At 42.7% G+C, this 71,503-nt stretch overlaps 3 protein-coding genes, 1 long non-coding RNA gene and 2 other non-coding genes across 9 annotated transcripts; 1 reads left to right on the top strand and 5 right to left on the bottom strand.

Moving 5' to 3' along the window:
• Nucleotides 1-5,057: 5,057 nt before the first annotated feature.
• Nucleotides 5,058-8,794, bottom strand: LOC106097158 (uncharacterized). The gene is made up of 2 exons (XR_001223482.3): nt 6,115-8,794; nt 5,058-5,536 (listed from the first exon to the last, which is right to left on the bottom strand). It is a non-coding gene; the product is annotated as an uncharacterized LOC106097158 (long non-coding RNA).
• Nucleotides 8,795-13,326: 4,532 nt separating this feature from the next.
• rpl12 (ribosomal protein L12) lies at nt 13,327-16,852 on the bottom strand. 2 transcript variants are annotated; one of them, XM_003437601.5, is made up of 6 exons: nt 16,688-16,852; nt 14,832-14,905; nt 14,276-14,374; nt 14,053-14,134; nt 13,882-13,968; nt 13,327-13,489 (listed from the first exon to the last, which is right to left on the bottom strand). In XM_003437601.5, exons 1-6 carry the CDS (start codon nt 16,722-16,724, stop codon nt 13,371-13,373), a joined length of 498 nt encoding a protein of 165 aa, XP_003437649.1. In that variant the 5' UTR covers nt 16,725-16,852; the 3' UTR covers nt 13,327-13,370. The 2 variants fall into 2 exon arrangements, with proteins under 2 accessions (XP_003437649.1, XP_025764270.1); XM_025908485.1 differs by having other exon boundaries at nt 16,578-16,845.
• LOC112847422 (small nucleolar RNA SNORA65) lies at nt 13,668-13,796 on the bottom strand. Its single transcript, XR_003220963.1, has one exon. It is a non-coding gene; the product is annotated as a small nucleolar RNA SNORA65 (small nucleolar RNA).
• Nucleotides 14,662-14,791, bottom strand: LOC112847425 (small nucleolar RNA SNORA65). Its single transcript, XR_003220965.1, has one exon. It is a non-coding gene; the product is annotated as a small nucleolar RNA SNORA65 (small nucleolar RNA).
• Nucleotides 16,853-35,423: 18,571 nt separating the features above from the next.
• Nucleotides 35,424-54,313, top strand: LOC100690615 (potassium voltage-gated channel subfamily G member 4). The gene is made up of 3 exons (XM_005447813.4): nt 35,424-36,538; nt 41,864-42,703; nt 47,502-54,313. The coding sequence occupies exons 2-3, from the start codon at nt 41,945-41,947 to the stop codon at nt 48,336-48,338; spliced, it is 1,596 nt and encodes a 531-aa protein (XP_005447870.1). The 5' UTR covers nt 35,424-36,538; nt 41,864-41,944; the 3' UTR covers nt 48,339-54,313.
• Nucleotides 54,128-66,212, bottom strand: LOC112847257 (uncharacterized). 3 transcript variants are annotated; one of them, XM_025908481.1, is made up of 5 exons: nt 66,137-66,212; nt 55,055-55,203; nt 54,846-54,975; nt 54,346-54,458; nt 54,128-54,313 (listed from the first exon to the last, which is right to left on the bottom strand). In XM_025908481.1, coding segments are annotated over exons 2-5 (309 nt in total). In that variant the 5' UTR covers nt 55,119-55,203; nt 66,137-66,212; the 3' UTR covers nt 54,128-54,311. The 3 variants fall into 3 exon arrangements, 2 of the variants coding, with proteins under 2 accessions (XP_025764266.1, XP_025764267.1); XM_025908482.1 differs by lacking the exon at nt 66,137-66,212 and having other exon boundaries at nt 55,055-55,222; XR_003220688.1 differs by lacking the exons at nt 54,128-54,313; nt 54,346-54,458; nt 66,137-66,212 and adding an exon at nt 63,587-64,252 and having other exon boundaries at nt 54,852-54,975; nt 55,055-55,290.
• Between the last annotated feature and the right edge of the window lie 5,291 nt (nt 66,213-71,503).

Raw genomic sequence — 71,503 nt, 5'->3', positions numbered from 1 at the left:
ACTGATTACTTTTTTCAAGTAACTTGACCAACACTGCATGCCAGTAGGACCCAAGTCTGGCTGTTCTGCAGATGTTCGGACCAGCCAGAGCCTCAGCTTCCAGTACCGACTGTTCTCTCGCTGCCCGGCAGGTAGCACTGTGATGACATAATGATACTGACTTCACCTGGTCAGTGGTTTGGCTGAACACAGGAGCTGTAGTAGAATCTGCTTTATTATTTCAGCCCATAAAAGCCAGGTACAGCAGAAACATCACGGAGTTTTAGAGCTTCAGAGAATCTGCCAACATTTAAAACTGCTTTTCATTCAGTTTTTATTTTTCTTTATTAACTTATTTTTGATGTTTATTGTGTTATATTCAGACTTTTACATAATCTTTTTTATGCTTTTTGTCAGATAAATTGTCACATTGTATTTAATATGATGAAGTTATTTTACTTTTTTTTAGCGTGTTATGAATATTTTTTATTGATCTTCTGGGATGAATTAAGTCCTTATTCCATTTTTTGTCAGTACACACGTACCAACTGCAGACGACTGTTGCACTACAAGTAACTCCATCACATTAAAACATTAAGTTTGAAAATGTAATTTACTGCTGGGTGGGTTTATTTTGTGTTCACTTTATTTATCAAGTTGAGTAAATGTCAGTTCACCAAACTGCTATTCCTTATATTTAAAATGAATTACCTGCTGCTGAAAGTTTACCTTAATGAGTTGATCGAGTAACTCGGCTGTTTAATGACCAGTTTCCAATTAATGAAATGTCAATAACTTTTGAATAATGAAATCCACTCAGATGAAGTGCTTTGTTCTGCCTGCTGTTCATCCGGTGAGAGTGACAGAGACAGACTGTCTGTGATGCTGATGTTTAATCAATGCTGAGTAATTAAGACGTCCAGCTGTTATTGCACCTTTACATCTTCAACAGGCTTCTAGTTTCCAATTAAGCTAATTCACGTCAGCTACGACAAACAAGCCGGACAGCTGAAGCTCGGGAGGAGGCCCGCCCTACCAGCACGTTACAGAGTCGAGCGCGTTGATCGGATTCTGCTTTGAGTCGCCTCCTGTTTGTTGGTGTTTCTCTACCTGCTAATCTACGTCTTTGTCACTTTGACTTTGTGACAGAGAACGTACTCGTGGAGCACAGACCACCATATTTACAGAGCTTCCTGTGGACTCAATGCCGAAAGGTTGTGTGTAAGAAGAATTTGTGTATTAAACAAATTTAATCTCGATGGCTAAAAAAAATAAAATAAAAGAGCTCAAACTTGAGTGTTACAAGCTGCAGTTCCTCTGATGTCCAGCAGAGGCAGCAGTGAGTCAGTCCCCATAGACTCCCATGTTAAAGCTTTACAGCAGAAATAAACATGTTTACAGCCTGATACACAAACTGTTTGCTCTCTAGATAATTTCACCATGATACAAACTGTACCGGGGAAAATGTTTTTATAACTAACCTGTTTAAATTGTATTAAACTGTAATTGTATAGGCCTAAATTATATAAGCATTATTAGGGGCGTGGCCTCTTTGACTGGAGATACAGGCGGCTGTTGCTGCTTGCTGTCTGCTGAGCTTCACCTCAGCAAATGGAGGAAATGAAAAGAGTTAAACTTTAAATAATCTCCACAATCTCCTGAACCGCGAGCTTTCATCTCATTTTGGAGCAACTTAAAGCTTATAACTTATTATTATTATTATTATTATTATTATGTACGTTTCACTTCAAGCAGAGCCGGGACACTGGTGCACCCTGGAATAGCTGGAGAAGGAGGCTGTGCGAAGAAGTGGCAACAAACTGAAGGATGAAAATGCAAAAATAAAATATCTTTCCTGCCTTTTCTGCACCCGGATTTTCCTTTGTTGTTGGGAGGATTTAGTTTTTCAAGCTCCCTTTTAGCTAATCATGTTAGCCAAGCACCAACAACAAGACAGGCAGTATTTCTGGTGGGGGTAGCTGGCAGTCAATAACCAAACTATCACCTTCTCCCTCTCATTCCAAGCGCTCCCACGGGCACCTTTACCCGTTCCCCCCATCCTATGTGGCCTAGAGGATCCAGTCTCTGCACACACTGAAGTTACTGTGGCGAATGTAGGAAGATAATGAGCAGCAATTAGCAGAGCTGTCGAATCAGCTCCTGCTAATAGATCTGCTCTCTAACCCGCCCTGACAGAGCGGGCCCTGGGGTGCTGCAGTGTTTACCTACCTACACTGCTCCGTCTTCCTCCACCTCTTCCTCCGTCAACTCACTGCTTCAGCGTGTGGATGGCTCTATGTTGTCAGTGCTGCACTGTACATCGCAGCTACATGCACGGTGCAGCCAAGAAGAGCAGGAGGTTTAAGGAGGTCAGAGCGAAGACGGAGGAGAGCACCGTCAGGATGATCTGAATAAACGCCGCCGGGGGAGGAAATGCTGCCGTACTCATCCTTGCCGGCATTTCTGATAAGGATTCAAGTCCTGCATGTTTGAACCCCACCTGTCTGGCTTTGTTCCTCCTCTCTGGGGTGTGTGCTTCATTCCTGCGACTCTGAGTCTGTGTGTGTCTCTCATTCATGATCAGCATCAGATATCTGTTTAATCTCGCTGCCAGAGAGCAATCAGACGAGCCAGACATGACATAAATAATAAGAACGCTGCTCAGAGTTGGACTCAGATGATCCTGCGAATGCATTTCAGAGCCTCTGAGCACGTCCGTCTTTCATTCATGATTTTACATCTATGCACCGCAGTGTGTGTGCGTGTGTGTGTGAGTGTGTGTGTGTGTGAGCGTGTGTGTGTAGAGGAGTCCATGTCCTGCAACACATGCAGTTTCCCATCAAGTCAATAAACGTCATGATAATAACAGAAGTGAAGTGAGAGAAAACAGAGAGGAAGAGAGACCCCGCCCCAGAGAAGTCTACGGCACAGGACTGCTGCAGTAAGACAAAACACACACACACACACACAACCACACACACACAGAAGACACAGAGCAGTGAGAGTGGGAGAGGGTCCCCACCCTTGTCTGTCTTCATTGCAGCAGTGCTGCAGTCAGACAAAGAGGAACACAAAGGTTTCATAACAGGGCGGCAGCCAGTGTTACAGCCCCCCCTAGTGGTCAAGACAAGTGGTTCACAACACCAATAACAACCATAAACACATTATCATGACCACAGGCCTGCACACAAATCTGCCACACCTACCTGCTCAAGCAGAGAGTACGCACTGCACGTACACAGTTACTGCACGTACACAGATACCGCATGTACTAATGTAACCTCTTATTTTTAATGTACATTACTGCTATTGTTTACAATCCATACAACCGATTGATCTTCACCCACATAAACGCATTCATTGATCAAATTTTAAAGTCCAACTCAGACATTCGTCAGCCACGAGGGTGACCACATGTTCCTCTTTATGTGGACACAGCGTTGTTCTTCCTGTTTTCTAACATTTTCACTGGTTTTGCAGGACTGGGTTTAACGCAGCCATAAGAAGGTCACTGTCTGTCTAACACCATAATCATCAGGGAAAGTTATAAATCACCAAAAGTCACAAACTTTGCAGATTTTGTTGGATATGATGGAAATCAGCACACAGAATATCACCTGGTATTCTGAGAAATACTTCTTTTTGTCTTTGCTGTTAGAATCAGGGTGGTGTGAAGTGAACAGTATACAGCATGTGTGTGTCATAATAATCAAAATAAAAATTGCTAATATTGTCAGATATTGCTCAAAAAAAAGGTATGAAACCCCAAAACTGTTACTGTGCAGACGAGCAGCTGAAATATGAGTGAAACAAAAGAGAGAACAGGCGTGGAAGAAACTTCAGCCTTTTTTGTCCTTGATGTATTTATTAGCAATCGAATTTGAAATAAATATGTGGCCTGTATGTGCTATGGGACAGTCTGGTAACGTGCACAAGTTATAGTATTTTTTTAATGAATTAGCGGTCCCTTTTCAAAATAAAATAAAATCAGCTTCATTTTCACTGTGAGGTGTAAAAACTCACACACTCGCACACAGGCTCTCTTTGAGGAATACAACAGAATCCATGAACACGCTGAATCTTTCCTGGTGATATTCCACCAAAAAGGACCTTTCACGTGTGGCATCAAACCCAAACAATCGCCTACATTCAGTGGCGGTCCTAGCCTGTTTGGCGCCCTGGGCGAACATTCCCTCTGCCCCCCCCCTTATTTCTGGGATTTCACACAACCCAGGATTCAGATCATGAATACATAATGGGCTTGGATTTACAACATTATGAATGAAATGTGCTCTATTTGGAAGCAGCAGGCCCCTCCCCTTTCGACGGGTTGTGTGTGAGACTTTAAATCATCAAACTATAAATTATAAATTTAAATTGTTATTGATCCCTTTTCCCCTAGTCTCAAAGTCTATATTTACTTTCTTACTCTTCTTATATTTATTGTTTGTTTACTTGCACTGCTGTAACTGGAGCCTCGTCGTCTCGTCTCTCTATATACTGGACTGTCTGTAGCGGAGATGACAATAAAGTTTACTTTGACTTCAGCAGCGCGCAGGTGCACCGAGGGCTCTCGCGCTCACTTTTCGTGTATAGAATTTCGAAAAAACATCGGTGCAGATTATAAGTCTGTATCATGATGTCCGGTGTTTTCGTGTTTGTTGGTTTGTTTTTATTTTGTCTTATTTTGCGAGTTGGTTATTAGATGCTGCTCCAGCCAGCCAGAGAATCCCCCGCCGCCCCGCCCTCTCCTCCCTGTGCCGCAAGCAGCAGGCGCACCTCGCAAACGGAGGGCGCCCTTACTCCCAGCAAATGGGCAGCAGAACACCGATCGGTGCCTATGCCATTCCCAATATGCGCTGGCATGACGTCGGGGCAGCATGAGTACGAGCAATTTTTTATTTTTTTTTGCCGATGCCCGTGATGCCGCCCCCCCACCACGATGCCGCCCCGGGCAACCGCCCGTGTCGCCCATATCAAAAACCGCTACTGCCTACATTTAACTGAAATTTGTCCTGCACAGGAAGAGGGCGGAGACAACTAATGAGTGCAAAAAGGCTCAACTCCAAAAATGCTGCTCACCTCAAAAAGAGTTTATTATTAATTATTTCATCAACTGTGAAACCTCATTTCTCATCTATAGACTAGAGTGTTCCAGCTTTTGCCCTGAAAGGAAAAAGGAGACATTTTTTTCCACTTATCTAATTCAGGGTCACGGGGGGAGCTGGAGCCCGTCCCAGGTGTGCATAAATATATCAAAATATCGCTCCCACCACAGCCCTGAACAAGCATCATGCTGCTTCACGTTACGGATCCGGTAAGAACGTTTTCTGCGATGATGAACGGATATACCCGCCGCAGCTCAAACAGCTGTGAAACTGTACAAAAACACGACTGGCAGGAAGGTCGGGACGATCGCCATGTCTGGCATCACGGCCTTCTTCCACTGATTTCCATCCAGGATTTCATGAGCTCCATGCCTTTTTTCCTCATGTCTCTGTTCAATCGGCGTCTTTAAAAGTCTTTCTGAGACCTTAAGCTGTCCCTTGTTGAGTAGCTGAAACACAAACATAAATTGTGATCAGTAAATACTGCAAAGAATGGCTGAAATCAAAACGACATTAGCCCTTAAAGTAGATCAGACACTGAGTTCCCTTGGAGAAACAGCAGCTCTTTGCAGGCTGTGGAATTACAGACCCACACTGGTAAATCGTTTATGCATAAAACTGATGAATTCTTCATTTAATTAATGCTGTATCAGGGATCATTATTTCACCGTGCAGATTTATGACTTTGGTTAAAGTTGCTGTTCGTTCGTCCAGCATCTGCTAATTAATTTTTCCTGAATATGCAGGAATATACTCGACAGCCGCTTCTAATTTTGGCCAGAATCACAGGATGCATGATGAGCAACGTGCTGCCCAACTTTTCTTTGGCAGCTGTTAGAAACTAATTGTACACTGCTACATAACACACACGCACACACACACACACACACACACACACACACACACACACACACACAGAAACCGGAGACTATCAGCAAATGGTTCAAATTAGTAAAATCACTGGGGAGTCCCATTCAAACACATGGGATTCTTTATGCCTTTTTATGTTTGTGTGTTGAAGACTCACCGTCATCTGGTTTGTGGGGGGGGGTGAAGAATAACAGAGACCAATGTGCACGATTATCCTGATGTGGGTAACAGGGTCAAGTGTCTGACTAAGAGCGGAGAGGATCAGGAGGAGGTGGGAGGGAGGATGGACAGCGGCTCGATGAGACTTTGAAGGAGAAGCAGAATGCACATGAGGGCAGGAGGGGGGGGTCACTGCTGGGGGGTCACTCGAGTGCTGCATGTGCCTGAAAACACACAAAAACACTCCAGAAAGAAATCGTTACCGTCAGACGTCAGCAGCCATGAACATATTAGATTTAGCAGCAGTGTATTAGGAAAACAGGAAAGAGGTTTTATTTTAACGTGTAACAGTTTCATAAGCAGTTACACTGTAACGAAGATCCAGGTAAAGCACCAAAACTGGAGCTCCGCCTTCTTGGACAGTCAGTTAGTACAGTGACCACACAGCAGCCATATCATTGGTCACATGATGTCATTAAAAATGCTCCAAAAGGGTCAAACAGCACAAACACGGTACAGAGGTCCAGTTCAGGGCTTCACCTGTCAGTCACAGAGGCCACACCCACTAATAATACAAATTTTAATCCAGGTTAATTATAAAAACCACATGAGCTATCCTCCCCCGTACAGGTGTTATGAAGGAGGTAATTATCTACAGAGGCCAATCAGTTTGTGTATCAGTCTGTAAACATGTTTATTTTAACATGGGAGTCTATGGGGACTGACTCACTGCTGCCTCTGCTGGCCGTCAGAGGAACTGCAGGTCTTGGCTTCTTTTTATTGGTCCTGAAGGATGACCCAAAAGTGCGCAGGAGGCTTGACACAGCAAAGCGTTTGCTGTGTAACAGTCGAACTAGCAGCAGAAGACTTAAAGTTAGTGATCTGCCGATACTGCAATCAGAAAACTGAATCAAGTGTTTTTGCAGAATAAAGCAGACTGTATATTTGGGGATTCTGAGCTGCAGAATAATGCGGTGCATTATGAGCTGACTTTTCTGGCTATTTGGGAAAAAAAGATATCAACAGTGCTGCAAGAGGATTGTGTTTCTGTGGTTGAGCTGAAAACAAACGCTACCCTTCCCTTTCATCAGATCCTGCTACATACATGGCAAAAAGAAAAAGAAACACAAATGTGCTGGGAAATGATAATATTCACTGTTGGCTTTAAGGTGTTTAATGAGATTAGGTGGCATTAATCGCTGAGCCGGCACCTCACTCATCACCCTAATTTAGGAAGATGGGAGGTTTGAAAGGATGAACCTTCTGCTCAAACAGATATAGTTTGGCTGCAGGGCTTTGACTTTAAGCTCGTCATGCTGGAACAGCGGGGCCTTGGCGAGTGGCACACACTCTTTCAGGACCTTAATCCACATTACAGTTGGCCACCGCTCTCCTTCTGCTCTGTGATCAGACTGCATGACAGACAGAAACACAGAGTCGGGGTAAGCCTTCCTTCCTTCCTCCATATGTTTGACTGTCTGTTAGGTGGCAGGAAGACAAGCACGTAGCGAGTTAGCTAGGTTTACAAAGGCTCCCAAATATTTAACACGGCTTTCTGTAGAAGTTTAGATACAGTTATTTTACATGTACCTGGAACAAAACAGGGGTGCTTTTAACAGCTTTGCCTTTTTAACTGGTGAGGAATTTCAAGTCACCACACACACACATTATACAACGAACATTTGTATTTTTTCTGTTATAAAAACAGTGAAATAACAGCTCATAATGAATGCAAAGCACTGTTATTCTTTTTTCACAAATAGGAAAGCTAAAAGCTCGTTTCCTTTTTGCACTTTAAAATTCTGTCCACGTCAAGCTTAATCCAGTTTTATTCATTTAGCGACACATCATAATCAAATCTTCTCAGAGCACGTTTACTACTAAGGTCAAGACCTGATATCAAGCCACCAATTCCCTGTTGAACAGCACTTGTCGACAGCGGGGAAGAAAAACACAATCAGAGCAATCATAGAGGAGATCAGCTGAGCTTTAAGAAGGAAATATGAAGCAGTTTCTGAATCCAAACTGCAGCGTGAGAGTGAAGTGCTCTGGGGTGATTGAGATAAGATTGGGCCTGATTATTCAAGGTTAATTCACTTCTAGCATCACTCTGAGGCAGGATGTCTCTGTAGTACATTTCCCGGCACAGAGCCCTGCGGAACGCCATCCGTCACTTTGTGTTTGCGGATGAATCCAATTCAGAGCTCGAGCATGCCAGTACCGCCGTCAACAGCAGCCATTACAGCCTGCTGCTGGCGGCTCGAGCTGCACGACTGCAGATCATTTAGGTGAATTTCTGACTGAGAACTCTCAGAGTGCCATAAAACAGGAAATCATCCTGATCCTGATGATCACGCCGGTACAAAGAGAACATGACTCAGTGCATTCCTGCTTCCTAAATGTGCGAGTGAACAGCTCTGAAGACAAGATAATTATTTTAATAGATCATCATCAGGAGTCATTAATGAGAGCTGAGATTGTTTTTAAAAGACTGTCTTCACAAGATTTAATAAACTGTGTCAGCTGGCATGAACACTATTATCTGATACGTGAAACATATGAAGCAGAAGGAAGAAGAAGCAGAAATGACATTGCTGAGCTCTTCATCTGTGATATGAGTGTGTGATTTTACAGGTTCTCACTGTCTTCCTTCTCTCACCCCAACCGGTCACGGCAGATGGCCCCGCCCCTCCCTGAGCCTGGTTCTGCCGGAGGTTTCTTCCTGTTAAAAGGGAGTTTTTCCTTCCCACTGTCGCCAAAGTGCTTGCTCATAGGGGGTCATATGATTGTTGGGTTTTTCTCTCTATGTATTATTGTAGGGTCTACCTTACAATATAAAGCACCTTGAGGCGACTGTTGTTGTGATTTGGCGCTGTGTAAATAAAACTGAACTGAATCGTAAGGCGCCCGTGAGACTGCCGCACTTTATCTCAGCAGCGTCTTATGTTGATCTTTTATGTTCCACCTGTTAAATCACAAAATAAGAAACACAGCCACACGTTTTCTGTGGTGGAGCTGAATCAATGAGCCACAATGTAAAGAGATCAAACGTGGGCACCTCAGACCTCCTCTTCCTCCCTCCCTGAGTTCTGTCGTTCGCTCAGAAGGCGGTGGAAAGATGAGAGAGTTCACGGCGAGTTCATCTACGTTCGCCCCCGACTCCCTCGGCTCTCTTTCATGTCTCCACGGCGAGGCGGCTGCAGTAAATGCAGTCTGTTTGAATATGTCGGGATCTTCTGTCTGCATAACGAGCTTTTTATGCTGACTTCTCTTAAATAAATATTCAGTTACATTTCAGTCAGAGCGAATTTCAACCCATCCTTCCATCTCTTATCCAGCTCTCGACAGCTCAGTGGGTTTTTTAACTTTCCTATTAAATGCAAATTTATTTAGAAGAGTCATTTAAAGTGACGTGCATGTGTAGAGAATGTTTACATGGGATGTATGTGGATGTAAGAAACAGGCACAGGGCTGAGTGTGAGCCACCAGAAGCTCTCTGCTGCCCCTCGGTGGTGCAGTGATGGTGAAGGAACTGCAGCGGTGGAAAAGTACGCATCATATTCTTCACTTTAGTAGAAGCACAGGCTCTGTTTGTTGCTGCCCGCATTGTAGATGAATGAGAAAAGAGGAGAGAGTACAGATATTTGTTTAGCAAAGTAAGCACAGTCAAGTAAAGTACCTGGATATTCTACTGAAGTACAGTAATGAAGTATTTGTACTGTCTTACTTTCTCACTTCTGAGGAAATGTGAATAAGATTTTTTTCTGTTGCTTGGGCAGAAGAAGAGTCAGCACTTTGCTAACACTGGCTCAAAAGGCAGGAACAGGTAAAGGTCTCAGGTGAAACACACCTTTCATACCTCAGAAATAAATGACATAAGCTCGCCGCCCAAACAGAGCTGACCCGGACGCTGTCAACAAACACAGTCTGTGAGAGCTACTAATGAATTTATTGTTTCATCTTTACAACCAGGAAAATTTTCACTGAGATTAAAAATAATTTCGAAATGAATGAAGCACTGAATCAGAAAGGCAGCTATTCACAGGCTCTGTGCTTTTCACACTCACTGGCCAACAACCTGTCACTGACAAGACTTTGGCTGCTAAGCATTCCTGCCTCACCCCCATAATTTACTAAATAAGCATCACGTTCAACTAAAAAAGGCTTGAAATGCACGATTGAGGCAATAAACTCACCAGAAACGAGTTTGCTGAGCCCACTGCCCCCTGCTGGCCATAAAAAAGAAATGCATTTTAAAGCAGTTCATTTAAGGCTTCACTTCCAGATCCTGAAGCTGCAGGGTCAGGGTTAGACCGGCTGTGTGTGGGATATGAGGGTCACTCTGCATTAGAACGACAGACCAACTAGCTGTCCAGGGTTTACCTGAAGAACGCAGGAGGATGGATGGCGCTCTCCTCTACCGCGTATCAAAAGAAAGTGACCATAATCTCAAACCTGATGTGTGATTTGTGAATACAGTTCAGGCATGAAGCTGGATGCAGAACAAACGCAGCAAATTTCTTCTTCTTTTCACGTCTCCTTCAAAGAACCGTGATACAAGCTGATGGTTCATCCAATCGCTGCCAGGACTTTTTCTAAAGTGCCCACCCTCACGTAAACACTCAAATGGTTCTGGCAGCGACTTCTAAGCTACTCGATAAATAGGTAAGGTTCCTTTTTTAGATGTTTTTTTCAGTGAGTTTTAGGGACTTCATGGCATCTTGCATTTTTATTTGGGGTATGAAGCGCGCAGCCTCCTGATGACATCATCAGTTGTGCTTTTATCTTATTTTATCTCCATCCACTCCTCTTCGTTTGCTGACCTGAGGTCAGCGTCTCTACTCTGAGGTTAACAGGAAGCAGAACAGGTTACCTTACCTGTAGATCTGGTCATCAGGTTACTTCCCAAACCATTGCCCGACATGACTGTGGCCACGCCCACCTCTTTGAAAGATACTGTGTGTAAATTAAAGTTTGTGTTTGATAAATTGCTCCTTTCCAACCTGCACCGTGTCCCATATAATATCTCATTCCCTGAGTGTGAGCGTGTTTGCAGGAACAGAGTGGATAATTGCCGTGTTTTGACTCTTAAAGTGTTGCATTCACTCGGATTTGATATATTTGTGACAGCAGCAAAAACAGACCACCCGTCCGCACAGACGCATCACAGTTATTAGGCAGCCTGGAAGCTCTCAGCGCTGTCACACCGGCTGGGACTGCAGAGCCGAGTCTAGACTGACTTGTACTTTCCTGCTGTTCTGTCTTCACTGTGTTTGGTTAAATCTTTTACAACCAATTTATCTTCATTTGAGCAGGCCTGCAGCACAGGCTGCTGCCTCGGGCTCAGCGTAATTGGACTGCAGTCTTTATAATGAAGCCTTCCCAACAGGAGAGCAGCACAGAGACTCGGCTGGAGCTGGGCTTCACTCACTGATGTAAGCGTCTGCCATCAGAGCGCTAAACCGAGGCAGCATGATGACTGTGGTGTGAGCTGAGGTCAGCTGAGTTTGTGTTTTAAAAGCAGGTAAACCCACAAAGATGATCAAACAGATTAATTATGCCTACATGGCTCAGGGTTTCTGTCATCAATCAGCAGATCTGGATCAAGTGGCAGCCTCTGCAGGTGAAAAATGACAAATACTGAGGTACCAAGACCTGCAGTTCCTCTAACATCCAGCAGGGGCTTCAGCAGTTACATGCACGTCCATCCTGAACTAAAAGCAGAGCTCCAACACGCCCTATGAAAGGTCGGTGATACAGTATTTGCTCCTGTTGCCATCCAAGGTTTGAAAGAGTATCTCCTTCTGACTATAAATGTGCACTGAGCTCAGGTTATCATTTACCTAAAAGATTTTTATTGAAAAATAGAGAAAATACCAGATTTCCTTTTTTTTTTTTAATTGAAGGATAAATGATCAGTGTGAATTTCATAAATGTTTCCAAAACGTTGTTACAGGGGAAAAATAATCAGGCAGAAAAAGAACCTTAACATCGACTTCCTCCACTTCTGCACAGCACGTGCACACAAACCCCACAGAAAAGACAAAAATATGTATAAAGACAGTAATTGTGTTTTCCACTAAACTGTCATCACCAGAAATTTTATATGGAAGACATAACTTTAACATTTTAACTCCAGCAACTTTTCTACATTTCACTGATACAGAAGTTAGTGTATGAAGGAAGGAAATGAAGGAAATTATGAAGTTTGTTTTGTTTTTAACTTTTCCTAGGTTGCTGTTGCCTTAGCCAACTGATTTGTTTTTTTAACTACCCTGGTGTTGATTTCTCTTATTTTGAAATGCTCTACTCCATACTTGATTTTAAACCAATGACACCACACGTGGGCGCCAAAGATCCAAATTCTAGTTGGGTGTTTGGGCTGTTCAGATTTGTTATTTACACTAGAAATGAGACCGAGGCCTTTTTAAGAGCCTCCACGAGCAGTTTCAACGCCTGCATCACTACAGGACACTTTCTTCCCACGCTCCTGAAGGAGGCATTTATTCATCATTAAAGCTTAACTACACAAGTACTTCCACTCTGATCACAGATACTCACGCTGTGGGACCCTGACACCTGTGGAGGTCGGGCTCACCTGTCCACAGCAGCTCTGCATGTTTGATTTGGCACATTTACACCAGTTTAAAGCCAATGTTTATGTGGAGTCACCACACATCTGATACTGGATGGACACTCAAGCACCACATGATTACAGCCAGCTGATCGATAATTTGGTCCTTAATTTGCATTTTAATCTGATGTGCACAAAGAGGCGGAGTCTGCAGAGCTGCTGCTGTAAATGCAGGCTTTTTTTTTTTTAAAGTACTTTGATGTTCAAACTGAGCTGCAGACGCTCAGCTGACAGCCTCATTTATCCAGACAGACATTGACAGGAGTTTGAAGCGTTTGTTCTGGAAGTCTGTCCTCATTACCTCTGAGTGTTTCTCTGCACAGAACAACAACCCTGCGAGACCACAGGCACTGGCAGGAAGCTCGAAATTCCAAGTTTTCCTTTCCAACCTTTCTGTATTTCAGATACAGCAAGACTCCCTGTGTTTACGTCACTCGATCAATAAAAGATAAATACTAAAATTTAAACTCATCCACATACTCATTTCGTGTTTTGGCTCAAACATTCCATCAGAGACGCTGAAACGCTGCCGACATCTTTTTATTTAAACTGGGAGAAAAAAAGAAGCCAAGGTGCTTTTTTTTTTTTTTAAACCTTTATTTTTTAGAACAGTGTCCTATTCACTCAGATGGGCACTCAACTTTGCCGCTGTTGATGTCATCAATGACATCATGGGGATGGCGGCCATCGATGGTGCATCCCACAGACTGAGCGGTTCCCAGGATCTCCTTGATGGTTCCTGATGAGGAATAAATAAAATGATCATGAGCCAGAGCCGAAACACAAAGACTAACATCAGACATTTCCCATCAGGAGGCTGGTTTAGAAACGACACTAAAGGCTCATTTCCCAGAGACGAGTTTCTAACATTGAGCCTGGATGGCACCAAGAGTCGGCCATCTTTGATTTACTTTAGTTTGTGTTCCAGTCTTTTCGGCACAGAGCGGTCCACCAGTTTTTGGGCCGCCCTGTTTCCTAAAGCTGGGTCAATCTGAGCCTCCACTGGATTATACTCAGTCACTGGGACAGACGGGCATAGTGGCGGGAGGCTGAGCAGACGGATAAAGAACGGTCGAGGAGAGAAGCCAATCAACAGCCCTGAAAAATCCAGGTTTCTCTGTGAGGCCTTACCCGAGAGCTCCCGGGCGATGGAGCGAGGCCTCATCACACGAGCGATACCCACGATCTCATCGAAGGTCACGCTGCCGCTGTGCTTAACTGGAAGATTGAAAAGAGTTTGAGGTGAGCAAAAAGCAGCTGAGCGAGCCGAGCGCGTTCAGTCGTGCGTTCAGAGACACTCACTGTTCTTGACCTTCTTCCTGTCACGAGGAGGCTCCTTCAGGGCTTTGATGATCAGAGCCGACGCAGAGGGAACCACCTCGATCTGTTCAACACAAACGGCATCCACTGAAACTTTAAACCCACCGATGGCAACAAGCACGCGAACACACACACACACACACACCAATCACCACAGATACCCACACAAGGCCTGTGTGTCTGTAGGTGGCGCTGGTGTACTCACCGCTGCCTGCCTGTTCTGGATGGTCAGCTTCACGGTGATCCTCAGGCCCTTCCAGTCACCGGTGGCCTTGGCAATGTCGTCACCCACTTTCTTGGGAGACTAGAGTGAGGAGAGAGAGAGGGAGGGAGCGCTCTGTAAATCACTCAGGTACGATAGAGGGGACTTCCTGTCTTAAAACGGTCCTTTGTGGGAGGCGACTGCAAATATTGACAGTTGTGCACACATCTTTAATTAAAGCCGTCATTTTCTCATTATTTGACCATTAAAACAAACAAACAAACAAACAAAAAAAAACACTAAAGTGTTCACAGGTATGCTGAAACTAATAAAGACCAAACTGAAATGATCAAACACACTGAGAACAGGAACAGAGTCAAAGTCTTAGTTTGTGTTCCAGTCTTTTCGGCACAGAGCGGTCCACTAGTTTTTTGGGCCGCCCTGTTTCCTAAAGCCGGGTCAATCTGAGCCTCCTCTGGATTATACTCAGTCACTTGGACAGACGGGCATAGTGGCGGGAGGCTGCTTTGATTCAAATCAGATATTTTCTGACACTTACCAGACCCAGAGGTCCGATTTTGGGGGCCAGGGCTGAGGTGGCTCCGACTTCTCCTCCTGTGCACCTCATGTACACTGAAAGAAACGACAGACCTGATTAAAGCCTTCACACACAGACAGAAAACTCAAGTCATTTCTAACAAAAGCTACGTGTTAAGAAGCCACCTGCACTGATTAAATGAAGCCGATCTCAGTTTGTGGACTAATGCCTGCCCAGAAATGTCAATTTAATCATTTTGGAGCCACTTGGTGATAATTTTGAATCCATGACAAAAAATGTTCTTGGATCTTTGGAAGAAGTTGACCTTTCAGCATGGTCAGTCTTTAAAATACCAGCAAGTGAGCACAAGCCCTAAAAATGATCATTTTAAAACAACGAGGCACAGACAGAGCTCTGAAACCAGGATTTGGCTCAGAAGCTGATATTCAGCACGCCAGAGAACTGACGCTGTGCAGAGAAAGGGTCAATACTGTAAATACTGACTCTACATTACTTTTTAGCCAATAAATGCCAAACACTTATGAAATGACTGATTGTTCTTCACTGCATCACAGAAATCTCAAAAGTAACCTGAACAAAAACCAAACTGGTGAATTCCTTCAGTTCTGTTCTGACTAAACTCACAGCAGCAGAGCAGCTTGTACAAACATCTAATTTCAGATGGGCTGAAACCTTTACAGTAGCAACTGATGTGTTTATTAGTCAGATATCTGTACATCACTCTACAGAATCTGTTCTTAGCACTAAAGCGTTCTGGTTTTAGGTTTGTAGTTAATGCAGTAGTGATGGATCACATTTGGCCATCAGAGTCTGTATAAAGGGTAAGACAGGAACCTCCTGGCCAAAATGCACTCCTGCATTCACAGCCCTTACACAGACTGTAAGCAATGACCTCAACCCAAGTCCTGAGCCAGAGGGCTGCATCTGAAGCTGTGAAACAGCTGTTCCCCCAGAGGTTAAGTGATCAGACAACAGCTGATGCTTCCCCAAAATTCTCATATGAGGATTTTAACAAGAGCTGAAACATCTGTACAAACACAGCCAGAAGACCCTCACACCCCCTCCACTTTCCTATGCCAGCCATAACACCCAACATAAAAAGCCTAAATATAACAATATTTTGAATTACACAAAATGTTAACCAATTCCACTAATTTCCAAAATTTCACCTGCTTTAGCAAACCCAGTGTTTGCAGATCAGGTGTTTAAAAGGAATAAACAGCAGCTGGACCTTAAAGAGGCCCATCATAAGTAACTTCCATCAACCATAACTGCTAATTTAGCAGTTCCTGAATCTTTGACATCTTTAGGAAACTTTTTACCACACTGCTCTCACCTACCTACAAAAGGATTTAACCGCAGCATATCTTAAGTGTTTGACGCAATCCCAATATTAGCATCATAACAACTGTTTTAACTATGTCAGTATTCATCGCTAAAAGCTGTCCAAACATGGTCCCCACGTCGCATAAGGACCCATTTAGAAGTTTCCTCATAAATATACTTCAGTTCTTCGTGCTTTGTAAGGTAATTAACTGTGGCTAACGTTAGCATTAGTTGCTACGTTAGCATTAGCTCCTACGTTAGCACTAGTAGCACGTGGGTCAGCACGTTACTCACTTCACTACCCTCTACACCTGCCTCCGACCTGACGTATTTTACTCAATTGGCATCATTAACTCTACAAACATCAACAAAACCCTCCTACACTGAGTTTCTTCGTCGCGTTTCGTGTCCCATCTTTACCATTTTGTGAGCGCCGTGAGCAGGCCGCCCGGCAGGCGGAGGCAGACGGCAGAGAGCGACTCCATCCCGGCTGTGAAAAAGCGTCTGCTTTTATTACACTCAAAACATACCAATTTTAATCTCGTTGGGGTCGAATTTGGGCGGCATTGTGAGGCTGTGGAGGTTGAGCTCAGTTCAGCTTGGTTGGTGAGGGTGTCGGATGAACCCGGCTTCGGGACGACCGATAACTGTTGCACCTTCACCTCTAAAGGGGAGAAAGAGAAAGAAAGAGCGGAGGCCGCGGAGGAGTTTATACCTCAGCCAAGTCCCGCGAGAACATGTTTCGCAGTTCGCGTTGAGACGTATGACAGAACGTCATGTGGGCGTGGTTTAAGACTTTAAGCTATAAATAAATTGCTAAAATCATTTCTAACAGTTTAGTGGATTTATTTGAATAATAAATAAATAAAATGGCATCTAAAAAGACGAGCGTACTCCATGAAAATTGAATTAATATAGCTTCAAATGATAATTTTATAAAATATCTTATAAAATACATTCATGATATATTATATCTAACTGTATTTTACCAGTAAAAAAATTACTGTGGACGTAAATAAATTTACACCGGAAGCTCTTTCTGATGCAACCTGCTCTCAGTCTCAGCCTGAGGAGCTTCACAAAGAGAATTTTTTTAACAGCACAGAGACACAGAAATACACACTGTTGTATATCATGGAGCCAACTTTTTAACTATCAAATAAGGCACACACTGGTGTGCCAGAAGCACAATGCACAGCCAGTTTATAGTGTAAATATTCACTGTATGTTCATGTTCTTGCAATAAAAACAAAGTAAAATGTTGGTATTCAGTTTAATCAACACTTCACCTAAACCAATAAAGACAAATACAGTAAATGATGACAGAAATCAGACGAGCATTTCCTTTGAAAAATAAGCAAAAAAGAAAAAATTAATCAAATAACAACAGTAACCCAGGTTATTATGCTATGCAGACCAAACGGCACCTTCTTTTTAGGAATGACATATTACTCCTTACATTTTGAGTGCGTGGCGGCAATGCATCTGATATAACTTAGAATGCTGTGATTGCAGCCATTCCCCATGGTACTCATGACCATTGATCAATGGTTGTTGCTCAATGGTCATGAGCCCATTGTTCATTCAGTGATGGTTTCAGTCATTGTGCAAATGTACTGTTTATAAGGTTGGAAACCTGCAGTCAGCTGAGACTGAAGAAGTCACCTGGATGAGGGACGAAACATTTCTCGCACTGAAAACGTCCAGATGAACAGAATCAACTTTCTGGGATTTACCTCCCTGGTTGATTGAGCATGCATCAAGACAGAAACTGACATACTTTTCAGAAGCCTGACATTTCTGTTTGAAATATCCTTTATTCATTCACTTTCTGAAATCAGTGACAAAAATAGAAAACTCTTTCACAATATTCTAATTTTTGAGATATATTGGTAACATATAACCTGCAGGTATCTGCTGTGTGGGAGCTGATAGTAAGGACCTGACAGGTGCACTTCCCCAGACATCTTCTGGCTTCCAGTAAATACTGACAGTTCCTGATTATATTTCAAAGTGGGTGGAGGACGTCTAAGAGAAAACCAAATCCACAGACAACAGGAGTTGGTGCTAAACATGCTTTTAAAAAAAAACTTTAAGCACTTCTTAAATCTGGTTTCACAGACAGTTACAGCTATATCAGTTTTTAAGAGCAGGGCTCCATGATGTAAATTAGCCTTCATGTGTGGTGTTTCATTAGTCAATTAAAAACTAATAATAATTAAAAAGCAAAGGAAATCCTGCATTGTTGTTTGTGTCGACTGTAAAATGTAGACCGCAGATAATATTATGAATGATCTGTAAAATATGCAAAGACTTGTACATTAAAGTTATGGATTCACTCCACACTGTATATAAATGAAACTTGTTTTGCACATGTCCAACTACCAACCTCTGTATATTTTATATATTTAATTTTATTGTTTACTCTATTTAATTTGTAAAATATGTATATATACACACACACACACACACGTAGAAAAACATATTTAGTATACACATCCAGTAATGCATACATTCTTATATTGTACATATATTTATTACTCTCAGATTTAGCCATTCTTATATTTTGCTTGTTTTATGTTATTGTATTTTGCACAACTCTGTTGCTTGTGAAACTCGCACACAAGAATTTCACTCGCATGTACTGTACCAGTGTACCTGCACATGTGACGTGACAATAAAAGTGATTTGATTTGATGTGCGCTCTTTGATTTTATTCTACATCATTACAATATTAATACATCAATAAAGATTTGTATTAACAGCCAGAGACAAACTCACAAACCATCCAAGCTACCATGGTTTCTTAGAAACGAACTACAACATGATTTTAATAGTTACGTGTCAGCAGAGGTCGGCGATGCTGATTGGCTGGAGCCTCATTTACTGGAGATAGCGACAAAACTAGATTGTGATACCTGAATGCAGCGACAATTTTACAATTCAAATTTGCTCTTATTCGACGATCAGGCCTGTTTTAAAGTATAAACATATAATGCGTGTGCAGCATAGTTGACTATACAAAGCTCTGAGCAACAGAAAGAGAAACGGGTGCCATGAGTGCCTTTGATGGGAGCACTACAACGCAGAGTGTCATGTTTGATGGATTCTGAGGCGCTGAGAGTTTAGTTGGTCGTGGGAAGTTATTTTCTGACCTGCTTGTGACCTCGGACGAGGCCAAAGTGCTGCTCGTGGGCGCTGAGTGGATGAGCATCCTTTGCAGCGGGCTGAAGGGCCTGCGTGTGGCCGCGGCATGAAAGCGTTGTGTCGGTGCTGCAGGTCTCTGCTTCGTCTTCCAGGTTGCTGCCGGCTGTTTCATCATGACACGAGTTGCATGAAAACAGCGTTTTTCCTGTTTGATTCCTGCAGGACTTTTTGACTCAGAGCTGCTCTACAGGAATAGCAACAGAACACAAGAGGGAGTAAGTGGGTGAGAAGCAGAGATCATCACTGCTGGCCTGTTTAATATGCATCATGAAAATCTGTGAGAAGAGTCAGAAATTCACAAGTTGCAAGATAAAAAGAGTGTTTTCAGAAATCCTCGACAGTTATAGCAAATGTCACATTTAAATAATCATTCTGATGTTTTTGAGCTCCAACAGTGCTGCAGAAAGCTGCTGTTCTGAAGCTCGACGACATTTTTGTCCTGCTAAATATTATTTCTATATCAACTACATGTTTGATAATGAGGATAAATAGGGAGGAAGAGGGTGTCTAAAGATGGATGGTGGCTGAGGTTATTCTGAAAGCTGAGAATAATTGATCAAAATAAGAATAAAACAGAATATTAGCTGCATATTTCTTATAAATTATGAATCGTAACTCGGGTCATTTTACAGTAATGTAAGACGACACCAGCGTGAATCGTGAAGGAGTCCAGTTTCAGCTCCGTTTCTATGCTCCTGTTTTTCTGTGTGTTCTTCTCGTGTTGTGTGAACATCAGTTTAAACAGACTCAGCTCTCCTTTACATGCACAAAAAGTCATCACAGACAGAAACAGCAAATGTTAGGTGCAGACTGGGTTTAAGGTCTGCAGGAAATGTATGTAAATGTAATGCTGTGTCCTTTGAAGTGATGGAAACACGCCTGTTTGTGTGAGAACACACACACATTTACAGCATGAAGGCAACGCGCCAGCTGTTATTTCTGCACAAACAAACTGTGAGCCTTCATGATTGCAACAAATGCTGGCCTTTTGTATAATGACGAGGATGCTCAGTGACATTATATCCTTCCTCCCAGGTGATAGAAGTACACTGAAGTGCACTTCACTCATGTGCATTAAGCAATTTAGCAAACTTAGCTGAGGTTCCCGGCCTTCACCAGCTTGCAGGTGACAGTTTAAATATTTCTGCCTCCCTCTGAGGGAGGACACCTCAGGTCCTCAGAGACTCTTACCATAGAGAGACAGATTTGTGGATTCGCCACTTAGTAGGGTAACTGCACACAGCTCAACACATCAATGGATGTAAACTGCCCCTCAAACAAGAATGATCCACACACTGATGCTTTTAGGAATGCCCTGAGAAGGTAAGAGATGCAGGGCCAACAACCTACACACTGACAAACTAGTGCATGTAACCTCTGTGCGTTCCCTTCTAGGTCGCATGATGTCATTAAAATGCCCGTAAAGGCTCCAACAGCACAAACACAGTCCAGAGGTCCAGTTCAGCAACTCAACAGCTGAGGTAAAGCCTCAGACAGGTAGCAGATACCTGTGTCACCATCCACCTATCAGTCAAAACAGACCACGCCCATAATAATATAAACTTTAATCCAGGTGAAGTATAAAAACTTTTTCCATCTTTACAGGTGTTATAAAGAAGGAAATTACCTATAGAGTCCAATCAGTTTGTGTATCAGGCTGCGAACACGTTTGTATTCACTGTAAAGTTTTAACATGGGAGTCTATGAAGACTGACTCACTGCTGCCTCTGCTGGACGTTAGAGGAACTGCAGGTTTTGATAAAACCTAATCCTAAACTGCTAAGTTTTTCCTTGTCAGTTCAAACCATAAATGAAGCACTAACCATAATATTTTAGATTTACTGGATGAACCCATTTGGTCTTTGGAGGCGTTCTCGGTATTATGCAGAAGGTGTACTGTGTCTAGTTCATTGGCTAATGTTTAGATTGGCTTTCCTGGTCAGCAGGAAGTGATCTTTTGTGTGACTATATAAAAATATTATTTACGCTTCGCTGTTATTATTGGTATTACTGAGATAAGACCTGGAGACATAATTCTGCTTTCTGTTTTATTATGTACATGAGCCAAAGAGATTAGATGTAAGCAACATAAGGTGAGGCAGGTGGGCTGTTTTAACTTTTAGTTTTTTAAACATGCCAAATCTGTGGACTTAACTTATTTAAAAAGAAACATTCAGCGAAGAACTGGAGGCCACTGCTGTGAGCAGTTAGTGGGATGGGAGTAGAGGAGTGAACTGCTGTACACTCAACTATTGGAAGTCACGAACAAAAGAAGGAAAGTGTGATTTTGGGCACAGCAATTAAAACCTATAAGACTTTAATCACGACTTTATTGTGCACCGAATGAAGTGGAGATGAAAGTTCTTACAAACCCGCTCAGTCTGAAAGAAGGTCAGACGCGCTCGTGTGGCGAACGAGCTCGTGAACTGAAACGATCGAGGAGTCAAAAGACAATTTCTGCTCCTCGTTTGAGTTTGGTTAAAAGAGACGGGCTGTGTGCTTTGGCCCGACTCCCTCGACTGTAGCCGCCCTCCAAAAAAATCAATGGAGGAAATTATAAAGCAGAGAAAATTAGACTGAAGACGAGAGGAGCAGAGGGAGAGGGACTGATTGGAAAACACGGGGAAAAGGTCGAGTAGGAGACGGAGCAGAGGAAATCAGATCATTCCCCCCCGAGTTTAACAAATGAGCTGTCCAACGGTGTGTGTGCTTGTATGTCTGTCTTTGTGAGGACCGTCAGGATGGAAAGCAGGGACATTATGCTCGGTCATTTCTTTTAGGGAGGAACTTCACAGAGCTGTTTGAGATTCAGGTCAGAATCAGGTTTAGGTGAGAGGTAGGACAGCCCAGGTAAAAGTTAACTTTAAGAAACAAAAAGTGGCCAAACGACACGGCAACACTACAACATCCACATGCCCCTCCGGCATTCACCGGAAAAAGACGGCTGTGAAACAGGGAATTTATTTTTTATGAGCACCTTTAAATCAAAGCTATTCTGTTCATCTGCTCTGATTTCAGCACCATATTTTGTTATTTTAGCACTACAGCAGCTTTGCATGATTAACAGATAAAAATAATCCTTCTTTATCTTAATCTGGGCCTCGGTGCCCCACAGTTCATCGTCTGTGCGAAACGTCCTCCTTTAAAGCTTTCTCCCTCCACACAACTTTCTTCTAATTAACTTCCCCTCATAAACATAAAGTTTGGACAGCAGGTGGGCGGGGCATCTGTGCCGAATTGTTCCCATAACACAACTATGTTGTAATGCAGCTGATCTCAGATGCCTTCTGCATTTCATCCAAGGAGTTTTTGGAGATAAAAGTAAAGTAATGGGGGTCCTACACAGTGTGAGTTAGGAAGGCTGCAAAGCTGGAGAACCACATGGTGTAAATTGCAGGCTTATGAGGCAGGAGAACCTGGTTTATGTTTGCTGGGACCTCTCTGTTCCACTTCCTGTTTAATTTCAGGTCACTCGCTGCAAATGTGTCAGGGCATAGATGCCAAAGGACCCCTTGTGCATGAGTGAGCCTTAACGGCGCTTTAACAAAATGGCACGTCCATGGGTAGAGAAACTGTAACACTGAGCTTTTAGAGCACACCCACAGTTTGAACATGAGAAACAGCAGAACAGCAGAGCAACACTTGATTATTAGGATTTGATTTTTATCAGAACACAAACAGCAAAGGAGAAAATACAGTGAACGTTAAAAACCAAATGGAGTCATTTAAAAGGGATGTGTGTTAGTCAGCGACGTCAGTGCTGTGGATGTGGATGTGTGGGCGGGCCGAGGTGGAGGTGCTGTGGAGTGCAAACCAAACAAAGCAAAAGATAGTGATGCTGTCAGAGAGCGAGAGAAAACAGTGAACCTGAAGCTTTTATACGGGTCGAGCACCGGGCCCGGGCGCTGCAGGTCCAGCTCAAAGACAGGTAGACACACACACACACACACACACACACACACACACACACACACACACACCACAGCTGTGGGAGGCATCGCAATGTGTGCCTCCCATCGACCTGTTTACGGGGAGAACACAGAGCATTAATGAAAAACAGCGCTACATTTCAGCAAGTTACCAGCTGCACACGCAGCCACGTGAATCCGCCAGAGCTGCTCGGGTTTGTGGGTAACAGCATGTCATCTCTTGTGGACACACAGCGAGAGGCACCAAATCCCCCACCACATTTTTATTAGAAGCTTTCATTAAAAGTGCGGTCACATATTTGATAGTCTGCACGCCATGCAGCACCACGAGAACACAAACTGTCGTCTTTATTACCGAAAAAGAGGAATGCTAAAGAAAAGAAGCATAAAGATGGATTTAGAGAAACGTCTCCCACTGAGATGTTACCTTTTTAAAAATATACTTTTCATTTTGGAAAATTGTTTGTTGGACTAAATATAATAACATCACAATGTTAAACAGAGCTCTCTGCAGCGGTTTTGGGGCCTAGCTAAGATTAGGACTTTGTGTACCCGGTTTGGCCTCGTTGGCCCAGCTCAGAGGTAACTGAGGCAATACTGGCTTATGTAATGTATGTGGAGTGGTCCTTTAAATGTGAGGTAGTACAGCAGCTCAGTGGTTATCACTGCTGCAGGAGAGTGCTCCAACCATCAAACCACCAGCCAGGAAAGAAAAGCATGTTTCATTTTTAAAAATTAAATAAAGTTATTTTGATTCTTTTAGTTCTGATGATGTCGTGTGATGGACGGTCCAGGCAGTATCCTGCCTCCTGCCCTGTGTCAGTTGGGATAGGCTGGAATAATGGAAGGGTCTGATGATGGCCACCACCTCCCAGCCTTCACAAAGAGCTGAACCAGTGAACCCAACGAGCTCACAGAGACCCTCGCTGCTGACCTTTGTGGCTGTTTGTTGCACGCTAAACAGCCACATATCTCTAACACCTGAAAATATACTATAAACAAAGATTTTGTTGCCCTTTTTGGAATAGTGTTTACAGAAATCTAACTTGAATTTGTCTTCTTTAAATAATTTTTGGATTGTATTTCTGTTTTTCTCCTTCTGCAAGGTTGGTTGTGTTTAAATAGAGAACTTTAATTGTCTTTATACTGAAAAATGAACCGACAGTGAGTGAAAATGTTTGAAGAGCAAAACCAGAGCACACACTGATTGGGTTCAGAGGGTTAATCTCCAGAGTTTCACTTCCGATTAAATAACAGTTTAAAAAAAAACAATGAAATGAGATGAGCGTTGACGTCTGTGAACTCTGAGCTCCTACAACACAACGATACTCAAAATTATTCATTCGTCACGCTCAGCCCGGATCTGTCGTCTCTGCTAGGACAATAAATCTTTCTATTGGCTCATTTATCCCTTTTTTAAAATATGATTTTTTTAACAATGTTGTTTCTTTATATAGTTTTTACATCACTGACGAGACACGTCTGGCACTTTAAAGTAACCTAGTACATCATGTAGAGTTTTACTTTAACCACAGGTTAGATGGTTCATTTAATGGTTGCAGGCATTAACTGCAATTATCAATGAAAATTCAATGCAATCAGAAAACCTGAATCAAACATTAACCCTGATCTATCTGATCCTGATCTACTCACTGCCCCCTGAGGTTTTGTGAAGCATGTCTGGAGAGACAAGAACAACCACCACAAACATCATGTGACTGTCTAAAGACTCATCATTCACTTCATGCCAGTTTTTCTTTGATTAAATATACAATTATTGCATTTAGGTTTTTAAAAATCTGCTTGAAATTCACCCTCTTCTACGGTTTCCTCTATATGTGAGTACTAAACGATTTAACATTAACACAGTTAATTATATTTCTGCTCCGAGCCTCAAGTTGATTCTTTTGGCTCTCATGTAGTTTTTGTCTCAACGCAGCCATGAATGAAATCAAACCGTGTTTTATCACTGCACATAAAACTACAAGGTGAAAATATTTCTGTAATACATAACTCTTCATCTAGTGACTGAGCGCTCAAGTGAAAAAATGCTATACAAGAACCTCCCCTACCTCAGATGCAGCGAATGCGCCCTGAGCCTGGATCTACTGGAGGTTTCTTCATAGGGATGGGAATCAATAGGAATTTAGCAATTTTGATTCCATTTCCATTTCACTTATTGATTTGATTCCTTACAGATTCTCTCGTCGAGTCACCACCATCACAAAACAGCATCACTTTGCATCTGTGCAGAATAATTGCATGCTGCACGGTCAAATGTTTGTGCATGTTGGAGGTATTTCCCTTATATTTCTAATTATGACACACACACACACACACACACATATATATATGTATATGTAATAAATATTACATACATTAATTTTCTTAAAAATAATGCACTACCTTGGTTAATTACTCCCAGCAGAAAGTAATTCATTATATTACTCTTTACATTACTTTCATGTTACTGTAAAATAGCTGAAACTCAATGACTCATAATCACAATGTAACAATATAAACTAAAGGTTCAGTCACACACACCAACACAAATCCGTATCCTAATGAGCACACGTACAATCTTCGTCTTAGTATTTAGGTATGAACACAAAACTGAAAGCACGTAACAAAAGTGGTTGCCATGGTGATTCTACAGTAGAAACATGAACAGGTAGAAACGAGGCTGCAGCCTGACTGCTCACCAGTTTGTTACCTGTTGAAGTTCAGGGTCAGTGTGGCTGGGTCGGGGGCAGCAATCACTCAGCCGTGCTCGTTCATAGGGGGTCGACTGATTGTTGGGTTTTCTCTGAACTATTGTAGGGTCTTTACTTTGTGATTTGGTTCTACGTGTAATTTATTTGATTGAGTGATTTTCCATTTACACTCACTGTTTTGTATACTTCTACATGATATAATGCTTGTTCAAGGCACATACTAGTATGTGCACATTAACAATGAGGAGTAATACAAAAGCAACGTGCATAGAGGATTCTCCGATCTTTAACATGAATGAGCTCCACACAGCATTGGTTTGAAATCCCTGCTGTTACTCCAGTTTCCACCTTTCTTTATTTGATTCCTTCTGTTATTATAAAGATTTTTTGATGCTTGTGATTACAGTGAGATGGAAAATGTGGATAAAGAGGGCATAACATGTGGCAGAAGGTCCAGTCAGCTGGGAGTCAAACTGGGGGGCTCTGTATCTGAGGTCTCGTCCTAACTCAGCCATGAGATGTCCCAGTTCCCTCATTTTTTTGTCTGTGGAGGAATGGGTGGTCTCTTCATCACTAGCGGTCACTTGACTGGAGCTGTAGTGGCAATCTTGGCCTCTGACGGCGGGTGAAGTCGACGGGGGGTTGTAAGTGGCTGTGCTGCTCTGCGTGTGTGACATGAAGTGATTGACAATGATTGGTTGGTTTCATCTGAAGCAGCCTATGTTCTGAGTGATTGCAGCAACAGGCGGACTCAGGGACCTGAATTTTGTCACAGCAGACTGGACCTGCACGGCTACGACCAACATTTCACATGAGGTCACGTTTATGACTCTACATATAACACACTCAGTTTGTCGTGTATGGTTATCCTGCCTCATCATAAGCTTTGGACATTTTCCATTGTTCTAAAAAAAGAGGAAAAGAAGAGAAAGAAAGCGTGGGAATGTACTGCGACTAAAATAACATGAAGACCTTTCTCCTACAAACATTCCCAGAGCTGCTGGTCAGCAGTTCCTGCTGATTTGTGTTTGCTCAGGTAGAAAACAGGACGTCACTGCCAGTTCATCACAACAGCAGCAGCACGCTCATGAAGGTGGAAAGGGTTAATGTTGGGGTCAAAGTTGATTCTGTTCCAGTTCAGGGGGGTTTAAAATAATGAGCAAGGCTCAAATGCACCAACAGAAAGCATGTGGGCAGTTAACAAAGATGACAGGAAGTACAGGTGTTTATATACCTGCTGTGTTCACACACGAACATGACAGACAGCTAACCTCTTACTGTGACACACACACGAATACCCATGTTCCTTAGCAGCAGAACATCATGTGACTGCACTGATGAATTCACATGTGATCACCAAAAAAATATAAAACATAAAAATAAAAGGAAGACTTTAAATCCAGCATCGAGTCAGTGAAACTTCTTGGACATTGATCTGCTCAGTTAAATAGCAGACGGGGATGTTAGTCAGGATCAGCTGCTTTGGTGTTAATGAAAGTAACGACAGGTGCGTGAGAGGGGCAACAAGACGAGAGACGAGAGCAGATTCATCCTGAGCACATGTGACAGACGTGAAAAGGTCTGGAGAAACCTTGGAGGACGTCATGCTGCCTATAACATCGTTCAGCATGACCAGTTTGGTGGTGGTCAGTGATGGTCTGGGTGGCATATCCACGGAGGGACACACGACCTCTACAGGGAACAACACCCTACAGCCATCAGGTATCAGGATGAAATCCTTGGACTCACTGTCAGACTCTTGGCTGGTGGAGTCGCTCCTGGGTTCCTGCTGGAGCACGACGATGCCCGGCCTCATGTGGAGAGAGTATGCAGGCAGTTCCTGGAGGATGAGGGAACTGGTCCATTAATTCCCCCCCATCATGCATCATTTTGATCTACTTTGTCTTTGAATTGACAAAGATACAGAGGTATGTTGATGTGGCATCTTTTCATTCATTACCCTTTTTAGTGTAAATAACCAGTATTATTGTTTTTCCCCATTAAGATGGCTGCCGAGCGGCTGGCTGGGTGGGTGGATGGATGGAGCGTTAACAATGTGGTTGGTTTTTGGACACAGAAGTGACCATTGCTCAGACTGATACTTGCTAATTAGCGCTCAGTAACATCCAAATAAAATCCTAGAATTACCCTCATCAAAACATTTCGTCAACAGTTACATTTAGAGAAGGAGGAACTATCCTTCGAGACCAAAACAGTCTTTCTATCGGCCTCTAAGCACGTTTACTTCTGCTGTAAAGTCGGGCATTTTAACACATGAGTCTATGGGGACTGACTCGCTGAGGGAGCCTCTGGTGGTTGTTAGAGGAACTGCAGGGTTTTGGCACTGTCACATTGACTTCACTTTTAAGAAGCAAAAGCTCCATCAATGTTTCATACAGTCTGTATAAATAGGAGCAAATATTAAAAAGTACTGACCCATTTCTTGACTTGCCCTGGTTCCAAATCAGTGAATAGGAGACACGACGAGGAGCCCCTGCAGTGTGTCTGTAACCGAGCTCCCCTCAGTTTGGGTGAATTTCATGTTTAATAATGTGATTTTACTCCTTTATGGTGACTCTATATTGGGGTAAAAACCACGATGTTATGTCTGTGTGCACTGAAAGCGAGCGAGGCAGGAACGTAAACAGAGTCCAGACTTTAAATGAGCTCCATTATTCTTTAAAACATTCTGTCCTTGTTCTGCTGTTTCTCCGAGCGTGACTCAGCTCCATTTATCTCTGACAGCTCTGGGACATTTCAAACCGTTGCTGTCCCAGAAGATCACCTTTATCCCACCATGCATCTCATCCCAACAGATAACAACGCTGTCCAGTGTGGTGCTACCTGAGAGCGAGGCTCTAATGGCCCACTAATACTCGGATTCTGTTCATGGACTGAACCGATGGTTTACAGTCTGTGCTTTCTGCCACCTATACACAGCACTGTAATGTGTGCCTATTCTTTTCATTTCAAACAACGTATTTTTATAGTTTGACTCCAGAGTAGCTTTGCATTATTCATGATTTTTAAAAAATCATATTTTATACAGGGCCTTTATGCAGACCCCAGTTCATCCCTTCTGTGTAATAAGCTGTTTTAAGGCAACTTTTTTCTGATTGGCTGCCCCTCGTAAACAAAAGATTTGAACAACAGGTGAGAAGGACTTCTGTGATAAGCCTCACCATCAGAGGATTTCTGAAAAGCAGAATCAGACCGTTGTGAGGAGCGCTGTGAGGTGCACTCGCCTTTCAAACAGGTCGACTACACCTGTGCTAAATGTTCCAGATTCTGGGAGAAGCTTCGCTGAATTCGCTGTAACAGATCCGGATGATCGCTGTACAAAGTGAAGTACAAAAAACTCCGTTATAGTATAAAGTTTTGATAAGATGCTTAAACATATGCTTAAAATTAAGCCTCCTCCCACAATCCAAAGACATGCAGATGTTGGATTGGATTGGCCACCTGTCCACGGTGTACCCTGCACCTCGACAGCTGGGATAGGCTCCACCCACCCCACAATTGGATGAGTGGAAGAGAATGGATGGAACTTAAGAGGTTAAATTATACTAGCTCTTCTTTATTTTAAGTGTGAGTGGTTAAGAAGCATAAGTCATGTTATACCAAACTATGAACTCCATTAATAACTTCATGATAAATGAATTTTTTTCTTTTGTCCAAACTCCGCACAGTTAGCTGAACATCAGAGAGTCGGGGAAGTCGGGCTGGTTGACTGAGCTACAGAACTATGATGAGGCTAACATGAGCACATTAGCACGGGGAAGATGGAGAACGACGACTGACTCTTTTTCAGTAGAAGTTCGTGTTGAGGGCAGAGACAGACGTCACAGCAGGAGGAAGACACTGGTTTTAATTACTCGCTCAGAAAGTCCTGATCCTGAGCTTGAGGTCCGACTGTGAGTCTTTTGATAACTGCTTAAATATGAGTGTATGGGCCTTAGTTACACTTTAGTTTTTGAAAACTGTTTGTCATGGACAGAGCTGATAAAAAGCTGGAATTGACTGGTGACTGATGATGAACAAGGCAAGGCAGCACGTTGAAGGCACACGAGCCTCATCCAACGCAGGAAACACACGCACAGGTCAGATGTCTGTTCTGTGCCATGTTTCTGGAACTGAGCTAATGTTAAAGCTATCTGGTCAAACGTCACCGCTTAACGAGCAGCTCTCTGGTTACTGACTTTAGGGCAGCTAGTCTGTAACAGTAAAAGGACACCTGGCCCATATAATCTGATTCATTTCTGAGGGTTTCCTCCATAGACGCTCCACAGACTTCCTCTCTTTCTTCATTCCATTATGAGAAACAGGAGACTGACAGGGAGCGCTTCAACCACAGCCCGAATGCTCGCTGAAGCATCGCTCACACCAACATGTCATATTAATGAAACGCAGTTCAGCTGCAGTCTGAATCAAGGACAAGCCTTTACAAGTAGACGTTGGAAGGCCCGATAAGGGTTTGGAGGCAGAAGCTAATTAACGAGTGTTTGAGAGGACTGTTTGTGTCGAATCAAGGGTGGGTTATCAGTTGCCCTGGTGAGCAGCTCCCCTGGCGATTCGCCACAAATTGAGAGAGCGGAGCAATTCCCCAGGAGTTTGGTTTAATTTCTTCTGTCGGAGCGATTCCACTGAACTCCGTTAAGCCTCGACACCATCAGCAAATTAAGTTGCAAAAGAAGCTTAAGGTTTCCAAGCAAGACGAAATGAAAGGCTGGCTCAAATCTTTGACATTGCAAACATTTAAATGAGCTGCAAGGAGTCAAAACAGGGGAGAGCCCCAGTATAGATCCATGTCCAACACAGAGGAGGTTCCTCTCTCCCTTCTGATATAACAAACCTGCCACAGGAGATAATAAACTGGGAATAAACTGGAACACAGGCCCGGAAACTAATCTTAAAACTTGACTTAATGTTTAATCCATTGATAAACCTATTGACTTTGTACAGGGGGGGTCAGAAGGGGCCCAACATTTGCCTCGGGGCGTTTCAGGAGGTTAATCCGGCCGTGCCCGGCAGTCTCTTTGTGTCCCAGTGCGCTCTCTAGTTTTCCTTCCCCCCGTCCCCTTTCTGCTCCTGGATTATCATGTAATCCCTGATATTCATCAGCCGAGCAGGTTCAAGGTCATTTTAGTACAGTTCTCCGACTTTGCTCTCTGTGGCTGGATTCTGCCGATGCAGTTCCACATGAGAAGGTCTGAATATGAGAAGGAGGTTTTACCTAAAATACCACGTCACAGTGACCAAAGAGATCCAATACCAACAAGATAAAAGCATTATTTAATAAAAAAAATACTGTAAACATTGCAAAGAAAACCCAGTCACGACGCCTGCATGTTTGCTGCAGTATCTCCACCTCCTTTATTTAATACAAAAACACTTGTTGTCATCGACTCTTTTAGCAGAATTCCTCGGGGTACAGAGGAATTGTTCCACACAGGCTTAAAACACATCTGGAGTGTTTTCAACACAGTCGTGCTCATTAAGTGGAGAAAACTCAAGTGTTTGATGGCCGTTAATTACCTGTCTGCTCACCCTTCCATTCCTAAAACTGTCACGTAACCTGCTGTCCTCCTGCTGACTTCCTGCCCGAGGCAAAGTCTTCAGTGTCACAAAGGCGCCTCTTTTTTAACCCAGGTAGATCGCTATAGTAACCTGTTGTGCACACCTGATCTGCTTCGTGGCAGGTTATGTTCAGAGTGTGGATTTCAATCAGCTTCGAGCTGATACATTTCTAACTGTTTTTTTCCCTGATGATATTTTAAGAACAGTGTAACGCATTTTCATGACTCTAATGTGCAGCTATGAAAACGTGCACTGAAAAATACTGACTCAAAAATGTGAAGAGTTTCTGCATCATTTCTCCCTTTATTTGCACCACCAGTGCTTTGTTTTTTTTTTTGTTCCTTATTCAAAGAAGGAACTAAAGCAGACATGAAAAAATAAAGATGAGCCTTATAAAAGCACTGGGGACAAACTTGAAGACACAAAAACCAAAGCAACAAAGACGGAGGAGCAGGTGAGACACAGGTGGAAATGTGAAGATGGAGACAGACGAACACAGGCCACAGGGGGAAACACAGAACTGCAGATGCAGGCATCACCTGCTGGTTTGCAGAGTCGGGGTTCTGACCCTCGAGTGAGCGTTTCTCTCATCGTCATCTTTGGATTTTCAGATGAGATTCATTGTCGTCGTAATCACGAGCACACAGAGAAGAAGCACTGCTGAACTTGGTGCTGACAAACAGACATAATCAGTCATACCATTAACTTAAAAGAACAATAAAAAAGAATAGCTCCTATTTGATCATAAATAAATGGACAATATTCATGATGATAGCAGCTTTAAGTAGTGGAATAGATGATATAACAGATGTTTTTCAGACTATTGCACTGCACTTACGTAGATGTTGCACAGGGATCAGCGACGCTGCGCGCTCATACGCTCGTGACTCGTCAGTCACTTAGTAGCTCTGCCGTAAAACATCAGCTGAAAATGAACATCATGTTTTATTCAGTGAGACTTTAAACTAGTGACTGAGACCATAAGCTCACGAGGAAAGTGTTTCAAATCTGCCTCTTCAGCTCTTGACTAAGCTTCCTTTATACATATGACTTATTTTACTTGAATTTCTTTTCCTCGTCTACATTTTCCTCTTTTTTATGATGTAACCAGTGCTCTGTGTAAAATGTTACAAAGTAACATGTATAACTGTATTGGATACAGTTACTAGGCAAACAAATATGTCTTTATGTTCTTCCTTCTGCAGGATGTGGAAGTTTGACCAAAGATGAACCCACGTTTATTCCTGCACTCACACTACAATCAGCTGACTTCAGTTTCTGAGGGGGGAAATGAAGGCGTGGTCTGGTGTTTCAGAGGAGTGGAGATACGAACACTAAACTGATTTCTATTGTTCAAGAGGACAAGAAGACAAACTGCAAACAGGACACTGACTCTTAGAAAGCGTTTTCCCAGACAGCAGGCCAACACAAAGCGAAGACATGCGATGTTAACGCTGAGCAGCGAGAGCCTTCAACACGTAACCAAAGCAGCGATGAGCATCAGACCTGCAGCGCTGAAGCCTCCAGTTCTACAGCAGAACAGCTGTCCAGAGCATGTGTGTGTGCGTGTGTGTGTCTTCTTTAGAATAAAGATTGGTGTCAGTGTGTAACCTCACACTTGTATTGCTTGTTATGGCGTAATTTGAAAGTAATGAAAGAAGTAGGGTAGCTAATTTTCTTGACGTCATTTATTTGACCTGCTGTTTTTGCACTTTTAGGTTAATTTGAATCTCATTTTATTTATTTGATAATTTGTCTGTTTAGGAAAATATGGAGGGAGCCACTGTGGTGAATCTTCAGGGGCTGAAAGCAGCTTAAATGACTGTAAAATGCTTTTCACCATATGCTGTTTGCTTTGTTTTATTACACCTTTATGATTTTGCTTCTCAGTCATATGTGAAGCACTTTGAGCTGCATGAAAAGTGAAATACAAATAAAATTAGAATGATTGACTGATCGATTTTTGTTTTTCCCACAGTCTACATGCGAGCACATGAGTCACCCCCTGGTGGTCGTCAGCAACAATGCAGGTTTATGGGACTTCTGCACCTCACTACAGCCATATGCCCATCTTTTATATACAGTCTAGGCAGCATTCAGTTGGACTGCATTGGGAAAAAACCTCCAAAGGTTTTGTTGAGCTAACAGAGAGGTCCTGACTTTGCTTAACGGCTGCTGTTGTACATGCAGGTTTGTGTCTTCTCCCTCCACATGTTTTTACAGTGCACAGCTGCTTGCATACTTGCTCGTGGCTCTTCTGTATAAACTGGATTTTACTGAAAAGCTTTTGTTTAAGTGCAGTGAGAGCCTGATTGTTAAAGTTTGTGCAGGCTGGCGTCCAAACGCAGAGAGGATTAATAAAATGGACAGAAGATAAAACACAGAGCCTTAGTGTGTGTGTGTGTGTGTGTGTGTGTGTGTGTGTGCGTGTGTCTCACAAACACAGTCACACACACAGGGAAACACACACTATTATGTCATTGATTATTTGCATTGCTGCTTTACAAGAAGCAGGTGGTTTCAGTCCAGCTCTAATAACCAGAGCAACAGGCGCTCTGAAGGTGACATGCACGCTGCTATAATGTGACCGCCGTGTAATAAACGATTGGTACGTTGGAGGAACGAGGCTCCCAATCAGCACTGAGCTCCTGGTTATACGGTGTAAAAATCAAACTCAAACAGTAGCTCAAAGCTATTTCTGCCTCACCCCTCCCTTTCACCCTGGGTGGGTGGGGGGTCTTTCTCTAAGGCAGGGCCAGACTGAACCTATTATCATAACATAACCTTTGTTTTGGGTCTTTATTGACGGACACAGTGGAAATACAGGAAGCACACCCAGGCAGATGAGGGGACTGGCAATAGCGCGCATGTGTTACCCTCCTTTAATGTCTGGTTGAACAGATTGCTCCTGCAACCTTTTGTAGGAGGTGACAGAGCTGTCGCATTGTACACACACACACACACACACAAACCTGTGGTTTTTCACCACAGGTGTGTGTAGGAGCTCTGTCACGGCTGTTTTCAGCAAACTAAAAAGCAACCCTGACTTTAAAACATGACATTTTTACACAGCCTAACTGCAAATTACATCTGGAGGGAACATATTTTCTCTCTTTCTGATATATTTACTGGTGAAGGGACCGACAGAGTTCACCTAAGCAGGTAGGTGAGGTTGAAAAAAATATAATCGACAGGCTTTTCATCCAGTAGATTAAGGCTCCCCTCCATGCGTGGGAGCATGTTTCTTTTAAATTTGTCTTTTTTTGACTTCTAAATTTCATTTTCATTTGTTGTCTGCAGGTTTAGAAGAAGAAAAAAATGTTTCACAGCATTGTTGGTTTGGTTTTTTTTTCCACAAGCCATATGACTATTAAATTAACATGTAATGTACACACAACACATGAGTAACACAAACTGCTTGAGGGCATGCAATCTCTGTGCATTCCCTTTTAGGTCAGATGATGTCACTAAAAAGGTGCAGACAGCACAAACATGGTCCAGAGGTCCAGTTCAGGGAATCCAGTTAGCTCAGGTGAAGCCTTGCAGACAGCTAGCAGCTACAGCCACGAAGAGGCCACGCCCCTTATAATGCAAACTGTAAGCCTTAAAGTAATTTAAACAGGTGAGTCATGAACACATCCTCCCTCTGTACAGGTGTTATGAAGGAGGAAATGAGCCACAGAGAGCAAACAGTTTGTGTATCAGGCTGTAAACATGTTTATTTCTGCTGGAAAGCTTTAACATGAGGACTGACTCACTGCTGCCTCTGCTGGACGTTAGAGGAACTGCAGCTTTTCATCATTTGTTTTTTACCACCTGGAATTTGTGACATTTAGTTTTGAGTATCTGAACAAAAGCTGGGACTAACTCTGCGTATATCCCTCCAGGACCGGAAAATAAGAACATACTCGTCTGTGGTGTCAGTGGTCAGGAGTCTAATCAAGCTTTATATTATTTTCTAGAAAGCCTGCAGAACGCATGTGCAGTAGGGTCCCGTTGTAGTGCAGCAGCAGCACCAAATTGGAGTCTACAGAGTGTGTACATGAAATTGAATCCACTTGCATGTAGATGTGAGAAGCACAGCACTGTGTGCAGTAGACCCGCTGCTCTGATTAGAATGGATGCAGCGCGCTTTATTTTTACTCTCGGTTACATCAGACTTACTGTTGCAGCTGAGAGTTTTTGCAAACTGCTTCTGTTCCATCAGTGTTTGTGATTTGTGCCAGAGGGCTGCACACTCTCATTCTGACCTGTGATGGACTCACACAGACTTGCTGTAAGTTTAAATCCTGCAGCGTGAATTATGCGGTCCGACCTCAGAGATGTGGAGCTGTTAGTGACTCAACAAGATCCTGAAGATTAAAGGGTTAAACTTTTACACACGTCTCATTCTTTTACCTCTTCGTGTATCTCACATCAGGCAAAAAACGCCCCAAACTTCTTCCAGCACATTCAGCCTGTCTGTGTTTTACAGTGCATCGGCGAGGAGGGCTGGAGATGGGAGGGTGTGAGAGGAGGAAGAGGAGGATGAGGGGGAGGGAGGAGGAGGACGGTCCTGCTGTCAAACACAGATGAAAATCCAGCGGCAGGTTTCAGGAGGACACCGCCGTTAGGTAATCGCATTTATCGTCTCCTCGGATGCGGCGGGGGCGGGGGTCAGCGGACACCGAGCGCCGAGCTGCGCACAAAGAAATCCGTTTCATTCCGTTCCCTCCAACTCCGGAGCTGCTGGAGAGGCGACGTGTGCGTGCAGTCCGGTGACGGTGCACGGACACACACCGAGCCCAAACTTCAGACTGGATTCAGAAACTGGAGCCGGAGCAGCGCCTGTGCCTCGTAATTGGCGCAGTTACGCGGAAGGTTGTGCGCCAGTCTGAGTGGCTCAGGAGCGTCTTCAAGAGAACATGAACGGGACACGTTAAAGAGCCGGGGCGGCTCGTCTCCGCGCTGAAAGGTGAGTGAATCACACCTGGCCTGTACGGAACTTTGACCGGGGTGTAGTTCAGGGTCCGTCCCTCATTTCTGTGTCAAATTCAGGCTGAACTTTAATTTCAAAAATTGAGTTTGAATCTCAGCTCTTAAGCGAGAAAATGGCTCAGTTCGCATTTTTAATAAAAATATGAGCTGACAGTTGGTTTCAGGTCGGGGAGGCTGAGGAAAGCTATAGACTGTAGCTAGAAGATGGTGGATTCTACAGTCACATCACCCCCTGGTACCTGGACTCGAAATTTTAAACAAAACTTTGACTGCAGCCATGATGTTTTTAATCTTATTTACATATAGCTTTTAAAAACATTATTTATGTCTTTCTTTCTTTTCTTTGGAGCATCAAGTCGCTAGCTAGTTTGGTCCAGGCATCACACAGACGCAGATGTCTGGTAATTACTGCTTAGTAAGAATTAAAATCAAACCCAAAAACCAGAGCTCCACCTTCTTGGATGGTCTGTCAGTGCAGTGACCTCACAGCAGCCATATTATTGGTGACATGACGTCATTAAAAATGCTCCAACAGCACAAACACGGTCCAGTTCAGATGAAGACTAGCAGAGAGCTAGTAGCTACAGCTGCCTGTGTCACCGTCCACCTGTCATTCAAGAAGACACGCCCCTAATAATGCAAACTTTAAGCCTTAATAAGCTTTAAACAGGTGAGTTATAAAAATGTTCTCCCCCTGTGCAGGTGTTATGAAGGAGGAAATTGTCTTTTGAGACAAAACAATTTTAGTAGTTTTGCTTTTAACATGGCCTCACTCCTGAAACCTCTTGTTGACATTAGAGGCGCTACATCAGCACAGCACACTCACAAATGAAAACTGGGCCGGCCTTCGTGCACACATGCTGAACGCTTTGAAACATGTTCAGCTTTTGCAGTAGGTTACAGAGGATGTGTTTGTACTCATGCAACCATTAAATGTCAGTTTTTCACCAAATTATGTTTTTAAATAAACCTCCTGTTCATTAGTCGGAAACACACACACACACACACACACTGCACTGTTTTGTAGATTTAACGGTAAATGGATTAAAATGACTTTCTCCCTCTGTCACTCTATACTTAAACAAGTTTTAATGATTTTTCCCGATTTTATATTTCTTAATTATAAATTCTTGAGATTCTCTGCTGTGGCTCCAAACTGAGCTGCGTGCATCCTGCTCGCTTTAATAATCCCTGACGTGTGCCTGAAATTGGGATCATAGATCACAGAGAGCAACATGACACTCAAATAGAATCTAGGACAGAACTCAGCGACAGGACGAAGCCGATCAGCAGCCCAAACCAGGAAAAGGACTGGCTCTACTCTACCTGAGCACCGAGTGCCTTACACACCACGTCTTATACATCCATTCACACACGCACGTTTTTCCTATGTGTAAGTGCTTTGTGTCTAACGTGAAAGCTGCTTTTGCAGGAACGATGTAGACAAGAGTCCATAATGGGAGTCAGCATGGGATTTTATTTGAAATTACAACGTCACTATATGTACTTACAAATATTTAAAGGTACATACACTAAAATAAGGAGGTAACAAGTCGGGTTTGTACAGTAAGCGAAAGAAATGTGATGTAAATAAACTTTAGTACTATGTAAGTGATTTAAAGTAGTTTCATTCATAAAGTAATTTCATGGGAATTCTGCAGAAAAGCAAACAACATTCTCTCATCTTGCGTCGTAAATATGGGGTAATTTTGGGGACATTATTAAACTGTCCTTTTATTTAAACAGTATAAATATTTTCCTTTATTAACTTATGAATATTAACGTATGAAAAAATAAATATCTAAATCTGCAGTACAGCATGCTTACAACATGAAAGGGGAAATTTGTTTGTTTTGCTTCACAATTCCCATAAAAATTATGCAGTACTTAAATGACTCCTCCTTTCCTGTAAAATATATACAAAACTTATTATTCATGCATTACTTAAATGCACTGAGAGCATAATTATTTTTATATTAAAGCCTGGCTTGTTACTCAAATAGAATGATTTTGTAATTTCAAATAACATACAACGATAATCCGTGCAACCACAGAATTACACGGAACAGGAAGCTTTTCTTCAGTTGAAAGTATAGAGGTCTGGCTTATGGTTGTTCATTTTTTCAGATATCAAACTTCAAACTTATGTGTGGTTCGCTGTCACGAGAAGTGAGGATCTCAGTCTTTTATAGCTCACACTGACCGACCTGTCAAGCCCACGTTGGTTTCATACGAGCAGATTCTATATTCATCTTGTCGACATCAGGCCGAGGTGAAACTACTTTCTGCTCCAACCTGTAGAGCCAAAGGAGCTTCTTTGGTGATTCTCAGACATTTTCTACTCTCTGGGTTCGTTCACGCCATCACCGTGTCTCACCGTCGAGTCACACGAATCGAGGCGTGAACTGGTGTGAAGAAACTGTGCAGGGTGTCAAGGCTAAAATGGGGAGTGTTGAGAGCTTCTTCCCCTTTCAGTCAATTTTCTATTTTACTGAAAAAGACACAGGGACTAATGTAGACTCAGTGATTTGTTCTTTAATGACTGGCATGGAAGAATTATTAGAGCTGGCTATATTGTCAGCTTTGACACCTGAAGCACAGATAGTTTAATACAGCACATCAGGATCAGCGTCTGATTTATATAACAAAAAGCTTCATTTTTATCATTGTCCTCGTTGTCTTGTTTCATCTGCAGCTTGGCTCAGCCTTTGGTCTGAATGATCATATAACACGGAAGAGTAGAAAACAATCATATGGAAACTGAATGAGCTGTTCTTATAGAGTTTCAGGGTTAGCAAAATTGTTATCTTAGCTATGTCTAAGTAAGCACATTATAGTCTTCAATGAATCTATAGTCACAGGCTGCTCTGCATGCAGGTCTAATTCCTCAGTATTGCCCATTATAAATGGAATCTGGTCTTTAAGTCTGGTGTCATTAGACGTTTCCGGGTCCAACAAACACTGCAGCATCACTGAGAGTTAAAAACTGTCTAAATTCTTTCATCTTTAATAAAATGATCAGCGTTGCTGCTTTACCAGGTGTAACTATTAAGTTTAACATCCAGGCATCCATGAAAACAGAATTTATTACATTTAACAGAGTTAGAAGTTAGCAGGAAGTTAGCTCACTAGCTTCCACCTAAACATGATATAGCATGTTCTGACTGAGAGATTTCTGAAACATTCAAACGTACAGCTCTGCTATCACTTCCAACATAAATGAAGACAGAAAACTAAACAGCAGTGACGTTTGTAGGGTTACTGAAGTTGGGCTAGCTGCTATATAATGATGTGCTACGTGATCGCTAGCGACACAGCTATGTTAGCATAGCATAAACGCAGTGAAGCTGGAGGATGAACGCTAACTTTTTTCCACCTGATAAAAGTTAACGTGAGGGTTCCCGATGGTTAGGGACAAATGCAATCGCATGGCAGGATGCTGTAAACGGACCAAACTTCAGTCAGGAGAACAACTGAGATAATCCATCCACAATACCAGGTTAGTCATTAATATACTGCTGCATGGGCTGGGCTGTAGTTACATCTAAGGGTTTAAAAACTGAGCTTGAACAGTGGTAATAAAAACCGAGAGAGGCCGACAGTGATCACTGACTGTTTTTAGGGGCTTGTTGAGATTAAACAGAACAAGATACAAAACATTAAAACATGTTAAAAACACAACAGCCTTAATAAACACAGAGTAGTTTGGACCTGGAAGCAGGATTCATACATCATCACTTAAAGACTGGATAGCTTTGTCTTTTAGCATTAGCCTAGCTGAAAATCACATATTTGACTTGAGAGTCAACTTTAGGTTTTCAGCTGTTTTTGATCCAAACTCTGCATTCTTTCTAAAGAACAGAAAAAACCTTTAATACTGAATAAAGAAAGAAAACTTCGTCAACCTGCTAACCTCGCTCCTGAGTGGCGAATAAAGATTCGGACACAGCAGGTGGGCGGGGTTTTTGACCATATTTGGGATATTCCCTCTCCAGCATCATCAAAGAAGCTCCTAGAATAGAAGGAATTGCCTGAATCCGGGTATTTATTTGTACATACACATTTCATTATTTGAAACTCAGTTTTTAGTATAACTGTTCAACATCGAAACAGGAGATATGACAGGAAATAAGAAAAAAACAGAATAGGTTCACTTCAGAATCCATCACCAAATTCGTGGCAGACTAATAATGATTGGCACTGAGTCTGAGATTCAGTATTTTAGAAGATACGCATCAAATTGGGTGATATTGGGTGATATTGGGGCGATCGTGGCTCAAGAGTTGGGAGTTCGCCTTGTAATCGGAAGGTTACCGGTTCGAGCCCCGGCTCGGACAGTCTCGGTCGTTGTGTCCTTGGGCAAGACACTTCACCCGTTGCCTACTGGTGGTGGTCAGAGGGCCCGGTGGCGCCAGTGTCCGGCAGCCTCGCCTCTGTCAGTGCGCCCCAGGGTGGCTGTGGCTACAACGTAGCTTGCCATCACCAGTGTGTGAATGGGTGAATGACTGGATATGTAAAGCGCTTTGGGGTCCTTAGGGACCATAAAGGCGCTATATAAATACAGGCCATTTACCATTTTTACCATATTCATGGTCCTGTGCTTCACTGAGGGTTGCTGTTCTCCTGGCAGTAACTGCAGTGATCCGAACTCTTTTTCCTGGCACGCTGCTTTGTTTTGATCAGAGTCATTACAGAAGATGAGGCTTCGCACAAATATGCGAGGGGCCTCATCTTCTCTCTCCGTGTTTCGGGCTGCATTGCTGCTGTGGCTCAATATGTCTGTTCAGTGTTGTCTGTGATTAAACACATCAGAAACCGGCGTCCTGCTCACATCCCATTTACTGCTCTTTGTTTCTTGATGGTATCTGACAGGTTATGACAGCGAGAGCTCGCTTTGAAAACCGGAATACTGACTCTGATGTCACGTCAAACTTCAAGCCAAAACTTCTTAATCATTCTGAATTTGGATTTTTAACACCGATGAAGCTCAGAAGGCTGTAGCAGTTAATTGAATGTGTCAGACAACATTTCCTAATAGTTTTATGTTGTGGGTACGAGTGGTGAACATTAAGGAAGATATTTCAGTCTTCTCTGCAAAGCAGGACGATTGAGTTGAAGTAACTTTAAAACATGAACATGAAAAGGCTCGATAAGTGACGTAACAGGACTTGGATTTGATATCAGAACAGTAGGAGGTCTGGGACACTTCCTGCACTCCATGTTGGTCCCTTGTTGGAGACAAACAAGTTTGAATTAAAGAAAGATTTCAGCAGACTGAATCTCTCTTTTTGCTTCCCTACAGCTTCAGTGGAGCTTCCGTAAACCTCCGGTCAGTCGGACATAATAAAATCTCATCCATCCCATCACACATCCAGCTGCCAGCATGCCCATCATCAGCAATGCCAACCACGACTTCAGCACCTACTCCATCAGCAGTGACGACAGCAGCCTCGACCGCTTCTTCACCGAGATCCCGGAGACCGAGACCCTCAAAGGCGTTTACTTCCAGCGCGCCCAGCTCCTGCGCGACCCGAAGGCGTCGTATGTGGTCGACCGCACCCTGCAGGTTCTGGTCAATGTCGGCGGCAACCGCTACACCTTCCCCTGGAGCACGCTGGAGCAGTTTCCTCAGAGTCGTCTGGGTCGCCTGCGCTTCTGCACCACCCCTGAGGAGATCGCACGACTCTGCGACGACTACGACGAGACCTGCCAGGAGTTCTTCTTCGACCGAAACCCAACAGCCTTTAGGGTCATCCTCAACTTCTTGGCAGCAGGCAAACTGCGTCTGCTCCGGGAGTTATGTGCCGTTTCACTGCACGACGAGCTCGACTACTGGGGCGTGGACCCCGGCCACATGGAGCGCTGCTGCCGCCGTCGCATGATGGCCCGGGTGGAGGAGGTGGCGGAGCGGGAGCGTAAAGAGGAAGAGTGGAGGCAGAAGAGGATGATGCTGAAGAAGACCAGCACACAGACTGAAAAGGGCTATCGCAGACTGATCGTGGTGCTGCGCGATATGGTGGAAAACCCTCACTCCGGGCTGGCCGGGAAGATGTTCGCCTGCCTCTCCATCGTCATGGTGATGGTCACCGTCATCAGTCTGTGCATCAGCACCATGCCGGACCTCCGAGATGAGGAGACGAAGGTGGGTACAGAGCTTACAGAATTTATAAAACAGCCTGTGGAATCAGTTTGAAATGCATAAAACTTTTTAAATATGGGTTTAAATAAAAACAGCAGGAAGAAATTTCTGGGATCTGGCTGAATGTTGAACCTGACGTCTGTTGTTGTGCTTCAGAGTTAACTATCACTGTTATTTAGCATCGTAGCATTTTGTGATTTTACCAAAATACCTGACTGTGTAACAACTCAGTGATTCGGACAAAAGCTTAAAACATTTACATGATAAAACTGATTTGTGGATCAGTTGTGTTTCATATGTATTTGTAATGTCACGACAGACTGAGCACTGAGCACAGACTTTAACCTGTTAAGCACCCACGCACCCAAGGATGGGCGCTAAAGGGAGGAAATCACATTTAATTGGTTATAACATGGAGTCAGAAATATAAATCCCGACATGTGTAGTATCCACAGAAACCTCTGAATCTTATATAAACCATTTCTACAACCACCAAACAAAGCGAACACGCCAAACAGTTAAAAGAGCAGCTACGGGATTTTCTGGAGTAAAATGTGACCCAAAGCATATTTTCAAAGGTGTTATCTGCTATAAAACACTTTTACAGGCGAGGGAAATAAAAAATCACATTTTTCTATGTTTGAGTCACAGTAACTTTGAAATAGTAACATTTGCAATACTACTTACACCTCTGGTGAAATGTCACAGGTGTTAGCTTGGGGCTGAGGGCTTAACAGGTTAAACACTTGGAAGTGTTTAACCTTTATCCTTTCTAACCGTCAGCAGCATCACAAACTCACCCAGGCTACGTCCACACTAATACGTTTTCGTTTGAAAACGCATTGTTGTCTCTCCGTTTTGGCCTCCCGTCCACACTGAGACGCCGTTTTCGGTCGAGGAAAACGCAGCGTTTTGAAAACACTTTTGAAAACGCCGCGTCGCAGTGTGCACAGCGAACCCGGAGCCTTTTCGAAAACAATGACACATTTTAGTCATGTGATGCAGTCATGTGACCAATTAAACTAAGATGGCAGAGGCCATTACACAGCAGCTGTTTTGTTTGACAGCCCTATTAAAGATTAATATCAGTCTGTACATGCTTCAGACAGCTTTTCTTCAAATTCTTTAATTCTCACTCGCTTTTGCAACTTTTTTGTGTTACTCGCAGCAACAACTCCACCTCATTGTTAATCCATTTAAAAGACTCGGTGCTTTTCCTCGACATTTTGCTGCGAAGTTTCAAAGAGCCGGAAAGTAAATAAACGGCAGACAGAAATGAGGTCGAATCTTCTTGCGTTTCACACATCCGCAGGACTGAAACGTAAGCTTTTTTGGCCGTTTCAATGTGGACGCACAACTCTGTGAAAACGACTGAAAACGACAGTCTGGACGCGGAGCGCTTTCAGACGAAAACGCCGTTTTCACATCTATCCGGGCTACTGTGGACGTAGCCTCAGTTTGTTCCTTTTCACACATTCAGGTTAATTGCAGAGTTCAGCAGTGCACAGCAATGCTAGCTCACGCTCTGATGTAGCATGTAGCACGGTAGCAGCTGGAATACACTCACCGTTAAACTGTATCAAGTCTGAAAGGGGATTTTTCTGTAATATCTAAATTAAAACATGTAAATATTATGCAGGACTTTAACCACACAGGTGCAAATAAACCAGGAAAGGTTATAGGAAAGAGGGAAACTGACCCCCGGGGTCATCTGGCTGACCAGTAGGTGCATTTTAAAGGGAAGATTCATGGATGTAAAGAAGGAGGGCGTGCAGAGGGTTGGCGTGACAGAGGATGCTGGGATCGAGTGAGATGGAGGCAGGTGATATGTTTTGGTGACCTCTGCAGGGAGCCGGTGACAAAGGAAGGAGTTTGTATGGAAGTGTAAATGTTGTGATGTGTGATCATGTTGCAAACTCTCTACGGAGCTGCACACAGTTCATAACTGCTTTCTATTCCCCACCAAAGAGTCTTTGCATCTAAACTTAACAACTAAAGGTTTAAGACGGTCCAAGAAAAGGCGTGTACGCCGGCAGTGGTAGTTTGCGCACTCGTGTGGACAGTAAACAGTCCTACATGATAATTTTCATGGTTCATTGTTAGTTTATGATGACTGCTTTGTTGGTGGACGTCTTGTAAAATAGATGATCTAATGCAGAAAATCCTGCTGAAGAGGGGACATCGTGATGCTGGTTAAAGCGGGTTGTTGCTATAAAGCTCTTATTTACTTCCTGACTTACAGTTTTGTGTGTAGTGGAGAAGAAAACATCATTTCTGCTGTAGTTGGTTCTCTGACGCTCCCCGGATCGAGCCCAGGGTTGTTCCCCTCAGCGGCGGAGCCGTTACTGACGGATGATTTTTAGCTGGAAATGTAATGAAAGTAATGAAAACTTGACAGAGAAGACTGTGTGTTGACTGGGAAACATTTCCACCACAACACTAAATATTTCATCCTATTAACGTCGGCTCACGTAGCTGTGATGTAAAGTGGGGCTGATTGTGATTAACTGACAGGTAAACTGATGCCGACAGAGCTGCAGATTTTGTTCTCTATCACTGTGATATTTACAGACACCGGAAGCTGTTTCTAGAAGAATCAAGAAAGCTCGAAGTGATAAACACGCTGCAGGGTACCTGCACCCAGCAACAGACAGGAGAGTGGAAATGTGACTACAGATGAACGTGCGATGTGTAGGCTGGATGTGTAAAAGCAGCTCTTAGCTAACACATTAATCACATCACAGTAATATAACAGAGTATTTACATGTACATGTACAGTCTAACTGCACATTTAATCCCTGAGATATTTTAATATAAGAAAAAGAACAGTTTGAACAGTTTATCTCAGATTTTCAGTGATACAGAAACGCTGATTTAATCTTAAATTGTTATAAATAATTGTTTGTGCAGAAAGTCCTGTGATTCTCAGACTGACATTTTTTTAATCAACAGAATATGTCTGGGTTGTTGTTACTATGACCCTACTGTAAAAATATACATTTTTATCAGTAGGAAAAGCTGTAAAACTTATGAAAATACAGCTTAAAGTGGAACATTTTTGTCCTTTACATTTTCCAAATCCATCCAGTGGGCCTGATTCTGGCCCCTGGGCCTTATGTTTGCCAACCTGACTCAGTATGAGACAAACGGACATCCACAGAAGAGTCCAAGAATAAAGATATGGAGAATAAATCCTCTGTAATTATAAATAGGTGCAGTTATAAATCAGTGTAACTTCACTGATGGAAACAGCGATGACAGTAAAAAGACAAATTAAAGCATATTAATGGGGCGCAGGCGTGGATTGAAAAGCAGCTTTTGTCAGCGTGACTGTTTGATGGTTGTTTTTCTGTCGGCGGTCTGAGGTAACAAAAGGAGACAGCGTGCAGAGCTGACTGCTGTTGTCAGTGTAAAGAGTCTGAATTTGGCTTTTGTGAGCCGGAGACGATAAATCGATTCCTCCCGAACGTTTTTGCAGTCGGTCGGACTAATCGAGCCGACAGAAAATCAAAGTGTGGACGTGAGCGCTAAACAAAGCTGAAAGTTCTGAATCTGGCCGACCTGTAAGGTGGATGGTGCTGCTGCAGATATAATCATGCTAACAATAGCTTACAGAAAATTCAGTGTTTTTATTTAATGTTAATTATCAGCAGTCATGGTTTGAGAAAAAAATAAGACCTGACGGGTTTTCTTTCACAAACGTTCAAAAGCAAAATTTCAGTTTTTACAATAAGAGCCCAGATATAAGTGCAGGCTAAATTCTAAAGACACCACTCAATTAAATAAAGAAATTAGCATAAAGCGCTATGTTGACACAGTTTACAGCAGCCCCATATTTTATCCTTGGACTTACAGTTAGCGATATCCCTTATTTAGCTCCTCCCACTTCAAGGCCACCCTTTAAGACCACTTTCTTTTGATTGGATACTCTCTATGACATCATGTAGAACCAGAAGTAGAAAAAACTGTGGTAAACTAAGTGATTCTGGCTCACATGGATTACTTGTGCATACACTGTCCTCATTATTAGAACGTCTGGTCATGTTTGTTATGCACATCCTGGCTGGAACAGGATAGAAGGAGATATGATGGAGTAAAACAGGAGAAAGCAGAATGGAAGCAGGAAAATCATTTTTATTTTACAGCTTTCACCGAAACCAGGCAGAAAGTTCACGTGAGGTTCACCATCCTTTCCCGAATATTACCTCCCTCACAAATAATTCACCTATTTCCAGGAGTAGTATTTTATCAGGGAACACAGAGTTCTAGATTAAAAATATTAATTTTAATGCTTGACGGTAGCTGCCCGACGGCGTCTTCTCGTCAGAAGTAGTTCACATTATGTGCAGTTAGAAAAGCCCGTGTTCTTCCAGGCTGTAATTTTCACTTTTCTTTTTGTCACTCTGGTATTTGTGGACACCGTTCTTCATTCAGTCGTCTTTCTTTCTCATTTTTTTGTCGTCATTCTGTCATCTGTTAAAATAACACTAGAATAAAAATGGATTTTTTCCCTGAAGCGACGCATACTTCTTATTACAACAGACTCTTTTTTTAGCATTCAGCTCCAGAGAAATCAATGTAAGTGCTCTGCAGCTTTTAAATGTTTTCCAATTTCTCGCTTTGTGCAGACAGACGTGGGATTAAAGTGATGGTAAGGAAAACCGAGAGGCCGTTTGCCCTCGGCACAGCGAGAGGCAGCGGGCCTCGCAGGTCACTGTTTTCCGAGGCTATCTGAGCATCATGTGTGAAATCGATGGAGCAGCACTTTATATTTGCTCCGTGTTTCTGTCCCCGTCTGCAGGGCGAGTGCTCCCAGAAGTGTCACAACATGTTCGTGGTGGAGTCCATCTGCGTGGCCTGGTTCACCTTGGAGTTTGTGCTGCGATTTATCAACGCCCAGAGCAAGCTGGCCTTCGCCCGCGGCCCGCTCAACATCATCGACGCCGTTGCCATCCTGCCGTACTACGTGTCCCTGGTGGTCGACATCAAAGACGAGTCGCACGAGGATGTCATCATGGGGGCCGGCAGAGGCTACCTGGACAAACTGAGCCTGATCCTTCGCCTGCTGCGAGCCCTACGGATCCTCTACGTGATGCGGCTGGCTCGCCACTCTCTGGGCCTGCAGACGCTCGGGGTGACCATGCAGCGCAGCATGAGGGAGTTCGGGCTGCTGCTGCTGTTCGTCTGCGTGGCCGTGACCCTCTTCTCACCTCTGGTTCATCTAGCGGAGAGCGAGCTGGCGCCGTTTGCCGCCACGCACCCCCACCACAGCTTCAGCAGCATCCCAGCCTCTTACTGGTGGGCCATCATCTCCATGACCACCGTGGGCTACGGCGACATGGTGCCGCGCAGCATCCCCGGACAGATAGTGGCGCTGACCAGCATCCTGAGCGGCATCCTCATCATGGCGTTCCCGGCCACCTCCATCTTCCACACCTTCTCCCGCTCATATCAGGAGCTCAAGCAGGAGTACAAGAGGGTGTGGAAGGAGGAGCGGGACGAGGAAATAGCTGCCGAGTCGGGGAAGAGCTGCTCCAAGGATCATTCTTCACTAGATGAGCTCAAATCCGTGTCGAAGAATGGAAATGATGGGATGAAGTCGAGCAAGACTCCCACACTCCCGTCTGCAGCGTTCTGATGGAGGTCATGTGACACTTTTGGTTCATTATGTGTTAAAAACTTTCTCCTTCCCGTACATTTAAACTCCTGAGCACTTGTACGATGAACGAAATAATATTCCAGGTTCTAGATTCATGTTTCCATCAAAGTCCATCAGGTCATATTCGCCTCTTAACTTCCACCAGGTCACTGAGGTTTGTTTACATCAATCTGATCTTGATCCTGATTTTGGCTTCACACATTTAAATGGATTTGATCACGTAACATTAAAAATGCACGCTCCTCCAATAAAAAGGAAATTGAGCGCTCCCTAAATCAGCGTCTGACCACCTGCCTGCGTGAGCCAATCGCAGCTGTTCCCTGCACCGTGCTGCCGGACCTGTCTGCTCAAGTAATCGGCTCGATTGATTAACCAAGAAGACGTTATGCAAAGAGGGCATGAGAGCTGCGTCTGCACCATAAAGCAACACAAATAACCCGAGAACACCCAGAAATGTAGAGTAACAATCATCCAACATCAGCTCCGACATCCATGACGTGAGGCTGTGCAGCGTCATCCACTCACAGAGAAACACTCAAATCTCATTTCATGTGGTCAAAGATAAGTGCCGACTAACCGCGGTGAGTAATGAAAGCTTCGGGAAAATGGTCAGCTTACTGGCAAAATATCTGTTGTTACCTCATGGAGTTATTTTTCAAAGCAGCAAAACGTCGATCGTGCAGGACACAGAGAAAGACTTTAGGTCTTCCTTCCAGGAGAGGAAGGAAGACTTTTTTCGTCTGCAGACATTCATTTATAAAGAATAACTACAGGAATGTCACATTATGTAAAAGTGAAAGCAGCACCCTGCTGATTTAAATTTCTGCAAATTTTTGTGAAAAATGTTATTAAATTATTTTATTTTGATGCAAATATTTGTACAGATGTGAAACCATCAAAAAAATGAGTGAACAATTGTAACAAATAATCAAAATAACGGCTTAAACCGTGCAGCCGTGCTGAACATTCATCACTTTTTATGGAGTTTTAAAGCTTTTAGGGAAAAAACTATACAAAATTAATATAAAATCTTCCAGTTTTTTCTGCAGCTGAAACAAAGTCCGTCTGTATCTCTGCACACGTCACTGCTGACCTGGTGGATTTTAGAGGTTAAACTGTCCTGTTTCCTGTCCCAGCCGTGTTTGTTTTTAATGACGAGCTCGGCGTATGTAAAGTAATCCCTGTGCACCGCTGTGCTCTACACGCTCTGTTTATCGCAGGTTTTTCTATTGCTGGCTCTCTGTGATGTCAGAGTGGATCTCTTTATATGGTCATCTCCAGTCCACAGCCCTGGTTGTGAGTGCAGAACCACCCAATGTGCAAATCTTTGTGTCTGTAAGCCATTCAGAAGATTGCTTTAAAAGGGGGAGGAGCTATAAGAGTTTGTGTTCAACGTTCACTAAGATATGAAAGAATTGTTTGGTATTGTGAGTCAAAGCAAAAGCACGGAGCTGGAAATGAGTCGTTCCCGAAGCTTTTCCAGAACATTGAATTCTCCCTTTGTGTTCTGAGGAGCTCCAAACTGTGGTCTTAATAGTCTTACTCCTCTCTGTGGCTGCTAGGAGACACTGTGTCTGTAGTAATACACTATTTTTGTACACACACACACTCCGTGCACCAATCCAATTACAGTATGATTGTCTGGAGAGCATCAGTGTAATGGAAGATCACATTTCTTCCTCTTGGTTCTTTCGGTTTTAATCAGATAACTGAAAGAAGATTCTCCAGCATCTTCTTTTCTTCCCGTTTGCTTTTGGACTGTGACGCTGAAACTCTCGAGTTTCGGGATGTTGGAGTGTCCTTGAATGGACCATCGGCGCTCACAGAAGCCGGTGATGAAAACTTCACTGTGATGGATTGCACAGCACAGACGGCGTCACGTCTCAGAGAGGATTTTTCAGAGGGAGTCGATGGCTGCCTGGAGGGAAGAAAGTCATTTAAAAACCAATCAGCAGAGGTGTCGAAGCATTTTTGAGAACCACCAACTCGGTCCTTTAATGTGCACAGAAATTTTTGTCCTTCATTCTTCAACCACTCACGTCTTTCTGGCATTTTTAAAATAAAATAACACTTGGATTCATTTGCTGTGATGAATGCTTTGGATTGTTTTATTGCACTCGAAGCTCCTGAGCAGTTTTAATGACTACACGACAGAAAAATGTGACTTAAAAAGAGGCCTTAGAGAAGGAGATGGTGGGCTTCATTGTATTGAATGGAAGGACTAGTTAGTAATGAGAAAAATGCAACACTGCAGTCAGCAGCGATGAATTACACGCTCTGGTAATGACTTCCTGTGGAGCTTTATTATAAAGAAACTAAAACAGTGTAGGCACCTCCAGCAGTGACCAGCTAATACCAGAAATGATCGTAAAACCTGCAGTGCCTCTACTGTCCAGCAGAGGCAGCAGTGAGTCAATCCCCATAGACTCCCATGTTAAAGCTTTACAGCAGAAACAAACATGTTTACAGCCTGACACACAAACTGTTTGGTCTCTGTAGATAATTTCTCCTTCATAACACCTGTTTTATAACTCACCTGGATTAAAGCTTGTATTATTAGGGGCGTGGCGTCTTTGGTGACACAGGTGGCTGTAGCTGCTAGCTCTCTGCTTGGCTTCACCTCAGCTACCTGGAGTCCCTGAACTGGACCTGTGGACTGAGAGGTTATGTATCTGTGTCTGTGTGATCCTCTCGTACACTCTATGGATGGTCCTGAGAGACAGTCTTCCTTTTGCAGCTTAAAACAAATCTAGAACATTTTAAAAAATAAATCTAAATAAATAAATAAAAGTGGAGCCTCCTGATGGCGTCGAAATCTTGGACAGAATTATTCACACCTCTGCTGACAGAAATGTAATGTCAGATCAAATATGGTCCTCACTGTAAGACGGGCAGGCAGACTGATGATGCTGAAATTTGGCAGAAAATCGGCTCCAGATGGCTAATTTCTGTGTTTCCTTTCAGTAAAACAGAAAAGTTTCAGTTGAGAAATCTGCAGGGAGTTCATGCTTTTTGGCCTGAATTACATTCATTTGTGCAGCTCATATACATTAAACAGGCTGAAATAAACTGGAGTGACCCTTTAATAAGCTGCTGTAACTCTGCCGTCACAGCTTCATGCACATTTCTACTCTGAACAAAACAAAAGGTCTGTTTTTGATGTATCTCATTATTATATTTTGTCATCAGTTTAAATTCAGCTGCACTTTTCCTCCAAATGATTTGTGCTGAAAGCCGGACGGATCATTTCTGTGTTTGCTGCGTTTGTCTGCATGGCTGTCTTTGGATGCTTTTAATTTGAAGTGAAGTGTCGTCACGCAGACATCTGCTGTTATCGTTCGTGTTCGAGACGCAGATGGAGGCTGTGCGAGAGCCTCTTTCTGTCTCTGCAGAACTTGTTTGACACTTGTTGGCACGACGGCTTCGGTTTAAATTACAAACAATGGGAACACTGAAGTCCAACAGGCACTCGTTCTTCTCTTCTATCACTTCTTGTTTTCCTCCAACCTGCACGGCCTGCTGTCCTCACAGGAGACGAGGCTAACGGTGTGAAACTCACGTGTCCTTCATCAGATGTAGGGAATGACTGCAGACAGATTGGAACTTACTATCATCATCATCTTACTTCTTCTGCTCTGTCTTAACCCCATCCCAGCGTCCTCCTCTGTCACACCAACCCTCTGCATGTTCTCCTTCATCATCCTTTATCCGATATATCCAATATATCCACTCTCCCTCGTCTGCACATGTGCAAACCATCTCAGCCTCGCTCTTCTAACTTTAAGGACGGTTGAAGCAGGAAAGGCGTAAATCCATAATATCCAAATCAAACATGCAGATCATCAGCTGCACTAATAATGAAATAAACAAACTGATTCATAATAATAAATAAAGTTCACTGAGTAGCGGTCCCCACAGTTTTGACTGTATTGAAAAGAGCTGTAGCGGTGCTTTGGCGCACCCTGCTGGTGGCCAAGAAGAGAAGAGCTGGATCCTGGTGGAGAGTTAAATACCTGGGAAGAAGCTTCTCGGATGAGAGGTGGAACAAAGAAGTCCAGTCGCTTTTCTTTCCAAGCTCCTTAGACTGGAAAGACTTTAAACTTTGCACAAGAACTTAGACAAGTTCTAAATATTCACAGAATCCAAACGATTTAAAAGCACGAAGGTCCTGGGACCATGTAGCCTCAGGGCCGTATCTGCTCCTTTGTGCAGGGAGAACAGATCAGTTACACGTTTGGGACCAAACCTTCAGAAACAAGCTCTACGAGGAGCGGCGTGAGGAACCAACCAGCTCGACTTGCATTCACCAGAGGACATCGGAACTGGCAGGTTGCCACTAGTGACCTGATCCCGTCACAGATGAGATCAGGTTCACAGTGGGCACACGTGACAGACACGAGTCTGGAGGTGCCGTGGCAAGCATTATGCTGCCTGAAACATCATCTGTGAAGGGACAACGGGCCGATGGAAGACAAATGCTGAACGAGCTGCAGGGCGCTGGGTGGCGAGCGCAGGTCAGAATAAAAGATGTCGATAAAATTAGAGAGAAATCAGTCAGGAGGGATAAGCAGAGAGCACCAGCTGCTAAACTGCTGCCTGTTTGGTTGTCTTGTTGTTTCCTCAACAGTGCAGGTGAACTGCACACAGCGATGTCCCTGAACGCTGTGAGGATCATGTGATCATGTGTTAACATGGCTCATTTTAACATTATTCACAATAAACGTGGAAAAGCTGGACTGAACTCGCTGCTTACACATGGAATGGAAAACCAAAGCCTGAGGCTACATTTCCCGATTGGACTGGAACTTTTTAAAAGGTTATAATTTCTGCATCTGCAGCTCTCGGATGTTCTTCTCAGTTTGTGATCAAGTCTGACGTTATCTGTTTGTCTGTTCTTTAACTGTACACTGGCCTCAAGAACAGGGATCTCAATCTTAATGTAATAACCAGCTCAAATAAAGCATCTAATAATAAAAAGGAAGCCAAGTCAATCACAGCTCACCCAGTCCTTTATACAGGGCATGCCTGTAGTTTAACCAATAACTTTTGTTGTTTGTTTCATAAATAAGTACCGCTGTAGGAGCCTCGATGCAGTTTGTGGAGTTTATATGTTTAACATAATTTTATTAAAACTATAAAGTTATGGCTCACTTGCTTAGAGTTGTATTATATTGGAAGGAATACTTACAGACTGACATATTAAGAATAATGGAACAAGTTCTCAGTTTGATTTGTTGTGGTTAAAATGTATGCTTTTATTTTAATAATAATGTGTATGTGTTAGTCCCCGTAGGGAAATTACTCCTCTGCATTTAACCCATTCACCCCAGTGAAGCAGTGGGCAGCCACCAATGCAGCGCCCGGGGAGCAGTGTGTAGGGACGGTACCTTGCTCGGGGATGCCGAACCCCCGACCTTCCGATCATGGGGCAACCACTCTACCTACTGACCTATCCCCGGCTATCCCTAGTGTGATAGTCTGGTAGGGACAGGAAGGCTTTTTTTGACCTCTCTGTGTCTCTGCATCTGTTTGAACTTTGATAATTCTGGATTGAGTCACCATGTTGTACCTGAGAGGGACAAAGTGGAGCGTCGAGCTTCACTGGAAAGCTACAATCGCTGTTTATTGTCTCCACTGAAATGTCTCATAATATTACCTAAGAACAGTACGTATAATGTGAAATTCTTGTGGAACTCCATGTCTAACCTTTGTGTGTGAGGAAGACATCCAACTCAGATTCAAACTCCAAAATAAATTGCAGCGAATACTTAAGTTCAAAAGTCTTTTATTCTGAAAGGTTCAGGTGTACTACTTGGTATTATCTCAGTTTAAAAAAACAACACATGAAAGGTTTAAATAATTAACTTTTCTTTGAAATCATCAGAAATATTGGGTTTAAGTTGTGTAACAGTTCAAACATACATGAACACCGAGCTGTAAAAATCATTGATGTTTGACAAACACGCCCACAAAGGAACAACGTGTTAAACTTTCAGGGCTCCTGACTGCTGGGATTTCTTCTTAAATTCTGCCAAATGCATCTGCGCGTGTTTCCATTCAGGGTCAAGGCAGAACTTCTTTTTGGCCTCAGTGCTGACTCTGTAAGAAACACACAATGCACACTGTAAGGAACACACACAGCGCCAGTGATGGGAAGAAGCTGAAAGATGCAAAATACCCCAATACACCTAAAAATGTTTCATTCAAAATCATTTAAAAGGATCAAAACATACTGAAAGTGGAACAGATGATGAACCCAGTGGGAACGATCACATGAAGCAGATTTACAGGTCTAATGATTTACATTCATAGTGGTGGAGACCAAAATTGGAGCAAAGAGACTAAAACTAAAGCTGTAGCTGAGCAGCTGATCAGTGAGCCACAATAACACGAACGAGTAGTTATGCCAACTACAAAACTGAAAACTCCAAATTAGATGACATGAATGTTAAAACACCTGTCACATGACTTTCTGTGTTTACTTACATGATCGCTTTAAGTTTGCAGTCGCTGGTCATTGTCACGTTCGTCACCTTATCCACTGGTATGTGGATTTTATTAGTGACGGCCTCGCAGCATTCGACATTTTTTATCACCATGTCTATAGCGACTGGCACTGTGAACACACACACAGAGTTAATACGAGTGCAGCTCAGACTCACGGCGCTCAGAGGTCAGAGGTCAGCGGTACTCACTGGCAGAGCTGTGCTTCAGGAAGCAGGTGAGCGTCAGGACTGTGAGAGCCAGCAGAGTCTTCATGGTTCCCGACACAGACAGATGTTCTTCTGTTTGAATGTGCAGGGCTGATGTGCTCTGACCTGCTCTCTGCTCCCTTTATATCCACCTCCGACGTCCACATTCATGGCTCAGTGTGTTCTAAGAAGTCACGCTTCCCCTTTGGTTCCACTTCTCCTTTCATACGGACTTTTTTCTTTAATACAGAGAAACAAAAAAACTTTTTTGTGCTGCATTCTCTGAAGAAGTTTAACAGCTCTGTTTTTAAAGCCTGAGGTTTATCTGAAAATTACACCCTCAGCAGTTTTAATTGGCTGTGTGGTTAGCGGCTGTGTACACCACAAACCACACAGAGCTTTCTCTGAGTGTCACGGTGACAAAACGTCCACTTAACTTCCATTAAAACATCCAAATCCAAATACAGAGTCCGCTTTATTTACCCGCAGTCGTGATCGATGGCAGAGTGACGTGACGATGTTTAATGAAAGCTGCAGCGTGGTGTTCAGGATTAAAACACAGTGAAGGTTTCATCCTCCAGCTGTTTAAATGCATTCCACACATCAGCCCTCTGCAGGAGCCTCGTTATAATCCTCGGTGAAGCCGATCCATCCACCATGGACTCTGCAGTTCAATGATTTAATGCCACATGAAGGTCTTTCTTCTTCTTTCTTTTTGGTGCACACTTTTCTAATGTAAACATCTATCTGCTTTCTTTACTGCTATTCCAGGTCAGGGCTGTAGGGGTGCGCAAGCCCAGACAAGCCAATAGGGAGAGAGGCAGGTACATTCTGAGCAGGTCGCCGTCTGTCACAGGGCTGACTCAGAGAGACAGACAGCCATTCATTCCTATGACCAATCATGAATCACCTAGTTAGTCTAATGTGCTGCAGACTGTGGGAAAAAGCCAGAAAGAACCCTTAGCTGCAGTTCTTGCGCCATCACCGAGGCGTGATTTTGGAACCACTGAATGAGTTTTATGAATGATGTTTCAGTTGGTTCAGCGTTCCCTGAACTATCCCTGAGACTCACAGCCCCACACACCACAGAACCAGCACATACCAGAGAGGACGAGTGCAGTCACATAACAATAAGTCAGAGTGAAGTGATTGGAACAGCGATGCTAACACTGCGTACAGCACTTCGTTTTTTAATCAAAACAGCATTAGCAATAATGAATTTAAAACTTAGTGCTGGCAGATGAATGAAAGTGAATTAAAGAGGACAGAAGAGAAATACTTCCTGTTTTACTTCCACTTCCTCTTTCTGCTCCCATGAATTTTTCTGCTGATTAATTCTTCTAAACATGTCAAAATATGTCACAGTGAAGTTTTGGTTTTACGATAAACTTCTGCTGATTAAGATTTATTTTCTTCCATTTACTGAATTCACTAAAGTTATTTTATGTGTGAAGCAGACCACAGAAAAGCCAGAACGCTGGAAGTGAACATGCCTCTGTGAGACATGAGAAAACTTTTCTTATTCATGGAGCACATATAAATCCACCAAAAGCTTAATACAGGACCTCAAACAGTTTTTGAAACATGTATAGCAAATTTAATATGAAGAAGTTCAATGATGTAGGCAGGTGCTTGTCCATGAAGAGCTCTAAAGGTCAGTACCAGAATCTTAAAATGGACTCTGAATTCGACGGGGAGCCAGTGCAGCTGTATTAGCAACGGTGTCACATGCGCGTACTTCGATGTTTTGGTCAGAAGTCTTGCTGCAGGGTTTTGAACAGTCTGTAGACGCTTCAAGGAGTTTTTGTTTAAACATGTAAACAGTGAATTACAGTAGTCCAGTCTTGATTAAATGAATGCATGAATGACATTTTCCAGTTCAGTATGAGATACAATAGGACTTAGTTTGGAAATGTTTCTTAAGTGATAAAAGCAGGACCGAACCAGAGATTTGACATGAACATCCAAAGTGAGAGCCGGGTCAAAGGTTACCCCGAGGTTCCTGATAGATGATTTCACAAATGTTGAAAGAGGACCAAGAGCATTCATAATCTTAGGTACAAATCTGTCAGGAGCACATACAAGGACTTCAGTCTTTCCTTCGTTAAGTTGGAGGAATTTGTCAGCCATTCAATTTTTAACGGATTCTAAGCACTAATTCAAAATCTGTAGCTTAGAAACATCTTGGGGCTTGAAAGAAATGTATAACTGGATATCATCTGTGTAGTAGTGGCAGCAGATGTCCTCAAAGGAGCTCAAAACATGCTGGAGGGGAAGTAGATATATTAGGAACAATAAAGGCCCCAGCACAGAGCCTTGTGGCACACCATAGGACAGGGACGTGGAAGATGACCTGTATTTAGGCTATGTTCACACTGCAGGTCTTAATGCTCAATTCCGATTTTTTGATCAAATCCGATTTTTTGTCTGCTTGTTCACACTATAAATAAAATGTGACAGCAAACGCGCTCTAGTGTGAACGCTCAAAGCGGCCCGCATGCGCAAAAGAAGATGTCACACACAACGCGCTCTGTTTAGACCCAGACCAACAGTATTGTTTGACTGTTTTGGACTTCACGTTTCCCAATTTTGCTTTAAGTTATAAAGTTATTTTGTTATTTACATATGGCCTAATAATGATCCTTATTGCTGTTTTAGAGGAGCGGTGCTTCAAAGGATAGTTGCAGATTTCTGTCAGAATTTGCAGATTATAAAGTACAAATAAAATGTTCACGTTGTCTTCCCAACAGTTTCACTAACATCTACACTGGATGGCCAGGAAGCGTTCGCGATGTCTTCTTGGGCGCTGATTATTGGCGTCTGTCTTGTGTCAGTGACGTAAAAGACGGATTTAATGTGACTTGACCGTTCAAACAGTTTGTCCTTTGTTATTTTTGGCACATTGAGAAAAGGGAAGAAGAGAAAGAAAGCCTTTTCCTTCCTTTCACCTCTGCTCCTGTTCCTGCAATCCTCACTACACACATGCATGTGTTAGCACATGTATGCTTATCAACCCTGATCGAAATTATAACATCAAACATCGAAAAGAATATAAAGGTATAAATTCAGCCTTTGACTCAACTGTGACTTAAATTTGATCTGATCACAGCGTCATTTACAGGAGGAAGAAAATTTTGTTATTTACTTTATTTCATTTAAAAAGGCAGAAGTGCCTTTTAAAGGTGCTTCACTGACTGTATGACCTTCTGGTGACACTAAAGAAAAGGATGAAGATTTTTTCAGGCCTGAGTCGGACTTCTGCGGGGAATCTTTGTCGCTCCTGCGACGTAACCTCCGAAAGTGGCCGACCAAAGAGTGATTTTATGTATTTCCCTCCAAAAATGACTAGTTATATTTTTTGAGAGGCGCATGTCAGGTTACCCCATGGGTTAGCGTGTTTCAGAGGGTTTAGATGTACAAGTTAGCCAACTGCTGATTTTTGTGTTTCTGGTGCAACCTATTCATTACTGTTCGTATGAATCAAGTGATGTCCAAATCCAGAGTTCTATCTTGTGGGGTACCTCAGGGATCTGTCTTGGGTCCAATTCTCTTTTTACTCTATATATTCCCCCTAGGCCAAATTATTAGGCGCTACAATGATATCTCTCCTATCATCTCTATGCCAATGACATTTAGTTATACTGTTCTTTTAAAATCTCTGAGTTTTATAAATTGTCTAGTTTAAGCAATTGAAATTAAGCAATGGTTAAACGACAACTTCCTCCAGCTAGACTCTGATAAAACAGAAACTTTAATTATTGCTCTTGACCATATGATTCCAGAAATTGGGCAGCATATCAGCTTCTTAGACCCTTCTGTAAAATCGAGCCTCAGAAACCTCGGTGTCATATTTGACAGCTCGATGTCGCTTGAGCAGCATTCAGCAGCTGGTCCAGAACTGTTTTTATCATTTAACAAATATTTCAAAACTCAGACTAATGGTGTCAAATGCTGAACTTGAGATGATTATTCATGCTTTTATTTTGGTCTTTTTACTTGTTTTAACAAATCAGCCTTAAATCGTCTTCAGACTGTGCAGAATGCTGCAGCACGACTCTTAACAGGCACCAAGAGAAGATCTCATATCACTCCAGTTTTAGCCTCCCTTCACTGGTTGCCTGTAAGTTTTAGGTTTCATTTTAAAATTTTAGTTTTAACCTTTGGGGCCCTACATGGTCAAGCTTATATCTGACCTGCTGAAACTGCAATCCTCTTCCCGAGCTCTGAGGTCATCAGGTCAGAGACTGTTGGTGGCCCCACGCACTCGATTTGATCGGGCCTTTCAGGCAGCGGCACCACGGCTGTGGAATTCTCTCCCACTGGTTTTCTGCTGTACTGACTCCATTGATTCTTTTAAAAAGCAGCTGAAGACATTTTTATATAGGCAAGCTTTTAATTAATTTGTTGTTTTTATTTTGTGTTTTACTGTTTTACATTGTTATTTGTTGTATTTCCATTTTTTTTTTTTTCCCATTTTCTTTGTTGTAAAGCACTTTGTGATTTTTATCTGCGAAAAGCGAAATATAAATAAATTTGACTTACTTACTGAGCTGGCCCTATACAGCTTTCAGAAGCTTCAGTGTTTCCTAAATCTGCATCCAGCACTAGGTGTAGTGGTGTAGGTGTCAGGAGGACACACGCACGCACCCCCCCCCACACACACACACACACACACACACACACACAAGCCATTTGATAACATATAAATCAGAACACCTGTTTGTACTTTTGGACGGTGAGTCAAAGGTAGATCAAGCCGACATTTAAATTTTTGAATTAGTTCTTGGCAGCATATGGACGCCATGTTCAGTTCATACCACTAGGTGGCACCATATGACCTGCCATTAGTATGATTGTACTAAGACGACTGCTTTAGGTGAACAGTTACTTCTTTGTGTACAAGCTTATCTGTGCTATGTGACGGATATTGTTATTTTCCTCCTGATAACCAGCCTATTAATTAAAGTCCTCTGTATTATGGACATTTGTTTGTATCTTTTGACTTATTTGAGCTACCTTACTAAGTCCTGATGTACAGAGGACATGCTCTGTTGATTGATTGATTGATTGATTTTACTTTATTTTTTTGCCTGTCCCGTTTGGTTCTTTAGCCTTCAAAATTATTGTTTGAAGGCCAAGAAAGATGCCCAACGGATTTGCTTTACCAAGTGGATTCAATTCAATTCAATCTTTATTGGCAGACTTCATGTCCATAAAAACAAGACAGAAACACACACACACAACACCCCCCCCCCCCCCCCCCAACACAAGGTATAAACCATTAAATATATATGTAGATAAATAAGTATATAAAGCATTTGTAAAAATATAAAACCATAATATACATAAAACACAATTACTTAAAATAAATCAATAAATACACAAACACTTTAACCAGTGCTTTCTCAGACTGGATGAGTAACGGGAACCACTCACTGTCGGATCTGTAAGTGCTAAAATTATACTGTTACTCGAACCATCCAGTCGTTCTCTAAAATTGTACATTAACTTTCTTAAAAGTGCTTTAAAAGTCCAAACACCCACAGCTACAAACATCTGACTGGCACTACCACTTCTAGGTATCCTGCAAAGGATTCTCATCGCATCATTTATGCAACATGCAGCTTCTGCATGCTACATTGTTTGTAGGATGACCACAAGGGGGCAGTATATAGCGGTGTGCAATAAGCTTTAAACAAAGCCACTTTAACTGGAAGTGAACAAAAGCTGAATTTGCGTGCAATAGTATTTGCCTGCACATAGAGCTTACACCGTTGTCTGTAAATGTCATCATCATCATTCATTTGCTCAGTAATAAAGTGACTGAGGTATTTCACCTTTTTATGAACTTCAAGAGTTTTTTGGGCCAGTTTAAACAAAGGGAAATTTAGCTGTTTATCCTGCTTGGTTCTACATATCAAAACAGCACTTTTAGCAGCATTGTACTTTATGTCATATTGCACACCATATTCAGTACAGACATTAAGAAGATCCTGTAAGCCAGCACTGCTTGGACTAAAAACAACCAGGTCATCTGCATACATAAGATGATTTATCAGTGTTTTACCTAATATACACCCAGTGTTACAGGCTCTCAGCTGTATGGACAAATCATCAACATATAGATTAAATAAAATTGGAGACAAAATCCCACCCTGTCTGACACCATTGCTGACACCAAAGGGGGCAGAAATACTACTTCCCCATTTAACCTGCATGCTCTGATGAGCGTACCAGTAAGAGAGAATCCTCACGATGTATTGAGGAACTCCCCGTCGCCTCAATTTATCAAAAAGTTTTCTGTGGTTCACTCGATCAAAAGCCTTAGAGGCATCAATGAAACACATGAGGACAGATGAATGTTTAGCCCTATACAAACTGACTATTTCCTTGAGTGCATATATGCACATGTCAGTGCCGTGCTTAGGTTTGAAGCCAAACTGATTATCCAGAGAAGAGATGAACACACTAACTCTGTCAAACAAGATTCTTTCTAACACCTTAGATAAAATACTGGCTAGTGCAATCGGCCTGTAATTATCCAAACAGCTCACTTTTGAAGCTTTGTCTTTCATAACTGGTACCAATAAAATACACAGCATTGAGTCTGGTAATATGCCATGAATCATAAACCCAGTGAAACAGAGTGCTAAAAGAGGAGCTAGCCTTAAACTAGCATGTTTTAAATGTTCTGCAGTGATGTGATCCAAACCAGAGGATTTATTATCAGATAACCTATGAATGGCTTCATTACTTCATGTGTCCTTACACTTATTGTGTCATTACTCATGTCAAAATTGTCCTCATATGGATCACTTTTTATACAGTTAACGCACTGTAATGCTGTCTCCATAATGCTGCAATGTTATCTGCCCCAGAAACACCTTCAACAGTTGATGGTAGAGATGGTTTACAGTTATTAAGAGCTTTCACCTCTTTCCAAAAATCTGTCATATTATTACACAGCATTTTCCTGGCCAAAGAATCTGCTCTCAGCATTTGCTCATTTTTAGTTATAAAGCGAACAGCGTACTTATATCTGGCATTCGCACATTTTTTCTGTTCAAATTCTGGGCCTTGTTTAGGTCTTCCAGCCATGGCCCAGCATTTATAAGCTATACGAGCTTCATCATGGTACATGGATACATGTTCTTTCCAGCCAGGTCTGATGTTAGGTTTCTTATGCTTATATTGTTTATCAAGCAGTGTACCACTTTCATACAGAGCAGTCACTATATCATCATACATGGAGCAGAGTAAATGTTTATGCACAGCATTCTTACAGTTGACATCCTTGCACAAAATAGCTTCTTTGGGCAAAGAAATGTTGTTCAGATGTATATCGGTATTACAATAATAAGCTAAGAGATCATCTTCACTACAGGCTGACCAGTCTAATTTTGCACTGTTAGCAATATTAGCAATATTATTTCCAGTTGTTGCTGGCATGTGTTCCACATTCACAGTAAAACCAAAAGGTATATGATCTGACACAGTTACCTCATACCTAATAGTCATGTTTGCTAAAGCTGCATGTCCATCAGCTGTACAGATACAGTGGTCCAGCCATGATGTACTATGCCAGGCTTCACTTATGTATGTATAGCTATCTGCAGGCAGTAACACTTTGGTAGATAGGATAAGATTGTTCACTTCACAAAAGTGGATTAAGTGGTTAGCAAACCGAGAACTGCTGTCTGTGAGATCAGCATTAAAATCACCCAAAACATATATACTGTAAGTATCGTTGTCTTGAATAAATGCATTAATAAAAGCCAGCCTACTGAGGTATTCTTGCTCATTTTGACAAGATTCATAGGGAGTATAAATATTAAGAATGATAAAACTACTATTATTCTGTGTATATTGTATACCAATACACCAGTCTACATTCAGTCTAATGGGCTTTATCACAGCGTCTATTTTTTTGTCCCAAAGCACAGCAACCCCTCCAGGTATTCTACCTCTGACTATAGCTGTGCTGAGATCAGTTGTTGATTCCCCCACTCCCAAAAAACTTGCATTTAGACAGTTAAGTTTTCCCAGGTCCTGTTTGGACAACCATGTCTCCTGCAAGCATAAAATGTCACATTCTGCAAGCAGACTGTCCACAACAATCCGTCGAGTTTTATCCCCTGCACTCTGTCCCAAACGTAGACCACGACAGTTGTAAGATAATACCCTAATACACATCTTCATGTTGATACGTTGGTACCAGAAGGCGCAGTTATCTCCCCTGCTGGATCCACTGAGTTTGGCACCACCGTACCGGGCTTACGAGGTTCATAAAAACGCCGGACCAGAGCCCCTTCAGGCCAAAGTTCAGGACTGTACATTTCACCCACATCATTACATTCAGCAGTAACCTTGAAAGAGCCGAACCTGCTACGTTTACTAGCAATTTTTTTGACAGGTCACATCTCTTTTGAGTTTCTCTCTCAAATACAGAGCAAGAGTTTCTGCATCTATATCCAGGGCAAATTTAGTGGCAAACACGCTCACCAATTTAGTTTTCACAGTTCTGATTGTACTCACAGCGCCAGTGCCGATAATCGATACAGGTCCAGGCCTCTTATTACGTCCAGTGGTAGCAGCATCCATTCCTGAACCCGAATTAACCTTCTCCAGCTTGTGACGAGGCTTGCCATTTTTCACAACTTTACTCCATTGCGGGGAGCATGTAGAAATCACTGTCTCAACGGGATCCTCCGTTTCTGCTGTAGTTTCCATATTACGACCTGAGGCTGTCGTCGGAGCCTGATCTTGACCACATAGCAACATCTCCGGACAAAACGCTGACACTGTGCTTGTCCCAGTCCTTGAAGCAGCCAAAGCTCTGGCTCCCTGCCTTCCGCGCGGGCCGCCTTTACTTCGACTCCCCCACCGCTCCTCTGCGTGTTTCCCCAGGGGAAAACGGGAATCGGTCCCCGACCCCTGAGCATTCAGAGTAACAGGCTCAGCCATCACCTCAGACCGACACTCAAGAACAGTCACACGTTGGTCGACCTCCACAGCATTGGTCATAACTTGCTCGCAGACATCCGCCTGTAGTTTAACTACATGTTTTAAAGCACCCACCTCAGCACACAGCTGGTCCATTCGCCGTAGTAGACAACACACATCCATGCTGGAGTATGTAACAGGCGGCAAATCGTCCAGGTGATGAGATACAAATCTTGGGACATTCTCCCTACACTCATTCAGCACTTTAAGACAGAGTTTAATATTGTTGGCGTCTTTATGCTGTCCTTTATATCCAACGCACCGCTGTGAGGTAGCGGGGCAGAGCTCAAACAAAACTTTCTTGGAGGCTTCAATCCCCTCGGATTCAAACGTGTTCGTGGCCAACAACACAATTTCATCCTGACTAAAAGTTTTGATTTTTACAGCAAGGAAATTAAGTAGTTCATCCTCTACAATTACCCTCCCATCAGTTGTTTTATATATCTCTGGTTTTAATCGTGACCGTTTGAAAGTCGGAGCTACGTCGGCACCACCACCTGCTACATCCGCCATCTTGCTTGGATCATCATGGCCTTGCAATATTGGTTCATTTGATTGACCTTTATTATTATCATGTATTTATTTTATTTTCAGTTGTTACAGACGAGACAGACATGACTGGGGATAGGACAGAGAGAAAGAAAGGGAGAGGGAAGATGGACAGTGAGAAAAGGCACTTAAAACAAATAAAATCACCTGTTGAGAGAAGAAAAAACAGAAGAGAAAACAAGCAAAAAAGAGCAACATAATAAACACAACACCATCGCAATGATCTAGCTAACAGTAAATAACAGTAGACACTAAATATTGAATGTTGTTGTGCAGCGCACAAGATCGACAGCACAATGAGGTAGCAGCCAAGAAAGTGTAGTTTGTGTCTGTCAACACCTGTGTACACCTGCGTGCACACCTGTGTGGATCAGCACGCTTGTATTGCTGCTAGGGAGTGTGGGGAGCCTTAGCCCCGTCCCCCAGGGCATGAAGCAGGCATGGAGAAGATCCAGGCCCCAGACATCCAGAGGCCCCAGAATACGAGGACCCAAGGAGGACCATCGGGGGGTAACCGTGCCACCCTCCTGGGAAGAGCTGAGGAGAGCCCCAAACGAGGGTTCACCCAGCAGCCACGGAGCAGAGGCCAGAGGGGGCTGCAGTGGCGTGTTGATTTTCCTTTGTTGATTTATAGATCGCACACACCTACCTGCTTACAGGTATGAGACCCCAGCTGAAACCAGTCACCTACCTGCTTACAGGTAGGTGACTGGTTTCAGCTGGGGTCTCATAATGACCAACAATTCATCCATTTATTTTTCTCATCCAATCACATGTTAAGAAAAATGTGTTTATTGCTCAAACGTCTGACTCAGACTTGCCCTCCTTAACACAACCTGACACACACACACTTATATACATTTACCTTGTATATGTTTCAATTGAAATGACTTAGGTTTCATTTAATCTGTTTTAGACCACAAAACCTGAAACCACATTCTCACAATCGTCATCACTGATACCACTTATGACCCTTTGATTTGTTCTTAATGGTTTTACCCAGAAACCCTCACTGCCTGCACGCCAAACAGGCCAACATCCAATCAGACACCGACATGTAGAAGTCTCAGATTTTTCTTTCTAACACAGTAAAACCACAGCACCTCTGAATATTACCCCCACACGTGACATTTTCACACCCACGCTCATTAATCTGCTGCTGTCAGGCTTCAGAGTTTGGCTGTAAGGTCAAGATTTTGGAACGTGTTCTTTCCATTCATGTCCGAGCTCCAGTTAACTCCACTCTGACAGTAAAATCATGTATTATTTATGCCACTGTGATCATTTCACTGCACATAATGATTTACATTTAACACATTAAGTAAAATGGGTTTTTTTTTCAGAAATATTCGTAAAACCACAGAAATAACAGTAAAATATGAAGCTGAAGCTTTTTACATACAGTGTGTTCCAAACTGCAGCTACACTTCATCAAAAACAAACAATAAATGTAACGAAATTAAAATAACAGATGAAAAACAAACAAACAAACAAAGAAGACACTTTCAGCTCCTCCATTATTTCCACTGACACCTCCCACGTCCACGAAAACAAACCACACTTCCCCTTTGATTCTTCCCCTTTCTGTCCCTGTGCTATTTTCAAAGCCTGAAAATGACAAAGTCATCAGTTTTCATGAGCTGGACTCATCATGTTCTCCTGTTTACAGAAGAGAAAAGTAGAAGAAACAAATTCAAAGACAAATAAATTGTAGGATCAAACTGTGGGGAGGAAACAGAGACACAGTCGTGGTAGAAAGTTTAAATTCTACGATTTTACAATTCAGTACACAATGAGAATGATCTAGCCCATACCAGATGTTAATGTTAGATAAGTACAATCTCAGATGTCATATCCTACATCATTATTTAACTAGGATTAAGGCAAAATGCAAAGGCAGTGTGTGAAAATCCACCTTCACCTCCTTCAGCGGGAGTGACGGGGCCGAGGAGAAGAGATTTAAAAACAGACAGAGAAGAGGCCTGACGTACGTACCAGGTGACTCTTATTTGAAGTTGTCTGAGGTCGGACGCGACTGAATGCAGGACACGAGATGTTTCAAGAGGTCAGGGTCTGCAGGATAAAAAACACAGTTGCTTCTGAGCAGAGCTGAAATCCTTCCTGTCTAACTTTCACTGCCTCTGTCTGCAAGATGTCAAAACGTGAAGAAGTGAAGAAGAAGTTTTAAATAACTTGTGTTTTTTCATCTTCCAGATACAACAACAAAAAGACATATTAACAGATGTAAGTCTTTAAAGCAAAGAAATGTTTAGTTTTTTCAATTTTATTTTGGAGAGGTGATTCCATTCACTGAAGCTGATCTACATTTGAATTCTGTGCAGAAACTTTAGTCCAAGGAAATGTCATCAAATGTGAGAAACCAGAGTTTGGTTAAAGAAACGCTGAACGTCTGCAAAGCTACTGGTCCGGACGGGATTCCCGGCCGCGTCATCAAGTCATGCGCAGCTCAGCTGGCTGGAGTGTTTACACACATCTTCAACCTTTCGCTCTCTCTGTCTGTACTCCCAGCCTGCTCCACCTCCACCAAATCCTCCACCATCTCATCACTGAACCACTGGCGACCTGTAGCCCTGACCCCCATCGTGAGCAAATGCTTCGAGAGGCTGGTCAGGGACTTCATCTGCTCTGCACTACCCGAGTCACTGGACCCGCTACAGTTCGCATACCGCCACAACAGGTCCACTGATGATGCCATAGCCCTGACACTCCATGCTGCCCTGTCACACCTGGAGAAGAGAGACACGTATGTGAGAATGCTGTTTGTAGATTACAGCTCAGCATTCAACACCATCGTTCCCTCGAAGCTGGACAGGAAACTGCAGGATCTAGGACTGAGCAGCTCCCTCTGCAGCTGGATCCTTAACTTCCTGTCTGACAGACGCCAAGTGGTCAGACTGGGCAGCATCACCTCATCCCCCATCACACTGAACACTGGTGCTCCACAGGGGTGTGTACTGAGCCCTCTCCTGTACTCACTCTACACCTACGACTGCACGGCCACTAACAACTCCAACATCATTGTGAAGTTTGCGGACGACACTACAGTGGTGGGTCTTATCACCAACGGTGATGAGACGGCTTACAGGGAGGAGGTCAGCGCCCTGACCCACTGGTGTCAAGACAACCATCTCACCCTCAACGTCACAAAGACAAAGGAGCTGATAGTGGACTTCCGGAGGTGCAGGGAAGCACACACCCCCATCACCATCAACAGCGCTGTGGAGAGAGTGAGCAGCTTCCGTTTCCTCACTGGATGCATCACGACCTGGTACGGCCACAGCACCGCCTACAACCACAAAGCTCTCCAGAGAGTGGTGCGGTGTGCGGAAAGGACAATTGGAGGTGAGCTTTCCTCCCCCCAGGACATCTGCAGGAAGCGGTGCCTGAGGAAAGCGGAGAGGATCATCAAAGATTCCAATCACCCCAGTCACAAACTGGTCAGACTACTTCCATCAGGCAGGAAGAACTGCAGTATCCGGTCCCGCACCAGCAGACTGAGAGACAGCTTTTTCCATCAGGCCAGCAGACTGATGAACACTTCATAGACACCTCACCTGCACTTACCAGAACTGTACATAAATGCCACTTGTTTTGCACAATATCCAACTGCCGACCTCTGTATATTTTATTTTATTTAATTTTATATATATGTACACACACACACACACACACATATGTATATATACATATTCAGTAATGCGCATACATTCTATATTTGTACATATATTTATTCTTATAATTCTCAGATTCCCATTAATATATTTCTTATTCTAATGTTATTGTATTTTGCACACCTCTGTTGCTTGTGAAGCTCGCACACAAGAATTTCACTCACATGTGCTGTACCAGTGTACCTGCACATGTGATGTGACAATAAAAGTGATTTGATTTGATTTGAAAACCTCAGTGAGGTCTTTAAACACACAAAAACAAAGATGCTCAAAATCAAACAAAGTCCCCATACGGTAAAAAAATACATTTTTCCTGGCCAAAATATATTTCAAATATATGGTAAATATATGTTGTATTTGTGATGCTCAAAAAATATATATTTTTGAAATTGAAAATATATTTTTTTCAAACCAAAATACATTTCAAAAGATATTTTAGGGTGAAGAAAATACATTTCTAACCTCACAGTAGAATGTATATCAAAGTATCCTTTATTTAAAATGTATTTAGTGCAATAATGATAACAATAATAATAAAAGTAACCACGTTTTATGTACATATGCAAAAAACAGTTGGATTCAAACAAAACAGTTAAAGGTTTAGCAAGAATTAGGTTGTTTATTCATTTGCTTACAGTATTTCACATTACACAATATCTCACTATAATGTAGCGTTCACTTTGAAACTATCTGTCAGTGATACAGTAAACAAGATACAACAACTGCTATGTACACTTTAGTTTTTGACAATATATACAATATAGTACTTAAAGGAACACACTCCACTTTTTTTGGAAATAGGCTCATTCTCCCTCAGAGTTAAAAATGCAGTGTCTTCTTTCTAGATCTGTACGTTATTAGGACTCTGGAGCGTGATCTTACGGGATGGGGCGTAGCCAGGATTTTTGGTCAAGGCGCCATATTAGCAGGCCAAACAAATGCTTGCTGTGTGGTCGGTTGTAATGTTAGATTGCACTACTGGCAAGGGAATAAGCTTGAAAATGGGCTCTCTTTTCACTGTTTCCTCACCTGGAAGCATCATGAGGGAGCTTATGTGTTGGATGTTACCAAAAGAAGGCGTCTAGCCTGGATAGCAGCTGTGAGACGAGCTGATATTCAGTTCTCTACCATCCCCAGATATCTGTTGGTGTGCTCCAGACATTTTCATTCAGGTAAGTTCTGAATAAGTTCATATTATTCTTTATAACCTATTAGTTTTATTTTCAATGCGCTCTGAGGTCATAGCAGATTAGAACAAACATCCTAATGAGTGATTTTGCAGAACTACCTTCTATTTATAGAGTTGCTAATTATTTGGCATTATTGCAGCAAACCAGCCAATGAAATGGATGAAACAAATCCTTACTGGGTTCCAACGCTACACATGGGGCACTACAAAATCCCTGCTTCGAACTACATGCTACATACCACCATGCCAATCAGATTACTTCTTCCATGTGAGGGTGAAAAGGTGACCCTTCTGGATAAGATGGCGAGGGTTTGCTGCATTTTGGTGAACATGTGCCCCAGTGTGGTAGTAAAACCAGGGAAAAATGCTCTTGTTAAATATTCTTAAAAGTCTTGTGCTGTATATGTAGTGATAAGTTTTCTAAAGAGACCGTAAATTACAGAATGCTAGGAGTGGGTGATATTATTTAAGTGCTGTCATGATTTTATGTGAACATTTTGTCATTTGTAAACTATAAACGACATGGATTCTACATTGTAACTGATGTGATGTTCTACAAAGTGGTTTTAATTAAAAATAGGCAAACATTTGTTTGTTTCTTTATTCAACTTTTGAACAGTGTTACTTAGTAAGTACATATTCAGTAAATGCAAATTATTTACATGGCCCCCCTAAATACAACATTATGGGTTATTCAGAACAGAACTAAGCTTGGAAAAATATTTTCCCATCAGTTGAGACAACGCCTCCACAGCAGCAGGTGGAATTTTTCTTTTTTTGAGGACGGCTTCTTTTACCTGTCACTACGGATGGTCTGCTTATGTTTTGATTGAGAGACTTTTTTGGGCAGCTGAAGAGGAGAAGTCTATCTTATGGCCAACTGCTGACTGTATCTTGGTCATATTACCCAGCAAAACCCAGTATGCAGGTTCATCTGTAACAGTCCTTGTGCCACGGATCAACACTGTTGCTTCTACTTTAAACAGAAGAGCAGCGACATGGGTGCAGGTCTCCACGACTCTGGCCATACAGGTGCAGTGGGCGGCTTCAACCTTCCCTGTGATGCTCACAGTGACCCATGGCTGCAATGCTGGTTCATTCAGTCTTTGAGAGTGCAGTACCTGAAACACACACAGACAAAGTTAATTTAAAGACAAGAACTTTAATGAGCCAAGGCCGACACAGATGTGTTTAATACAGTATACTTTCAAATCCATTTATCATAAATGTAACAAATAAAGTGTTTTTATGTATCCATCTATAGAACGCTGCATGTTATATTCTAAATCTGCCTGTTTCTTTTTAGAAACCTATCAGCAAAAAAATGAACCTAAAGTATGTAATGCAAGGATGTCATCACTTCGACTTTAAGTGACAATTATGGATAAGGAGATTCTGCAGGTCATTGATCAATGTATAAAACTAAAATAAAATGTATTTTTAGTGACACAGGACACAAACATGGAAGCAAGATGTGTAATTAGGATTATTTATAATAAATATGAATTAATTAGTGCAATTTCTTTAACCATAGAAAATGACTAAATGCTTCAGGACAATGTCACATCAGTGCACTGAACTCACTATGTTATCCCTCTAACAGCCTCCACATGTTCTCACTGTAATTTCCCCTCATGAATGAATTTATGCTGCACTAATCTGAATGTTCAGGGGGAAATCAAATGCATTTTACTCGCAGTACTCAAGCTGACTTACCTTTGTTTGGATGACGACGTATTCACAACGTGGAGGCTTAAAAATAGCCAAATCTTGTACCCGGTTCTTGGTGGATGTGTGCCTCCAGAGATTTATAATGGCGAAATTGGTTCGCCGTGTATGCGCTGACTCCACAGACAAGGTACGAGACTAGATCATGCTAAGTCAATAGCGGTGTGGTCTTCAGGGTTTCTACTCCACTGCCGTATTTCATACGGGTCCACATTTCCAATGCACGCTATTTTTTTGCAAGTACCGTCTCTTTGCATCTGGACACAATCTGTCTCTATACCGTCCTTTTTC

This window comes from Oreochromis niloticus, linkage group LG1, assembly GCF_001858045.2.
Source record: "Oreochromis niloticus isolate F11D_XX linkage group LG1, O_niloticus_UMD_NMBU, whole genome shotgun sequence".
Lineage (NCBI taxonomy): Eukaryota > Metazoa > Chordata > Actinopteri > Cichliformes > Cichlidae > Oreochromis > Oreochromis niloticus.
This window is presented reverse-complemented; position numbering and strand designations above follow the sequence as displayed.

Bases quoted from the DNA above. Each gene is read 5' to 3' on its own strand.
- LOC100690615 (XM_005447813.4), top strand. From the start codon at position 41,945: ATGCCCATCATCAGCAATGCCAACCACGACTTCAGCACCTACTCCATC. The intron at 42,704-47,501 runs GTGGGTACAGAG...CCCCGTCTGCAG, and splicing joins TCCGAGATGAGGAGACGAAG to GGCGAGTGCTCCCAGAAGTG.
- rpl12 (XM_003437601.5), bottom strand. From the start codon at position 16,724: ATGCCGCCCAAATTCGACCCCAACGAGATTAAAATTG. The intron at 13,969-14,052 runs GTGAGTGTCTCT...TCAATCTTCCAG, and splicing joins CAGGAAGAAGGTCAAGAACA to TTAAGCACAGCGGCAGCGTG. The intron at 13,490-13,881 runs GTAAGGCCTCAC...ATTCCTCATCAG, and splicing joins CATCGCCCGGGAGCTCTCGG to GAACCATCAAGGAGATCCTG.
- LOC112847257 (XM_025908481.1), bottom strand. From the start codon at position 55,118: ATGAAGACTCTGCTGGCTCTCACAGTCCTGACGCTCACCTGCTTCCTG. The intron at 54,976-55,054 runs GTGAGTACCGCT...GTGTGTTCACAG, and splicing joins CCTGAAGCACAGCTCTGCCA to TGCCAGTCGCTATAGACATG. The intron at 54,459-54,845 runs GTAAGTAAACAC...TGTTTCTTACAG, and splicing joins TGCAAACTTAAAGCGATCAT to AGTCAGCACTGAGGCCAAAA.